Here is a 72089-nt window from a genome sequence, read left to right on the forward strand (position 1 = left end):
ACCACCTCGCTTCCTCCTGATCCAGCCTCCAGTTTCTGCAGTACTGATGTTGTGCTTCTTGTAGATTTTTTTTTTTTGCAGGAGCGATGTAACCTTCTTCCTTCTCTTCTTTCTTTCATTTTTTTATTTTGTAAAAATCCCATTGGGGGGTTGATATAACTTTTAAGGGTTTCTTCCCTCCTTCATTAATGGAAAAAATATTTTTTCTTCACTCATTGTGTTTCTTCAATTTCTGTAAGGTAGTTCCATTATTTAATTGAACTTGATTCGGTCTTGTGTGTCTTAGTATGACGAAGCATCATGCCTAGACCTGGACTGTAGTACAAGTATGCCCAATCCGAATTTGGAATTGATGGTGCCAAGCTGAAGTTAGTTCTTCATGCCTTAGATGTTAAGGTCTTGAGTTTCCAAACTAGGGTATGGTCTTGGTGATGTCGATCTTGAGTTGGTCCTAGATGCTACTGAGCTGGAGCTCGGTCTTTATGCCTTAGATGTTAAGGTCTTTGAGTCCCCAAACTAGGGTTCGGTCTTGAGTAGTGTCGAGTTGGAGCTCAGTCTTAGATGCTGCCGAGCTGGAGCTTGGTCTTTATGCCTTAGATGTTAAGGTCTTTGAGTCACCAAACTAGGGTCTGGTCTTGGTAGTGCCAAGCTTGAGCTCGGTCTTAGATGCTACCGAGCTTGAGCTCGGTCTTTATGCCTTAGATGTTAAGGTCTTTGAGTCGCCAAACTAGGGTCTGATCTTGGTAGTGCCGAGCTTGAGCTCGATGTTAGATTCTGCCGAGCTAGAGCTCGGTCTTAATGCCGCCGAGCTGGAGCTCAGTCTTTATGTCTTAGATATTAAGGTCTTTGTTTCCTTAAAAGAGCCAGATATTTGGGAGAAGCTTTATAGCATACTGATGTATGGTATGCACTTGGGACAAATACATTACTTTTAAATAGAATCTATTCCACTCCGTGAATAAAATTGAATAACTGAGATATGGAAGCTAAGGTGCTGACAATATAAAATCGACAAGACTAACACCCAATCTACGGGATTTCAATGCAATCTACTGATAAAACTGTCTACTGATAAATTTTTTTGAGATTTTCAACATTCCATACCCTTGGTATACCGGGGCTCACCACTTTGGAGATTATGTAAGGGCCTTCCCAGTTCGCGCTTAGCTTGCCTTCACTTCTTGGGTCCGCTGCAGCTACTTTCCTGAGGACCAAGTCACCAACTATGAATCCCCGTAGTTTGACCCTTCGATTGTGATACTGTTAGACTTTCTGCTTGTAGGTTTCGTTTCGCACAAGTGCTTCTTCCCGGACTTCATCTATGAAGTCGATGTTTGCTTGGAGCCTGGCTCGTTCTGTTAAGCTTCAAACACTGCTGATTGGAACGAGGCTTGGGTTACCTCCACAGGGGTTAACGCTTCGATCCCGTATGCCAATCAGAATGGCATCTCTTTGTGGGGGTCCGAGCTGAGGTGCGATATGCCCAAAGTACACTGAGTAGCTGGTCTGCCCAGTTGTTCTTCTCTCGGTCTAACCTCTTCTTTATTCCATCTAGAAGTATGTGGTTGGCTTTTTTTGCCTGATCGTTCGATTGTGGGTGTGCTGCAGCAGTGTTTTAGAAATCAATGTTAAATTTACTATAGAAGAGCCTGAATTTTTTATTGTCGAATTGTCAACCATTATCTGCGACCAGTACCTTTGGGACACCATAGCGGTATATGACGTCGTCCCTTACGAACTTCTCCACTGTTTACTCAGTGATTTTGGCTAGGGGACATGTCTCCACCCATTTAGTGAAGTAATCAATAGTGACAATCAAAAATTGGACACCGCCTTTTCCTTTCTTGAACTGACCTAGGCTATCCATTCCCCACATTACGAACGGGGTCGGGCAGATCACGGAACTAAGCTTTGTAGCCGGGATGTGTGGTACTGGGGCGTGTACTTGACACTTAAAGCACCGTCGGAAGAACTTCATTGCATTTTGTTGCATTTTTTGCCAGTAAAATCCTTGGCGCAATACCTTGTAGGCCAGCGCCCTTCCCCCGATGTGTCCCCCACAAATTCCTTCGTGCACTTTGCGAAGTATCACTTTAGCTTGGTTCGGGGGCAGGCACTTCAACAGGGGCCAGGATATTGCCCTTTTGTAAAGTACTCCACCTTGGAGGGTGTATTTGGCTGCTCTCCTTTTGACTGCCCTTGCTTCTATCTGATCTCCTAGGAGATGTCCGTCACGTAAATAGTCCACAATGGGGTCCATCTAGCTCGACTCGGATTGCTGCGTATTGCTGCACACCAATTCTTGCTCATAGGTAGGTTGGTCTAGTACTTCAAAATATACAGAGCTTGCATAGTCCCCGAGTTCTGCTGTAGCTAGTTTGGAGAGGGCATCTGCTATTTCATTTTCTTCCTGTGGGATCTACACCATTTCGAATGTGTTGAAACTAGTCACCAGACGACGTACTTCTTTCAAATATTTGGCCATTCTCTCTTCTTTGGCCTCGTATTGCCTATTGACTTGGTTCACAATTAGTTGGGAGTCACTATGTGCGACCAGGTCATCTGTCATTACTGCCTTTGCCAGTTTGATTCTCGCAATCAAGGCTTCATATTCTACCTCGTTATTTGTTGTGAGGAATGCAAATCTAAGGGTGTACTGTATCGTGAATTCCTTAGGGCTTTGCGGCATAAGTCATGTGTTGTTCCTTGTTGTGGTGTTAGATCCATCAACAAAGAGTTCCCACTTTTGGCTTAACTCGGCCTCAGGCTCTACTGCTTCTTCAATTTGTGTACATTCTACCAAGAAATCAGCCAGTGCATGGCCCTTGATTGCGCTTCTTGGTCGGAATTCAATGTTATGCTCACTTAACTTGACAACCCAACTCACCATACGCCCTGCTACGCTAGGGCTATGAAGTGACTTTTTTAGCGATTGATCAGTTAGTACAGCGATGGTGTGTTCTTGGAAGTAGGGCCTTAACTTCCTGGCTGTCACGATCAATGCCAGTGCAAACTTCTCAATTCTCCGGTACCTTGTCTCCGCTTCTAGGAGCACATAACTCACATAGTAGATGGGCCTCTGGGTCTTTCCCTCTTTTCTCACGAGGACTACGCTAACGACTACCGTGGAGGTAGCGAGGTAAAGTTGTAGCTCCTCTTCGGGCTCTGGCCAGCTCAACAAAGGGGGCCGGGTTAGGCAGGCTTTGATTTTATCAAAAGCTACTTTGCATTCCTCCATATAGTGAAATTGCTGTTGACTTTTCCTCCTATTAGTAGCTAAAAGAAAGGAAGACACCTATCCCCAACCTGGGACAAGAACCTATTAAGTGCGACCAAGCACCTTAATAGTTTCTGAACTTCACGAATGTTTCTTGGCGGATGCATTTCTTGAATGGCCTCCATTTTGGAGGGGTTTGCCTCTATTCCCCTTTGAGATACTAGAAAGCCCAGGAATTTTCTAGAGGTTACTCCAAATGCACACTTGGTTGGATTTAGTCTCATCTGGTTCTGCCGTAGGACATCGAAGGCCTCCTTCAGATCTAGCACATGATCAGTGCCTTTCGCGCTCTTGACCAGCATATCATGAATGTAAACTTCCACATTTCTTCCGATTTGGCTTCAGAACATTGTATTCACCATCCTCTGGTAAGTGGCTCCAACATTCTTTAGGCCAAAAGGCATTGCAGCATAACAATAGTTGCCCTGAGTGGTGAGAAAAACAGTTTTCTTCTCATCTTCCACCTTCATCTTTATCTGGTTATAGTCAGAATATGCATCCATGAAGGTCAGCATCTCGTGGCCTGCAGTCGAGTCTATGAGGGAGTCAATCTGGGGTAAAGGATAGCAGTCTTTGGGACAGGCCTTGTTCAGTTCAGTGTAGTCTATGCATATCCTCCACTTTCCGTTGGACTTTAGAACCATGACCACATTAGCTAACTAGGTCGGGTACTTTACTTCCCTCACAAACCCTGTGGCTAGGAGTTTGTCAACCTCCTCGTTGATGATGGTGTTTCGCTCAGTCACGAAGTTCTTACGCTTCTGCTAGATAGGCTTGAAGCTAGAGTTAACTTTCAGACTATGCTCGACTACAGCCTTGGAGATGCCGGGCATATCAGAAGCTTTCCATGCGAAAATATCAGAGTTTTCACCGAGGAAGTTCAAAATCTCATCGCGACATTGGGAGCTTAGAAATGCTCTGAGTTGAATGGTTCTTGATGGCTCAACCTCAGTGATTGGGACGGTAAGCAACTATTCCACTGGCTCGGCTCGGGTCAAGAGGCTTTCATCTCGGCAATCAATAATTTTTACCGTACACACTAGGCCCGAGCATAGTTTCTTGATAGATTTTATGAAGTTGGCATAGCATTCTCAGGATTCCTTCTGGTTGGACTTGCATTCCCTGACTCCATTGCTGGTGAGGAATTTGACTTTCATGTGCTTAATGGACACAATCGCCCCAAGGCCATTGAGACCAGGTCGACCAAGGATTGCATTGTAGGGTGAGGCGATCTTGGCGACCATAAAAGAAACCATGGTAGTAGCTGTCTGAGCTCCCTGTCCGATGGTTACGGGAAAGTCTACAACTCCTTCTAGCTCTGCTGATGTGCCTGAAAATCAGTACAAGGGTCCTGGGGCTGGCTTTAGGGCCCCAGTGCCAAGCCCCATTTTTATGAAGGCTTCGTAGGACATGAGGTCAATGGAGGCTCCTGTGTCCACTAGGACCCTGTGGAAGGGGTGGTTGGCCACCACTAATTGAACTACGACAGCGTCATTGTGAGGCCAGTTTAACTCTTCCAGATCTCTGTCAGAGAAAGTAATGGGTGGATCCGCTCTGAGGGCTTTGACAGGTTATTCCATGATGCACACGAACCGCGCGTGTGCTTTGGCTTTTCTGACTTATTCCACTGTGGGTCCACCCATGATTGTTAGAATGGCTGGACCCACTGGCTGATTATCGTATGCATCAGCTCAGTCTATGGCTGGTTCCTTGGGCAGCTCGGCCCTATCTCGGCTCGGCTTGGCTTGGCATCATCTCTCCTCAGCTCGGGCTAGTTCCCCCATATTTCTACTTCAAATACTTGTTAAGGTATCTAGCCTTGATGAGCTCATCAATTTTCCTTTTCAGAGACTTACAGTCTTTAGTGTCATGTCCATGGTCTCGGTGGTATCGGCAGTACAGGTTGGGGTTCCTCTCCTCTGGTTTAGCTTCCATTGGCCTGTGCCAGCGAAAATACTTTTGATCTTGGATCTCTAAGTGCAGGTTTGTTCGGGAACGATCAAGTTCATATCGCTCGGGTTCAACAGTGTCAAGGAGCCGATCTGTTTTGTTCTTCTTTGGCTCGCAAGAATCGTCCTTAGGCCTCAGAGTCCTTTTCTTCTCATTCTCTGACTGATCACCCCTGTCAGCTATGCCTCTGGCGCCCAGGACTTTCTCCATGTTGGCGTATTGATTGCATCATCTTAACAGCTCAGGCATTGTTTCTGGCAAGTCAAGGGCCAGGGACTGGACCAGATCAGGGTGCATTACACCGTTGCACAACATGCTATACGCCACTCCTTCCGGTAGGTTTTTTACCTATAGTGTCACCTCGGTGAATCGGGAAAGGAACTCTCTTATAGTCTCTCTTACTCCCTGTCTCATGTTCATCACGTTCTTCGTAGTTTGCTTCTGCTTCATACTTGCTTGGAAACGTGTGAAAAAAGCTATTGTCAGCTCTTCATAGCTGCGGATGGACCAGGGCTGCAAGTTCGACATCTATACCAGTGCATCTCCTTTTAATGAGGCTACAAAGGCTCGGCAGAGAATGACGTATGACAGTTCAGGGTCTATCAGTTCGTCGGATAGTGCATTATGGGCCGGAGTTACAGTATGTCAGCCGGGTGCCTTTGCCTCTGCATTCCTTCTACTCGCTTAGTGAGGCACTGTATGTGGCTCTCCAGGTCGTCTCTTCTCACCTCGGCTCGGTGGTCTGGGGAGCGGCGTGCCCTTTCACCTCTTCTAGGGCTTCTTCCTGGTCTTGGTGACCACCAGGCCGAACCTGACCTTGTCGTGGTGCCCCTCTGGCTGGCCTGGTGGGCGAGCTCTAACCCCCATGGGGTTGATCTTACCGAGCTATCCTCTGGGAGTTCTCACGTTCTTCTCTATGCAGATGCGTGCCTCTAGTGAGTCTTTGAGGCAATAGCTGGCGTCTTGCTACCCTGGGTGGGGGTTTGTGGGTATCATGTGTCTCTGGACTCCGATGACGTGTGGAACGATGAGCTCTCCCATTCTGGGCAGGAATGGGGCCTTGCCTGTGCCCCTCGGTGGGAGATCAGGGTGGTACAGAATGAACAGTGCGTGATGTTCTGGCCAACCCCCTCCTATTTGTTGATTGAGGGGTGGCACTATTGTCAGGAGATTCGTCATTGGGTTGTCTGCCCGGAACAGGCCTAGGCGACTGAGCTGAACCAGTCCGTGGCATAGGGAGTGCCGAGCCAAGCTGACGTATGAAGTCCCGCACTAGTGTGTTTGTCGCTAACACCTGTAGCTACAGGCTCTGCATCTGCTCTTCCATATTTGGGTGAGTTACCCGGGATGATGGGATATGGCGAGATAGCTGAGGGTTTTGCTCGCGCTGATCTCGCTCTCCCTGGGCAACTTGCGCATCAAGCGGGGCTTTTTGGGGCCCTTGTGGAGGGTCTCTACCGGGACATTCTCCTGCTCTACCATTGGTGGGGACTGGAGACATCCAAGTGGTAACTCGCGGGTGGATCTTACTCCTGTTGTCACAAAAGAAACTACCTTCTCACTCCTTAATTGCATTGGTCCAAGACGGCTTTTTGTAACAGTTTCCTATGGACGGTGCCAATCTGATGCTGTAAAAATTGATCGGGTGATCTTCCCTGCAGTTCCTGATGCTCCAACTGACCTACACAGAAGAGAAGACAGGGGAGAGCTGGGCTGACCCGACAGGGGAGTTTCCAATGCCTAAGTCAGATCTTTCTACAACAGATGCTCAAGAGAGCTTCCAGTAAAAGAAGTGATCCCCCCATGATGGAGGCTTACTGTGATATTTATAGGCTGTTGATGGAGGGAGAATGAGAGACGTTTGTGAAGAGTCCTGTTTAGACGTAGAGGTCTTAAGGGGAGTGGCTCTGGGAATATTTCGGGTCCTAGGGTATTCTAGGGGAATATTCCCATCTTATCTCAGAAATGCCAACCGTGTGAGGGATAGATGTCTCTGGTGACATGTAGTGAATAAAGTCCTATCCTTGTGAATAGGGATTACGTTCCTTGAATGTAGAAGTGGATGAGAGCACGTTTCTAGGAACCTTTTTGTTGATGTCGGGCCGAGGTGGTAGCACAGCCAGATGAGAGGCTAAGGTGGCAGCTCGGCCATCGCTCGGGCTGATGGAGTACTGAGGTAGCAGCACGGCCTGATAGAGGGCTGAGGTGGAAGCACGGCCCAATGAGGGCCGAGGTGGTTGCTTGGACTGGTGGAGGGTCGAGGTGGAAGTTCGGACTGATGGAGGGCCGAGGTGGAAGCTCTGACTGATGGAAGGCCGAGGTGGAAGCACGACCCAATGAGGATCGAGGTGGAATCTCGGACTGATGGAGGGCCGAGGTAGCAGCACGGCCAGATGGAGGGCCGAGGTGGCAGCACGGCTAGATAAGATATCAATGTAGCATTGGTCAGGACGCTCTTTGCCTGTGCCGTGGTTAGGGAGAAATACCCTCATCAATTACAAGAGGGAGAGGTTCTACTCTTTAGTTGATTGACAAATTAAGGCAGAGACCCTATCAATTGTAGGAGTAACACCCCCCCCCCCCCAAAAAAAAATCTAGAACCTTGGAGAGGGACTAGTGAGAGTTTAGGGATTTGGATCCTCTCCCATGCGAGAGAGAGCGCAGCAAACAACCGAAGATTGGGAACCCCTTGGGGTGGATGCTCAGGTATTGGGATGTTGTCCAAGGTTGCTTCCAGTCATCGGCTGTGGTTGGGCTCTCTCTAATGTGAGAGAGGATTTGAAACCAGAGTTTTGTTTGTGCCTCTCTCTCTCTCCTATTTTCTCTCTCATTGATGCCTCTCTAGCAGCCCATGATGGTGAGGATCTCAATCCCCATTACACACACATATCTTGGCGTGGTGAAACCTTTGTTTGATTAGAAAGGGAATCTCATAAAATAAAAACAGTGAAGTGTTTATTATGAGGGAGTGCAGTTTCTGCTTGTGCGTGCAAGGATCAGTGGAAACACACGGTAAAGCATCCACAAATATTTAAATTTCTATTTCATAAGGGCAGGACCGGTCATTTCAGCCCATGTATCTTGCTCAGGTCTACACTCACCCACACAAAGTTTTTTCCCAATTAAAACGCGAACGGATGGGTCCCGGTGACTGCTTAATTTGTACGCTGACGGTCCGAACCCCGTGGAAATCCTAGCAAACCCATCCACCTTTTTCAAAATTTCTCCTTTCCTCTCTATCTGAAATGACTGAATTGCTTATACATTCGCACCTATTCCATGAAACCAGCCGAGGTTACAACAAAGGAAGCATCAAATTATCAAAGCAGTGGTGCTTCGCTTCCATTATAAAAGCCCCCCAAAACCGTGTGAGCTTCCCTCCCCATTTTTTAAATCTCACTTTTCCTGCCACCATCACACTCTGAAAATCTCTTTTCCTCTATCGCGCACTCTAAAAAAAACTGCAAAGCTGGATAAATTAAGAAAGTAACAGATCGTTGGTGAGAAGATGATGCAGAAACTATTCAGTAGAGGCTCTGCCTCTAAAGACGCCATGGATACTTCTCCACAATCTATCCCTCTCTCTCCTTCTCCCTCTTCTGTCGTTGGTAGGAGTCCCGCGAGGCCGTTGCGTCTCGTCTACTGTGATGAGAAGGGAAGGTTCAGGATGGACCCGGAGGCGGTCGCCACACTTCAGCTTGTGAAAGGACCTATAGGGGTTGTCTCCGTATGCGGTCGTGCTCGTCAAGGAAAGAGCTTCATATTAAATCAGGTACCCCGTCCTTCCCCTACAGAGATAAGGAAATTTTCCTTCTTCTCTTTGCTTAGCATTTTAGGGTTGGTGTTTCCGTTGTTAAGAATCACTGATGGCGAAAAGAAGAAAAATGGGTATATGTTTGGAGTAATTTGTTGGCTGGACTTTGGGTTTGTATTTGGTGCTAATTTCATGTTTGTATCTGAAGGGCCTTTTGCTGTTTTGTTTTTATTTTTGGTTATTTTTGTTATTTTCCTTTTATTTTTACCTTCGGGCCAGTTTATTCCTTCTCCCTTTCCTTGGTAATGAATTTTTTTTTTTCTTTTTGGATGAATAAATAAATTCATTATCAAGGAGGAGGAGAAGAACATAGAGGGGGAAAGAGAGGGGGGGGGGAGACCAAGGCAAGCTTGCCCACAGTATCATGAATGGAGTTTTCACCAAATGTCATGTCAACCCAAATCCATTCTCTATACAAAGGGAGAGTACTGGTGCAGGAAGGCTAGTAGGATTTTAGAACCTTTTTCCAGATGAGTTTGAGAGTCCCCACAGAATTAACATCTTTTATCCGCTTGATACTTAGCCCACCCTCAGCCTTGGAGAGGCAGACTCTGTCCTAATACAAAGGCCTAAGAAACTTGGAATAGTCAACACCTTTCAAAGGAAGGAGCATAGGGGGGTATTAATATATTTGGAGTTGGTAGAAGGGAGAATGAAGACACTAGACCACTAGAGATACATGGATCGGAGCACATATCGGATGAGGGCAAGATGACCAACGTAAGAGAGGAGCTTACTTTTCCACGGCTGAAGCCTTTTCCTCATAAGATACAATGCAAAAGTGCAATGATGAGCAAAGAGTCTGGAGGAGATGAGAGGGAAACCAAGGTATCTGACATGAAGGGAGCCTAGGGAGAACCGTGTAAGCTCAAGATGTGACACTTGATGAGAGGGAGAAACACCAGAAAGGAATAGATTGGATTTGAGAGGTTGATTTGGAGACCCGAGAGTGACTCAAACAGATGGAGTGAAGACATAATATAGGAGATGGAGGAGTGATCAGCCTTGGAGAAAATTATGAGGTCATCTGCAAAAGAAAGATGGGTGAGCATGAGGGATTTACATTTGGGGATCGGGGAGATGAGGCGCTGATCAGTAGAGGATTGGATGGAGCGAGAAAGAACTTCCAAAGCAAGAGAAAAGACAAAGAGAGAGAGAGTGGAGACACCTTTCCTGATACCCACAGAGGAAGGAAAGGAACCAGCAGGGATGCCATTAACAAGGACAGAGAAAGAGGGGGAAGGAAATGCAACAGTAGATCCAATGGACAAAAGAATAGGGGAAGATATCTGGAGTAGAAAAAAGTAATGAAATCCCAATAGATGGAGTCAAAAGCTTTGTGATGTCAATCTTGAGAAGAGTAGCAGAGTGGATTTCCTGTCAAAACTTCTAACAATCTCATGATAGAGAGTGATGTTGTCTGCAATACTTCTATTAGGGATGAAGGCAGATTGATTTGCACTGATTAGGGAGTTAATGACAAGCTGGATCCGATTAGGTAAGATTTTGGCTATGAATTTGTACAAAAGATTGTAGAGGGAGATGGGCCTAAAGTCCGACATGGAAATTGCTCCTTTCTTATGATGTGGCAAAGAAAGATGTGATTTACACCTTTGATTTGGCTGGGGGAGAGGAAGAAACTTTTGATGTTATGACTTGGATCATATCTAATGATATGCCAGCAGGTTGAAAAGAATCCTATACTGAATCCATCTGGGCCAGGGGCTTTGTTGGATTTATTGGAGAGGACAACGACAAGGTCTTATCATCAGTAGGGATCGCCTGAAGGGAGGGGAGAAGATGATCAATAATGAATTTGTTGACAAGGTTGAGGGGAAGGGAAGGGAAGGGAAGGGGAGGGGGATGGAAGCTATTTGAGAAGTAAGAGGCAGTTTCAACTTTGATGTCCTCAGGGTTGCGGAGAGTGGAGTAGTCACTGAAGGTTAGCTTGGGAATGCAATTTGCATTTGTTCGAGCTTTGAGGGATCGATGGAAGAAGACGGTGTTGGAATCTTTAAGTTTAAGCCATTTGATTTTGGATTTCTGATAAAGGAAGCTTTCCTCCTGGCAAGGATATAGGAGAGCTTAGAGGAGGCAGCTTTTTCTTTCTCAGCAAGGGTGGGGTTGAGAGGATCAAGCTGAAGCCTTGCATGGATAAGCATCAGCTTGTCCTTATAGGAAGAGACATTTGAGGGAATTTGCTAAAGGAGAGGGAGTTCCAGGTTTGGAGGGCCCTCATGTCGAAGAACTTGAAAAGCTTAGGACCGAAGGAAATATGGGGATGAACATGGAGAGAGATGGGGGATTAGTCAGAGATAGTAGGAAGGTCAAAACAGGCATGAAAGGAGGGAAAAAGATTCTAGCCAAGCTTTATTGACTAGGACCCTATCCAATTTGCAAGCAATACACGCTTGACCAACTCTGCGATTGTTCCAAGTGAATTTGCAGCTGGAGGTTGAGAGGATCGAGCTGAAGCCTTGCCTAGATAAGCATTAGCTTGTCCTTACAGGAAGAGACATTTGAGGAAATTTGCAAAAGGAGAGGGAGTTCTAGGTTTGGAAAGTCCTCAATGTTGAAGAACTCGAAAGGCTTGGGATCGAAGGAAATATGGGGATGGATGAGGAGAGAGATGGGGGAGTAGTCAGAGATAGCAGGAAGGTCAAAATAGGCATGAGAGGATGGAAAAGATTCCAACCAAGTTTCATTGACTAGGATCCTATCCAATTTGCAAGCAAGACACGCTTGACCAACTCTGTGATTGTTCAAAGTGAATTTGCAGCAAGACCAGCGAAGGTTGTTCATACCGATATCATTGATACAATCGTTGAAGGAATCGACAAAGAGGAGGTCCATTGGGGTCTCCTCCCAACTTTTCATGGGAGTGTCTGTCTGATGAATTATAATCACCTGCTAGACCCCAGGGAAGGGAGCTAGTAGTGGGGGCAGTGGAACGGAGATCGGACCAGAGCGAGGTCCTATCCTTTGCTCTATTGAGAGCATAGATGGCAGAGAGGAAACAGGAGGGGGGCCAATAGGGGAAGAGATGGAGAGGTGGATGGCTTGGGAGGAGGAAGAAATGATCAAGACATGAAGGAGAAGAGGGTTCTAGAGGATCCAGATGCGGCCATTTGGGCAATGGGCATAGTTAGAGAGAAAAAACCAAGAAGGGGCAATGGGAGCAGCGATGCTGGAGGTATTAGGCTCAAGGACACGAGTTTCAAGGAGATAACATAAGACAGAGTGGAAGTCTTTTAAGCGGGAGCGGATGACAACATGCTTGGCCGAGAATTCAATCCTCGAATATCTTACTCACAAAAAAAAAAGAAGTTTGTGTTGTCGTCTTGAGGAGTATGGGTTTCTATATGGGTTTGCGGAGGAAATAAATATGGGATGGTAGTGATTGAATTGGTGTGAGTGGGCCGTGGCAATAGTAAGGTTGCTTAATGTAGGACTAGATTTGACAAGCAAACTAGGCCCAAAACTGCAGGAACTTTTAATCAAAGAACAACCAAACCAGTCCCAAATATATAGCAGAAAATCAGTCTCAATTAACAGTCCAGAAAATAGCCGATCTCCAGAAACAGTATTACAGAGAATAATTCAGAATAGCAGAAGTACTTGGAACTAAACCAGGGACTGGATACGAGTACTAACAACTTCAAGCTAACAACAAATATGTTCAGCAGTCAAGAAACCAGTATTCAGATCAGCAGAATTATCGAATCCAGAAGATAGAAACTGCAGTCCACTAAAAGACAAAAATAGAGAGCTTTTGAATATCTCACTGAGGGCTGCACAGAAATTGTTCAAACTTGGGTCGATCCTTAGTGGTGTATAGAGGAACCATCGACCAAAAAACTGGAGTAATCCGACAACTAGAACTGGTTCTTCTAGTAGGGGCGGATGCTCTGTTTTTGCAGAATATTTCTGGGCAGATTCAGAATTCACATAACTGATTTGTAGCCTTGATAAACCTTGAGAATAAAGAAGAACTTAAAGAGAATAACCCGAGGCAGACCTCTTGGACTTCACGCCATAAGGAGTCGTTGGATCACACACCAACCCACACTGTGATCAAACACATAGCACACTCTCACAGAGAAACAGTGACAACAGCATATTTGGTTTCATAAAAATCGTGGGTTTATGATACTGCCCTCCTCTTTATTTATAATCGTGATGGGGGTTTACAAAAAAATAGTAACTCAGAAATTACTAATTCTGGGTTACCAAAACTGAGTACATAAGTTGCTAAAAACTGAAACTATAAAATGAAACCAGATCTGAAGCTGAAATTTGAAACTACTTAGAACAGAAATTAGAAACTAGTGTAAGACTGAAAATAGAAACTAATTTAGAAACTTAATAAGGAACTAATAACCCCATCAACAACCCAAATCGTGGGCTGACTTGGACCAAATCTGGTCGACCCAGTCAGCCATTTCGGTCAACCACCTTCTTGCGCCTCCTAGTGTAGACCTTCGGTGCTGCATCCTTGCTCCATTGCAACCTAGTGGTTGCAGATTCGAGTCGGGAAACAGCCTCGCTGCGAGGGGGTAAGATTGTGTATATTATGACCCTCCCTAGACCCCGCAGTGGCAGGAGCCTCGTGTACTGGGTAGTGATTGAATTGGTGTTTTAAAGATTCCTGTTCTTTGAATCTGCCCAACTGTTTGCTTGACAGAGAAAAAACAAAAGGGTTCCTATTTATGGATTCCCCCCCCCCCCCTTTTTGCGGTATCTCTTGAAGTTACTCCTCTTGAACTCACCTTATACGTTGAACCTTGTGGCATAGATTTATGTTTAATTGGTTCGCTCAATGAAACTGCAATTAGTGTGGTTTTTTGGTTAATGTGATGCTTTGGCCAAAATTATCTCATAAGCACCTATGTGTATACCTTTCTGATTGCTTCTCATAAATCAAAACGATGAAGCTATCTTTTCAAGTTCCCAAGACTGGAATATTTATGGAATCGCCATTTCATTATTGGAAATCTTGAACAAACAAACACTTGATAAGCCAAAGTTGTCCCCAGAGTTAATGGGGAAGGATTTCCTTCTGTTTTTTAATCGATATTCTGAAGTTTTTATTGTTGAACCGACACCATCACTTTTTGGGGGGGGGGGAATCAATGACACAAGGACTCCTAATAATTTTCTTCCTTTTGGGGAATCTCACATGGTGAGCCAGTATACATTTACATAACCATCATAGAAAGCAGAAAGCACAAAGCACAAAGCACAAAGCACGAAACACAAATCACAGAGCACAAGAACATCTACAACACAAGATATACGGGTTTCGCCAAGGTGGTTGCGCAGGTTGCAAATGGCTACTTAGGCTGCAACCTAAATCTAGCCTGGTTATAATACACAATACACTTCAACACCCACTTCTAGGACCACCAACTCCCAATTTATGTGGCGAAGGAGCATGACCCCCCAGTTTACATAGCAACGCCTACTACAACGGAACACCTACTCCTCTATCATGCATCTGCTTGATAGCATGCATTGATATAATTAATGGCATATGCAAATGTCTACAATATGCTTCAGGTTATGTCTTGCATTTTATCCGACACCTAGTCTACAGTCTACCACACATTCATATGTGAGAACATAGTTGTCACGGCGTCAAATCGATCCAAGGCGGTGGAGGGGTGGCTAATCGATTTGGCGATTAATCGCCCATTTTGGCGTTGCCATGGCGGTCAAATCGCCCGTGTGTCATTTTTTATTTTTTCTATTTTCTAAAATTATTTAATATGCTACTTTTTTATTTTTCCTATTTTTTAAAGTTATTTAGCATGCTACAAGCCTAGAATATATACCCTATAACATATAAAACAAACATTAAGTAACATCAAATCATCAAAAAAATCAACATAGCCATATCATGTCATCAAAAATCAACATAAATTATTGACTTATACAGTTATACATCAATTCATCACTCATCAACATAGTTGTCACGTGTGGCATAGGGACAAACAATCAAGGAGCATTCTTTTGATTACTAAATATAGGGGAAAATGAAGCTTGAAAGTAAAAAATCAACATGTACATCACACAAAAGTAAAAAGTAAAAGGCTAACCTGTGATTGAAGCTTGAAAGTAATGATTGGAAGTGAGTGAGCAACCTCAACAAAGTAAAAGGTATATATGTCAATATATCATGTATGAATGACAGAATGAGAAATATATATTTGGAAACCAAAAAATAGAATCATTAGATCAAATGATGAGATAAGTGGCTAACCTGTTAAGCTATTAGTGACTTACTGAAGCAATAAAGCTTGATAGCAAATGAACTCAACATAAAAAAAAAACTTAACTAATCATCCAAGTTCAAAGTTTAAAGTTTAAACAATATATAAAATCCAAACACTCAAACAGTCAAACACAAATAACTTAATCATCATAATCATCCAACAAATCAACAGATGGCAGATTCCTTTGTTGTCCTTGTCCACTAGAAGCATTTGCATTTTCACCAAAATTATCTATGACATCCAAGTCATCATTCACATCATCCTCTTCTTCCAAATCTTCTTCCCCATCTGATTCTGATGACTCCCCAACATCCCTCCCTCTACCACGGCGTGTGTAGCACAAATTTCCTCTAGAGGTTGATGATTGAGCTCTCCTGGGTCGATTGGGCCCCTCCATTGTTGCCCCCATTGCTCTACCAGCAACGTCCCATGTGAGATCAGCATCGGGATGGACTACATCATCCACTTGCTCGTCAATCATCCACTCACTACTCCAATCCAGTTCATCAAGCACAAGTGGATCATAATTTCTGTTGAGGAGACGTCTTTCTTGAAACCTTTCTTCTAGGCGGCGATTGTATTGAACATAGACTAGATCATTCAAACGTTGATGTTCCAGCCTATTCCTCTTCTTGGTATGAATCTGAATTCATAAACAATAGAGAACAACAAACAAAGTTATTGTTCCAAAAATAAAAAGTCTAAAATATGAAATAGAGACTTGAGACCCAGCTACTTACAAACTCAAATGTGCTCCAATTGCGCTCGCAACCAGAAGAGGAGCAACAAAGCCCTAGAATACGTCTTGCAATCTTTGAAAGCTCAAAAGCATGACCTCCAAATGAACCCCACCAATTAACTATAAAAAATAAATATATATAAAAATAGTTAGATTGATATTTAATATATCACACAAGCAAAACAACTAAACATTAAACAATGAACTCTACTTACTAGGACTCATGGTTGCCCGTGATCTAATTGCCATATCCGAGGCAAAACCACCTCGAGAATATCTATACAAAGTGGCTTGAGTATTTATCTTGTCTTGTAAAGCTGGTTCATGTATCATTCTTTCAATGACTTCATTAAATGCAAGCTGTAGAGAAGATATAATTTGGTAGCCACCATCATCACCTTCCTTATAAGAAAAAAATTTGCCAGGATTAAGAAATAGTGCTGCTCCATACAAAGGACGCCCTATCTGAATCTCCCAACGCCTATTAACAATATCCAACACTTTCTTGTAGTGCCTTTCTTTATCTCCAAAATTTTCTTTTATTTTCTTTTTTGCCTCATCCATGGCAAATTGAACCTCAGGCATAGAAGGCCTCTCATCACCATCCACAATCCTCAAGACAGTAAGAAGTGGCTTTGAAGCTCTAAGACAATTTTCCACACCATTCCAAAATGCTACAGCAAACACCGTCTCAACCACTTTCTTCCCAGCTTCGGTCTTTGCCAAATTAGAACTAGTCCATTCTTCAGAAATAAACAAATGTCTCAAGTCATCTCTATGTTTTAACAAGCTTTGAAGTGTCAGAAATGCAGTTGCAAATCTAGTAGCTGCTGTCCTCACAAGATCCCTCCCATTTGTTCTAGCCCTCATTGCATCAAGAATGCGTGTGTGCCTGTAGATGAAGTTGGTTACTTTTTTTGCCTTACTTATCACAGTCCTATTAGCATTCAAGAATCCTATTTCCTCCAACATCAGGTCAATGCAATGCGCTGCACAAGGAGTCCAATACAGCTTTGTCCTCTTCTGCATAAGCATTGTACCGGCTAATTTGTAAGCCGATGCATTATCTGACACAACTTGCACGACATTGTCCTCACCAATTTCTTGAACTTTGTTGTCAATCAATTCAAACAACTTCTCTGCAGTTTGAGATATGCTAGATGCATCAACAGATTCCATGAAATAAGTCCCCTCTGGACAGTTAACGAGGAAATTAATTAAATGCCTTCCTCTTTTATCCGTCCACCCATCAGTCATTAGAGTGCACCCATACTGCTTCCAATACTCTTCATATTTATTCTTCATCTCTGCAGTTCTATCCTTTGCTGCCTTCAACAATGGCACTCTCACTTCATGATAACTTGGGGGCTTATATCCTGACCCGTACTGTGCAATAGATTCTACCATCACCTCAAACCTCCTTGACTTAATAGCATTGAATGGAATACCACACTGATAAACCCAGTCAACAATGTGATTATCAACTCTCTTTTTTTCTTCCGCTGATCTAAACCGGTTCTCTATAGTAGTCTGAGTACTACCTTTAAGATGCCTCTCAGCAACCACTTGCTCAGGAGTCCGTCTAACATGAGCATCCATGGGGCCCCTTACTTGTGGCTGAATGACTACTTTCTTTTTCTTAGCAAATGTCCCAGAGCTAGGAATAAGTCTAGAGGTTGTAGAAGAAGGAGTCCTACTAGACTGTCTTTGACCTTCAACTTCTATATCAACATCAGCATCAACACCAGCACCAACACCAGCACCAGCATCAACATCAACATCAACATCATCATCATCCAAAACGTCTTGCATCCTTTTCTTCTTATTGCGCATAAGAGCTGCATTCATCTCTGTAGCAATCGCTACAGTTGTCTTGGTACACTTAGCAACATCTCCATATCCACCCACCAAATGTTGCTTTAACCTTTTAATTCCACACTTGAGGTTTTTTCCACAAAAAGTGCATTTAACAAGGTTCTTGTCTGACAGGTCAGGCCAATACCCATACTTCCACCCAGGGTCATTTGATTTGGCCTTCCTGGTTGGGTCTTTGGATGGATCATATGCAGCCGTGCTTATATTATCACCCCCACTACTACCAGGTCCACCAACAGTACCATCCATTATGAACTCCTATAGTCCTATCCTACAAGTTACAAAACAGAGTAACAAAGTATGTTAAGTGTTAACCAATAACATTAACATGATAACATAAAAAAAAAACAATTAAACACTCACAAATCCAACTTAATCATTTCACTTAACACAAATACACAACCAAGACCATTGTCAAGTTCTTATATTTTTTTTTTTCCAGCAATCTAAAATATATGATTTCCCATCTTCAGATCAAGATCAAACTCTAGATAGTAGATAACTAGATATACAGATAAAGAGGAAAACATATTATAAACATTGAAGATTTGAAGTTACTAGTAGGTGGGGCCCTTACCTGGTTGTCGCTCTTGCTGCCGAAGGAGAAGATGTCGCAGGCGATATCGTATTGTGGTTGTTGTCGTTCTTGCTGCCGGAGAAGGAGCAAAGAAGATGTCACTGTTGGTTGCTGCCGGAAAACCAGTCCTATATGTTGGTTGCTGCCGGAGAAGGAGAAGAAGAAGAGTTGCAGCGGTGGCTGCCGGAGAAGGAGAAGGAGGAAAAGAGTTGCAGACTTCCAGTGGTGGCTGCCGGAGAAGGAGAAAGAGGAAAAGAGTTGCAGACTTGCAGTGGTGGCTGCCGGAGAAGGAGAAGGAGGAGAAGACTTGCACGGTGGCTGCCGGAGAAGGAGAAGGAGTAGAAGAGTTGCAGCGGTGGCCGCCGGAGAAGGAGAAGGAGGAAAAGAGCAGCGGTGGCTGCCGAAGAAGGAGAAGGAGAAGGAGAAGGAGGAGAAGGGTTGCAGCGGTGGCTGCTGGAGAAGAAGAAAGAGGAGAAGAGTTGCAGCGGTGGCTGCCGGAGAAGGAGAAGGAGGAGAAGAGTTGCAGGCTTGCAGCGGTGGCCGCCGGAGAAGGAGAAGGAGGAAAAGAGCAGCGGTGGCTGCCGAAGAAGGAGAAGGAGAAGGAGAAGGAGAAGGAGAAGAGTTGCAGCGGTGGCTGCCGGAGAAGAAGAAGAAAGAGGAGAACAGTTGCAGCGGTGGCTGCCGGAGAAGGAGAAGGAGAAGAGAAGAACCAGCGGTGGCTGCCGGAGAAGGAGAAGAAGAAGGAGAGGAGCAGAAGACGCAACAGTGGCTGCCGGAGAAGGAGAAGAGAAATCGTTGCAGCGGTGGCTGCCGGAGAAGGAGAAGAAGGAGAAGGAGAGAACAGTTGCAGCGGACCAGCGGTGGCTGCCGGAGAACGAGAAGGAGAAGAGAAGAACCAGCGGTGGCTGCCGGAGAAGGAGAAGAAGAAGGAGAGGAGCAGAAGACGCAACAGTGGCTGCCGGAGAAGGAGAAGAGAAATCGTTGCAGCGGTCGAGGGTTTTCGGTTTTCGTCTCTTCGAACTCTCGAGCTTCGATCGAGGGTTTGTGGCGTTAATTGGAAATTTGAAATCGACCGACCGAGGGTTTGGTCTCAAATCATAATAGAAAATGTTAGTAAAAAAAAAAAAATCGACCGCCTAGGTACTAAAACGTGGTATGGCGTCCATGGCGACGCCAAGGCGTCGCCTATCCGTCCAAGGCGACCGCCAAGTGTGCAACCATTAGTCGTTGTATTGCCATGGCTATGATTTACCGCCGGGACGCCAAGGCGCCGCCTAGGCGACGCCTTGACAACTATGGCACTAAGTCAGCTTAACCACCCTCCTTAAGGGATTTGGGAAGAGAAGAAGTGAACACAAGAGTGAGTTTGAGAAGAATAAACTTGTATTGCACTAGAGAACTCTTAAGTACAAGGCTTGAGAACTCACTTGCTTGGTTGAACACTCTTGGTTAGTCCTTGGTGAGTGCCTTTGCCAAATGAGGCAACACCTATTTATAGGCACCCCAAGTTACAATGGATGGTTAAGATATTTACAAATGTCCTCCATCCAATGGTTGGGGAGGAAACTAGAAGCTTCCCACCTCCTTAGTGGAGAATTCTAGAAATCTCTCCCAAAATATCTCTTATAAATATCTTCTATAAATAAAATATCTAGAGTTACTACACCTTTGTAGAAAACTCTAGAACTTGGACCTTACTTAGCCCATTGGCCTAAGTCCATGTGCTTGGTGGGCTAGGCCCGTGGGCCTATGTTGGGCAGGTCGTGACAACGCGCTAGCTTCCTGCTGTGTGACTTACAGGCATATCTCTGCTTCGAACCAACCAAATGGAGCCTGACGGAATCTTGAATGCTTGGATTCAGTGCAAAATCAAAATGGCTGTTGATTTGGAATAACGAAGATGAGGCAACCCCCTGGGCGGACAGATCATAGTCAACCAAGTTCCTTCGCAGAGAGCCCGCTCATGTTTTAGCTTGAGTTAATGAAAGCTGCTGAATTTTGAATTAACAAATGCAGCCCTTGAGATGTAAAATGGTCCCAAAGAGCAACGATTTTCAGCTGCTCTAAGTGACAAATCATTGATCACCTTCTGTCAGACACCATAGCCAATTTTTGGCATTCAACCCTTGCTGACCATGACACCCGTATCCAAGCCTCCCGTATAGCCTTGTGCAAGTGTGGCATGGCAACCCACCTGAGGCTGGCTGCTTGTTGTGCAGTCGTGGGCGGGGCTTGGCCCCTGCCACTTGCACCCGATTGTGCCATGCTACTGCTTCCTTGTGTTGCTGGCCTCGACCATGTCCACAGCCCATGTGCAGCCCTTCTGGCTTATGTGGCTGTGCCACCCTACTCAGATGAGCCACATGTCCCTGCCACATCACCTATTTTTCCAAAAGACTGATGCCCCTGAAACACCAATAAAGCCAGATTCGACAATATTGCCCCCTGATGCCATATCACCTCAATTGCCCTTGTGCTACCACTCATAAAAAACAAGCTGAAATGCCTGTGTGAAGGCCTGCAAAAAGAGCAGTACGCCTCTGGTGCGACCTCAACAAACAAGCTGTGCCCCTGTACACATCTCCAACTACTATGGGACTCCTCTTACTCTCTCAAGCATGTTGCCAACAATGACAACTCAGACTGCTGAACCTCCACATAGCCAGATGACTGACAAAATTCTTTAAAGATTTGTCTTCGATACTCTCTTTGGGCATGCAGCGGTTTGAAAACACATCAAAATTTCGGATATTTCGTATTTGTTTTTTTGAAATTACATGCGAAACCACGAAATAGACAAGTTAGGTCATTTTGCCAAAATTTTGGTTGTTTCAGCCATTTTGTTTTGAAATTTTTCTCATTTTGAGGTTAAAAAAAAAAAAAATGCACTACTTCGTCGAAATTTTGCTAATCGGTCATTTCAGCCAGTATCCCCCCAAAATGGCCAAGTGAAACACATGGTAAAAGTAGACTGTTTCAGAGAAATTTCGGTAGTTTTGGTTTGACCGAAACGGCGAAATGAAATGAGTTCTTGAACCTTGGCATACACTAGGTCGTATATATAATGACCAACCTCCATGCTGAAAAGCTTTTTCAGGTTTGGAGTTGATACCAATTAATGCAATATAATATCAGAAATCAGGCTTGATCTAATGGTCAATTAGGATCTGAAGATTCCTACTTGAAGTTGAGATTCCTAAATCTTAGAATTAATAGAAGGTTCAGACAAACCAGATTAGAGATCAACTTCAGTTCCAAATAACAAGTCTAATGATAGTCATGAATCTGAGATCAAACTTGGAAAACAGAACTTGAAAATTGATTAAACGGAAATCAGACTTGTGGTAGGAAAACAAAAATCAGTTTTGTTGGGAATTAGAGCTAATCCCTATAAGGGATTAGCGTCAATTCCAGGAACCGATAGGGGCCTTTTGGTCCTTTAGGGTTGCGGCTTAAGTGAGGGGCTTTTTTGGATTTTCTTCTTTTGTTTTAAGTTATATATATATATATACACACTATATTGACCTGCGATCAGTCTATTCTGGACTGATCGCAGGCTGCTCTGTTTTCTGGACAGCTTTCGGTCTCTCCTTCTTCTCTTCTTCTTCTCATTTCTGGTTCTGGTTACATCTAATTAATATTGCAACATGGTATCAGAGCAGGTTTAATCAAATCGATTGGTCCAAACAAACCTATTGCTGCTGATTTCAACCTAGCGATAAACTTCCTTGGTGTGCAGCCGCCTTCTTTGCTGCAATTACTATGACCTAATTAATATGAAGTGATCTACAGTACATGTAAGTCATCCTCCATACTTCTGCTATCGGTTTTATGCTGGTTCTTACTGTTTCAGAAAGCCACTGCACTTGTTCTCCTCTACCGATGGCTGCTACTGCTACTTCATCATCAATGGTTGCTACTACTATTTTGTACTTTTTATTTACTTGCTGCTGAAAGTTGCTGCTGCCTACTGTGTTTTTTGTCCATGCGATTAGCCTTCTTGTAGAATTTTTTGTTCTCCTATCAAAGGCTGATTCGACACTACTGCTGCCCCCATCGGTTGGTTATTTTTTGTTGAGCTTTGTGGTGTCCGATTGCTTACTGCTGCTGTTTTTCCTACTTGGTGGGTGATTATTATTTGATTCTCATGACTGAGATCAAAGTCCCTACCCCTACTACTACTACCTCTTCTACCTCGGACAATGTTAATGTCCATATTACATCTATCAAGCTTAAGGGAAGCTCGAATTACCTTCTTTGGGCTTAGTCAGTCATGGTATATCTGATGGCTAAGGACAAGCTTGATTACACCATCTCTGATTCTCCCAAAGAATCTGAAACTGGTTATGCTCAATGGCAGAAATAGTGCATTAATTTTAATATAGTTATGGAACAGTATGAAACCAGATGTCACTGCCAATGTTATGTTTCATTCTACTGCCAAGGGAGTGTGGAATAATTTGAAGGAGACCTACTCTCAGGAGAAGAATGTGACCCGTATCTATGATATCTATAAAAAACTGTTTCAGTATCGCCAGTCAGACAAGCCACTTGTAGAATACTACAGTATTTTCAGGGATATGGTTGAAGAACTCAATGTCTTTCAACCCTTGACCACTGACATTGACAAATTGAAGGCTCAGCGTAACGAGTTCTTCGTCTCCAAATTCTTGGCTAGTCTGAATAATGACCCGAAGGCAGTGAAAGGTCACTTACTTGCAGGAGATACTGTGCCTACTTTGAATGATACATACTCACGCTTGCAGCGCATTACCTCTTCCACCAAACCTAATCAGTCTTCCAAAGACAATTCTACCTTCAATGCCAGCCGTGGATGTGGTCGCGATCGTGGGGGAGGTCGTGGATCTGGTGGACAGCCCTCTGACCGTACTGCACGCCAGTGTACTTTCTGTGGAAAGCCCAACCATACTGTGGAGACTTGTTGGGAAAAGCATGGCAAACCAAAGTGGGCAACACAGTTAGCTAATCATGCAGTGTCTAATGATGGTATGGACACAATGGCTCCAGTTGACACTAAACCAACACCTTCTTCAGGAGATTCAGCTACCGGTCTGCGAGATGACATCAACCAGTTGCTCCGGCGGTTGCACACTCTTCAGGCATCTGCTAATACATCTACTGGTGCGTCCACATCCGCTGCTACCCTAGCCAACACAGGTACCTTAGCCCTCCTTACTACTACATCTACCCTCTGGATCATTAATTCAGGTGCTTCTGCCCACATGACCGATAAGTCATCACTTTTTAAGGATTTTTCTACTAGTTCCAGTTCTAACTCTGTGATTCTTGCTAATGGTGCTTCAACACCAATTCTAGGTCGTAGTTTTATCTCACCTACCCCATCCATAAACTTATCCTCTATCTTACATGTTCCTCAATTTCCATTAAATCTTCTCTTTGTGAGTCAATTAACTAGTTTGTTAAATTGCCCAGTAACATTCTTTCCTTCTTATTGTGTCTTTCAAGATCTTCACATGAGGAAGACGATTGGTGGAGGGCGTGAAAAGAATGGATTATATTACCTCAACAGCAGCTGTCCTACCTCTTCTGCTGCTCTACGGCTATTGGGGACATTACTCCTTTGTAATGGCATTGTCATTTAGGTCATTTGTCGCTTTCTAGGTTACAACTTTTGTTTCTTAGTTTTAAGTCTACTCCTAGGTTAGAGTGTGAGGCTTGTGAGTTGGGGAAACATCACCGTGTGTCATTCCCATCTCGCTCTGTGTCTTGTAGTCCGTCTTTATTTTCTTTAGTCCATTCTGATGTATGGGGTCCTTGCAGAGTCAGTAATAGATTTGGGTTTCGGTACTTTGTGACTTTTGTGGATGATCATTCTCGCCTTACATGGCTTTACATGTTAAAGGAAAGGTCTGAATTTTTACATGTATTTACAAAATTCCATAATGAAATAAAGACTCAGTTTGGCATTCCTATTAAAATCTTTCGTTCTGATAATGCTTTAGAATATGCTCAAACTGATATTTCTGATTTTTGTGTTGCTTATGGGATGATCCACCAAACTAGTTGTGCCTATACTCCACAGCAAAATGGAGTAGTAGAGCTCAAAAATCAACACCTCCTTGAGGTTGCCCGAGCCATGATGCTGCATATGCATGTTCCCAAGCATTTTTTATGTGATGGTGTCTTAACAGCATGTCATTTGATTAACCGCATGCCATCCTCTGTTTTGTCCGACAAATCTCCTTTCTCTGTTGTGTTCCTTAATTTACCGAGTTTTCCTGTTCCTCCTCGGGTTTTTGGGTGTGTGCTTTGTTTATAATTTGCATATGCAGGTTGATAAGTAGTCTTCTAGGTCTACTAAATGTATTTTTTTGGGTTATTCTCGTACTCAGAAAGGGTATAAATGTTATGACCCTACTTCACACAGGAACTTTGTCAATGCCGATGTGACCTTCTTTGAAGGTACTTCATTCTACCCCCCTCTAGTGCTCTTGTCTAGTGTAGAGTGGTCTTCTCCATCTCCACCTATACCCTCCCTTATACCCTTCCTTGATGCTCTTGGTGCTAGTGACCCCTCCTCTACTGGTTTATCAGCGCAGGAAGAAGATTGGACAGCCAAGTGGCGAGGTAAATACCCCAGATGCTTCACTCCTTCCACTGTCGGCTTCTTCAGGTGAAGCTCCTCTTCCTCCTCCGTTTGATGACTTACCAATTGCGCACAAGAAAGGTACTCGTTCTTGCACTCACAAATCTATGGTTGTGTATCCTATTGATAACTTTGTGTCTTTATCTCATCTTCCCTCTCCTATCCATGGTTTTGCCCTATCTTTTTCCACTAACCCTATTCCCCATACCTATACTGAGGCCCTCTGTATCCCTAGATGGAAGGCTGCCATGGATGTAGAAATGGATGCCCTTTTGAGTCGTGGTACCTAGAGTCTGGTAGATTTACCTCCTGGTAAGGATCTGGTGAAGTGTCGCTGGGTGTACACTATTAAGTATCATTCTGATGGCTTTGTTGAGAGGTTGAAGGCCCGTCTGGTTGTTAAAGGGTATACTCAGACATATGGTGTTGATTGCTTTGAGACCTTCTCCCGGTTGTTAGACTAAATTTTGTTCGTCTTCTTATTTCTCTTGCTGTCAACTTTGATTGGCCCTTGTTTCAGTTGGACATCAAGAATGCCTTCTTGTATGATGATCTATAGGAAGAGGTGTATATGGAGCAACCTCCGGTGTATGTTGCTCAGGGGGAGAGTACAAGTCGTGTGTGTCGCTTACACAAGGCTATATATGGGTTGAAACAGTCTCCTCGGGCATAGTTTGACAAATTCAGTGCTACCATATTTACTTGTGGTTTTTTTTAGTGTTATTCTGATAATTCTGTGTTTGTTCGTCGTAGAGGTGATAAGCTGGTTGTCTTCGTTGTATATGTTGATATTATTCTGACTGGTAATGATGAAGCAGGAATTTCTGAAGTAAAAGATCATCTCCAACACCATTTTCAGACAAAGGATCTAAGCCAACTTCATTATTTCCTTGGGATTGAGGTAATCCATTGCAAGAAAGGGATCAGTTTGTCTCAAAGGAAGTATGTGATGGATCTTCTATCTGATACTGGGATGCTTGCATCCAGACTTGTTGATATTCCTATGGACCCTCACCAAAAGTTTGGTGTGGATGATGGTGAACCTCTCTAGGATGTGCATCAGTACAGGAGCTTGATTGGCAAGTTAATTTACCTCACTGTGACTCGTCCTGACATTTCCTATTCTATTGGGGTCCTTAGTCAGTTCATGCAGATTCCTCAGAAAGCACATTGGGATGCTGTTGTTCGTGTTCTTCGTTATCTAAAAGGTGCTCCTGGAAAAGGGTTGATTTATTGTCCGAATCGACATATGGAACTAGTGGGATATTCTGATGTTGATTGGGCTGGCTCTACTTGTGATCGAAGATCTACCACTGGATACTACACTTTTATTGGAGGTAATCTTGTTATGTGGCGCAGCAAGAAGCAGACTACTATTGCCTGGTCTAGTGTAGAAGCTGAGTACAGAGTCATGGCTCATACCACTGCTGAGTTGATGTGGCTGTGATCGTTACTTTCGGAGCTGGGGTTTCCAATGACCAAGCCAATGAAAATGTATTGTGACAACCAAGCTACGGTTTATATTGCTAGTAATCTAGTCTTCCATGAGAGAACCAAACACATAGAAGTGGACTGCCATTTTGTTCGAGATGCTGTTCTGAAGAGGTTGATTGAAACTCCTTTTGTTCCTTCATCGGATCAGTTAGTTGACATGTTCACTAAGTCCTTGTTTGCCCCTACTTTTCACAATGGTTGTACCAAACTGGGCATGAGTGATGTGTATGCTCCAGCTTGAGGGGGAGTATTGGGAATTAGCGCTAATCCCTTGGGGGGATTAGCGTCAATTCCAGGAACCGATATGGGGCCTTTTGGTCCTATCGGGTCCATATTTTGGTCCTTTAGGGTTGCGGCTTAAGTGAGGGGCTTTTTTGTATTTTCTTCTTTTGCTTTAAGTTATATATATATATACACTAAATTGACCTGTGATCAGTCTATTCTGGACTGATGCTGTCCTGTTTTCTGGACAGTTTTCGGTCTCTCCTTCTCTTCTTCTTCTCGTTTCTGGTTCTGGTTACATCTAATTAATATTGCAACAAGTTTCATGTTTGAATTTTGAAATTGTAAGAAGGTTCAGATTAGTAACCAATTGCGAAGTATAGAAGCAAAATTGAAATCCTATGTTTTTATTTGGAGCTTCTGAAAATTCCTAGCTGAACTAGGAATTCAAGAAACCAGGAAAAGAAAGGATTTTTATGCTAAGAGTAGAATCAGGAATTAGAAATTGATATGAAGGGAGAAGGGAATTGCAAAAACCACAATGGAGAAGAAGGGCAGAAAAAATCAGGTATGGGGATGCTAATGCTGTATGCCAAGCCCAACAGCTCCAAAAGTCTTACGAAAACTCATTTTTAGAAATTTAAATCATCTCTAATTGATTGGGGGGCGAGGTGTATTACATATATAAATACTTTCAAAAACTCCTAACCTGAAATGATAGGACCCCTAAACACTCATTTATACTAAAAATAAATAGATTCAAAATAAAACTCTTAGAAGCTTTTTAAGTATCCTAATTTAACTCAAAACACTTAACTGATAATCCCGTGTACTGATTTTACCTCCACTTTATGGGCTTATAAAATGGGCCCATTACAATAAAACTTAAGAAAATAGAAAGCCCAACTATAATATAACTACCCAAAGCTTAATTTCGTCCCATTGGACAGCCAACTGCTCCTTAGGGGCCTTTCTAAACTTACACAGGCATCCATACAGGATTAATTTCAAATGCAACTGCATCAGATGGTGGGCTATATTTGACAGAATTATTCTATTCCATGCTTACCAATCCCTAATAAGCCTGAAATGATATTAAAAAAAAAAAAAAAAAAAAAGCAACCTATTGCATGAGGCTCCTGCTTCTTTGGGGGGGTTGGGCAAGTATCCGCAGTCTTACACCCTGCTTTGCAGGAGAGGTTGTTTCCAAGTTTTGAACTTGTGACCAACATGCTGCAATAGTGCAACTTAACCATTGTGCCACAGGCTCTCCCCCTAAGCCTGAAATGAGATCATTGCCTATAAAGTACTTCCAAGCACTAAATGGAGTATGTCAATTGCTCGACTCCAATGGCATCAATCACAGTGCTCACACTCTTCCTCACAGTTTACATTTGTTCACCATCTGGATTCCTCATTCCTTCAAGTATTTGGTCTGTTATCCATTGAGGTTTTAATACACATAGGACTCCACCTTGAGTAGGATTGGGTTTCTCTAGTTATTTCTGAGTGAGGATATTGGCGGTATAGTATCAATTAGCGATTTATAAGAGGACTTCAGAGAAAACCCTGCCATTCTTCTTCTGAATTCTACTCATCTGTGCTACTATAACTACAACATAGCCATATCCCAACTAAGTGGGGTCGGCTACCGATCTGTACTACATCACTGACTATTAAACCCTCAAAATTTGCAAGCATTTACTGACTTCGTTTAAACTTAGGGGTAATCTTAACCTGGCCCTTTCACGCAACAAATGATGATGCACACACCCTCCCCACCCACCAGAGACACAGACACTGGTCAACTTTAAAGAGCATTTGTGGACTTGAAGAAATTGTAGCTTCTTTGATTCCTTGAAGAAATGCAGTAGTCTACAAGGAAGAGATTTTATTCGCAGGCCTCCAGCTGCCCTTTCTTCCTTTTTCATGATTTGATTTGCTTTTATCAGGTTGATCGGTCAAAGTTCACTGAGATGGCATGGGAGGGAATTGTTGGGGCTGTTGATGCAGCACGTCGTAGCAAGCAACAAGTTGTGGAATCTGAGCATTTAAAGAAAGCACTTCTAGAGCAAAAGGATGGTTTGGCTCGTAGAATATTCACAAAGGCTGCTGTTGACAGTACTTCAGTCCTGCAGGCTACAGATGATTTTATCCACCAACAACCTAGGGTATCTTATGTGGGCTAAATTTTAACAGTAGCTTAGTGGGGAAGATCTGATGACTGATTCATTGTGGCAGGTTATAGGTGACACTAGTGGGCCCATGATAGGTTCACATTTTCAGTCTCTCTTAGACAATGCAAGGAAACATAAAAATGAATTTGGGGATGACTTCTTGTCAGTGGAGCACCTGTTATTAGCGTTTCTGAGAGATAAAAGGGTTGGTAAACAGTTATTCAAGAACCTACAACTTGGTGAGAAGGTACTGAAAGACGCTGTCAAAGCTGTTCGTGGAAATCAGAGAGTAACTGACCAGAGTATTAATCATCCCTTTAACATGTTTGTTTCTTGGAGAGATGTACTGTACTATTCATAGTTTTTAAGGCGCTGCTAAGGCGTGTTTGTTTCTTGGAGAGATGTACTGTACTATTCATAGTTTTTAAGGCGCTGCTAAGGCGACGCCTTACCAGCGCCTTGGCGCTGATGAGGTCTAGAGATGGTAAGGCAGTGCTCAGCCTTATGTGAAGTGGCGCCTTATGGGTTTTTTTTTTTTTTTTAAACACATTTTAAAATTACTTGATGGAGATTCCAAATATAGATTTTTTATTGGTGGGTGTATGGTTTTGTTAACACTTGAGATGTATGGGATCAGCTTTACTCCACCAAAAATAACCAAAACAAACAAAACAAAAACACGATTCACAAATAAGGTTTGGATTTTGTGAAGGGTTTTAAGAAAGGGCTTTGAGAAGGAATCAAAGAACAAGGAAGAACCACTGATCCAGGCAACCATTTTGCTCCGGCAGTGGTGAACTTCATTCTTCTTTGACAAGAGTAAAAATATAGTCGATGACCTTAGGGCTTAGGCACTCATTTTGGCATCATAGAGGTAAGTATAATAAATACTTATATTTTTTATATCTTCTTTTCTTTATATTTATAATTTGGTTTCATAATTATGTATTTATATTATATGTTAATATGTTATGATGATTGATGATTGATGATTGATGAACTTAGTTTATTCACTTTATTGATTTGTTTTCTTGATGAATATCTTACATTGGTATGAATATGAACCTTTAATATTTATTTAACATATGAGTAATAGGATTCAACTAAGATTTGAGCTAAATAGATTGGTTTTATAAAAAAAAATTACACAGGAACGCTTTAGTCAATAAGGCAACGCTTTATGCCCGCCTTATCGCTAAGGTGCTCTGAAAAACCCTCAAACGCCTCCGTGGTCTTACCGCCTTAAAAACTATGGTACTATTACATATACAAATTGGATTGTTACCATGTTTGATCATGACAAAATCCTATTAGATACTGGTAGTTGTTTTAATGAACTTGAATTTTGGTAGCTGTTCAAATTACTATGCCTGCCACCCTGTTCATAAGTAGTAGCTTGCCACATTATTCATGAAGGAGGTTTCTCCGCACTCAAGTGGGCCTATGTATTCACTACTTTGCTTTTCGTTATTTTTATTCCTTATCAGAATGAGTAGCATGCTAATCCAATTAGTTGGATAAGGCCTAGTGGACTTATTTTATCTTTATTTTGTGAATTGGTTGGACATGATAACAGTCAAGAAACCACAAACCTTTGATATATATATATATATAAATATATATGGAAAATTAGGGTTTCTATAGTAAAGGAAGCTTTAAGGAAGAAGAAAATATGTAAACCAGTAGGTTCAGATGATATTCCAATAGAGGAGAGGTTAGGAATTAGTAGAATGACTTGGCTAACAGAGTAGTTTAAAAATATTATGAGCACTAGGAAAATTCCAAATGAATAGAGAAGCATTGTACTGGTTTATAAAAATAAAGGTGACATTTAGAGTTGTAATAACTATAGAGGAATAAAACTTCTGAGGCATCTTATGAAATTATGGGAGGAAACCTGTCTGAAATTATGAATTAATATATCAGATAACCAATTTGGTTTTATTCCAAGAAGATCAATGAAAGAGCTATTTATTTGTTTAAGAGACTGATGGAAAAAAAACTTTTAAAGGTAGAAAGGTCTCTAAACTCTCTATATGGCCATCCCCAAACTCCGTAACGATGGAGGCCTTGGCACAATTGTAAGGTTGACCCATTGAGATTTAGTGGTCGCGATTCGAGTCGGGAAACTGCCTCTCCATGAAGTGGGGTTATATGACCCTCCTCAGACCCCATAGTGGTGGGAGCCTCGTGCACTAGGTACGTCCTTTTTTGTTTTTGTTTTCGTTTTTGTTTAAGGAAAGTTCTCCATATTGTCATTGTTGACTTAGAAAAAGTGTATAGTGGAGTCCCCAGAGGGTTAATTGGTGGTTATCAGAGAAGAGTTTTTTTTTCAAGTAGATATTCCATCTCCCTTGATGTTTTGAGGATAGCTTCCAGGTCATCTTCTTGTTGTTTCTCCTCCCCAAGGAACAAGCATATTGTGTTCTCATGGGATCTTCCCTTTTCATTTATCTGCCCCCCCTCTAAAGGGTCTTCCCTTGGGCTGTATCATTCTTTTCCCTCCTCTTCGGGGCTCTCTTGTTCTTCTCTTTGGTAATGAATATTTATTCACCCATCATTAAAGATATGTCAAGGATCAGATTTAAGCCTAAATTTGTTTGCGGCAAGCACAGATGAGTTGCCTAGAGATATTCTAGATCAGGTTGCTTAGTGTATTGGTGTTAGAGTTTATGTAATAGGGGTACTACCCATCTATAGGTTGCCCAAATGGTTAGGGAGAATTGGGGATTGTATGGATAGGCGCACGGTCTCAGGTTCGATTCCCCATCTGTGCATTTGCAATTTAAGTGGAGAACCATGTGATGTAGGGGGTTCCTAGGTGACTAGGTTTCCTACAAGATTAACTAACTGGGTAGGGTAAACAAAAGGGACTTGGGTAGGACAGGACAAAGGAAGCTCAGCAAACAAGATTTAATATGCAAAATAGAATGAGACAAATGAACAAAGTAGCAAAGAGCAATAATAATCTAGGAAAAAAAACGCATAAACTCACTCAAGCTTCAAGGGGGAACATGGGGTGGGGAACATGGCAGCAAGCAAAATTAGATTATACTACTAGCCTATTAAGCACCAAAGGTAGATAAAAGTCCCATGCTATATGCTCTAAAATCAGTCATACTAGTAATAAGAAAATCAGCAATAGTTAAGGTTAAACAGTGATGCAAATAAAGGTTAAACAATGGCAAAAAAGGGGGGTGGGTTTTAATGAAAGTTAATGGAGTGAATAATGAGGGAATAATAGGGGAATGGGAAGGTTCATTCTATACTTACTTGCTGCCCAGATCTGAGAACAAAAGAAGACAGCCCAGATTTTGAAGACGGTGTCCAAAAACAGTCCAATCAGCAGTCCAACATCAAAAGGGTAATAGCAGCAGCAGATGTTAGCCGGCAGCAGTAGACAGTAAACCGAAACAGCAACAGTAAACAGTAGCACTAGGAAAATTGAAAGAGAGAGAGGGAGGCAAGAGAAGAGAGGACCGACAGAGAGAAAAGGAGAGAGGCGAGAGAGAATGAGTGAAAGACGAGATTGAGAGAGAAAGAATCGTGAGAGGGGTGGGGATTTGCTCATTGGATTTTTTTTTCAATTCTAATTCATTAATTCTAAACGTGGCCCTTGGCCTTACATATATAGGAAAAGAAATACTCAAAATAGAAAGTGGCAACTCGGAATTAACCCAACTTAAAAAAAGAAATCTCCTAATTTAACCCAACGACCTGGGGTAAATAAGAGGATATTATTTAGTTTCCTAATTCATCTCAAAGACCTAGAAAAATAAATAAAGAGACTAGGAAAATAAAATGACTAACTAAAAATCAATGGGGCCCACGCTGGTTGGCCAATCAAGACAACAGGAGAAAGAGGGAAGAGACTGCTGTTAGTCTCTTCTCTCCTTTTTCACGCCAAAACAGGTGCAGGTCGACAGCTGCAGTTTCTCCTTCTTTCTTCTTCTTCTTCCTTCTAATCTTCCAACCACAAAGAAGGTTGGGTCTTCTTCCTTTGATTGTACATCTTGATGTCCCCATTAACTCTCCCTGGCTTAGAAGAATTCACCTTCGGTGAATTAAAGCTCATGTAATATTCAAGCAGGTCTGGGTTGAGTTGTTGGATTTCTTGCATTGTGATCCATGTGTTATCAATTTTCGGACGTCCACGCCACTTGACCAAGAACTCTCTAGAACCTTCAGTGTGTGTGGACACAATCTTCTCATCAAGGATTTTCTCAACTTCTTTAGTCCTTCTAGCGACCATAGGCACAGGTGGTGATGAGGTGGGGGGGAAGTGGTTGGTTTGGTTCAGTAGTCTCATTATTGGTGAAGGGAAAGTCCTTAAAGTCATAAGGATAGAAAGGGGTAATGCTAGAGGTACCATGGTATGGGACAAGGTCTTCAACATTGAAAATATTATTGATTGCCATACTAGCTGGCAGATCAAAAACATACACATTAACACCTATCCTCTTGAGTACTTTGAAGGGACCTGTGCTACGAATATGCAGCTTGCTAGCTTTTCCCCTAACAAAGCATTGCGGCTTAATTCTAACCATCACCATATCGCCCTCTTGAAACTCTTGTAGCCTTCTGTGCACATCTGCCTTCAACTTATATTGCTCGTTGCTCAGTGCTTTCTGTCTTCTTATACCTACATGCAAATTATGTATATGCTGAGCAAAAGACTCGGTTGATTGGGAGGTCCTGGAAATAGACATGATGGGAATAAGGTTTATGGGTGCCTGGGGCTGGTATCCTGAACAGATCTCAAAGGGGGACAGACTAATGGTACGGTTTTTAGAACTATTATATGTAAACTCAGCCTGGCTAAGGACTCGATCGCAACTGGTAAGGTGTTCTCCTATGAGGCAACGCAATAAATTCCCTAAGCTCCTATTGACAACCTCGGTCTGACTATCGGTTTGAGGGTGGAAAGCGGAGGAGAAACGGAGCTTCGTGCCCATCATCCGCCATAGGGTCCTCCAAAAATGACTGGTGAACTTAACATCCCTATCGGACACTATGGTGAGGGGCAACCCATGGTACTTGACAACCTCATTAAAGAAAAGCCTGGCTACTATGGATGCATCAGAGGTCTTAGAGCATGGGATGAAATGAGCCATCTTCAAGAAGCGGTCTACAACCACATAAACTGAATCATGGCCTCTCGAAGTTTTTGGTAGACCAAGCACGAAGTCCATGCTAAGGTCCTGCGAAGGGGAATAGGGAATGGGGAATGGGTAGGGGAGTGTACAAACCTGTGTTCTGTAATTGTTTGGCAGTCTGGCATGTCCTACACTGACTCACAACCCTAGCAACATCCCTCTTCAGTCCTGGCCAAAAGAATCGGTTCTCAACGAGGGCGAAGGTCTTATTTAGACCAAAATGGCCAGTGACTCCCTCAGCATGCAATTCCCAGATCAAGAAATCTCGGAGTGAAGTCATGGGAATGCACAACTTGCTTCCTTTAAAAAGGAAGCCCTCCCTAAGTAGGTAGTCCGAGCAGTTGACTGGGTTGCCTTACTCAAGGAAGTGAACGGCTCACTAAAATCAGGGCAGGTGGGGTATTGGTCATTGACTCGCTCGAACCCTACAACCTCTATACTCATTGCCTGGAGTAACACACTAGCCCGACTCCTAGCATTGGTGGGACTGAAGAACATGTTCACCTAGCTCAGTGCATCTGCAGCAGTATTCTCGACACCAGGTTTGTACTTGAGTACAAAAGTGTACTCTTGGAGAAACTCAACCCACTTGGCATGTCTCTGGTTAAGTTTCTTTTGGGCACTCAGGTATCTCAGAGCCTGGTGGTCAGAGAATAGCACGAATTCTTACGGTAAAAGGTAATGTCGTCAATAGTGCAATGATTGGACAACCGCATAGAATTCCTTGTCGTATGTGGAATATCGTTGCCTAGCTTCATTAAGTTTCTCACTAAAATAGGCAACAAGGTGGCCCTCTTGTCCTAGGACACCACCTATTCCAATACCAGATGCATCACAATTCACTTCGAAGACCTTAGAGAAATTTGGGAAGCACAGGACTAGAGCTTTAGTCATAAGCTTTTTAATCTCGTTAAAGGCCTTCGTAGCACTCTTAGTCCATTGAAACTCCTTTTTCATGCAATCGGTGATAGGAGACATAATAGAACTAAACTGGTAAATGGACCTCCTGTAGAAAGTGACTAAGCTATGAAAGCTTCGTACCTCATGGACATTAGTTGGCTCAGACCACTCTACAATCGCTCTCACTTTCTCAGGGTCAGCAAATACTCCCTGAGTTGATACAACAAATCCTAGGAAGATGACTTGATCACTCATGAAGGTGCATTTCTTAAGGTCAACATAGAGTTTCTCTTATAAGAGCACATGAAAAACCTTCTGTAAGTGATCCAAGTGGGAAGACGGGGTCTTACCATAGATGAGGTTGTCATCAAAGTAAACAACTAGGAACTTGCCAATGAATGGTTGAAGCAGTCGATTCATTATCCTCATGAAGGTGCTAGGTGCATTTGACAAGCCAAAAGGCATGACTAACCACTTAAAGAGGCCATCTTCTTCTTGAAGGCTGTCTTCCACTCATCTCCAGGCCTAACCTTAATTTGGTGGTACCCGCTCTTGAGATCAATCTTCAAAAAGATCGAAGAGTTGGCCATCATATCCAACATGTCATCAAGCCTAGGGATAGGGAACCTATACTTGATGGTGATCTTATTGATGGCATTACTATCAACACACATACGCCAGGTGCCATCTTTCTTTGGAGTGAGCAAGGCAGGTACAGCACACGGGCTAAGGCTTTCCCTAATGAATCCCTTCTGTAACAATTCATCCACATGCCGTTTGAGTTCGGCGTGTTCTTTGGGATTCATTCGGTAATGGGGTAAGTTCGGGAGAAAGGATCCTGAAACTAAGTCAATAGCGTGCTGGATGTCACGCATAGGCGGTAACTTATCAGGTAGTTCCTCAGGGAATAACCTCTTGAATTTCCTTAACAAGGGTTGTATTTCTCTAGGAGCCTCAGTGAATAAACATGACCTATCGGTATTACTCTGTATGACAACTAGAGCATAAATCACCCCTGACTCTTGACACTCTCCTCCAAATTGTTGTTGATTTAAATTGTTGAGTGTTTTGGTGGGGGTGTGTTTGGATGTACTTCCCTTGTGTTCTGGAACCCTAACTTCCCTAAGGGCACTAGGGGTCGGTTTGATTTTCTTCCCTTTGAACTCAAAGACATAGGTGTTAGACTTCCCATAGTTGGTGACATCCCGGTTATATAACCAGGGTCTACTTAGGATGATGTGGGCAATATTCATCTCTAGGACATCACACCACACTCGATCCTTATATCTTGCAAAGTGTAGGGGAACTAAACACCTCAAATTAACGGGAATGGTGGACTGATCAACCCAGGCAACCTTGTAAGGCTTGGGGTGGGGTTTAGGTTTAAGGCCCATTCGAGCAACAACGCTCTTGGCGACCACATTCATGCAACTCCCGCTGTCTATGGCGACACAACAGTTCTTGCCCTGATGACATGTGTAAGTGAAGAAAATATTAGTTCGCCGCTAATCATCGTTACTCCTAGGTTGTGAGACCATGTATTGCACAATGCCGAGCTTGAGGTCACCGGCCTCCTCGGTGTCCTCATCAGATATGGTCTCATCTGATCTATGGTCCTCATACTCATGGTCCTGAAAACCCTCTTGGTCACCTTCTTCAGGGGTCTGCTCTCCCACCTAAAGATTCCTATTGGGACACTCTCTGGAGAAGTGACCGAACCCATGACACTTGAAGCACTGTTGTTGCCCACTACTCTTAGGTGTTTCTCCCAAAATTCCTTTACCTTTGTTGTCAAATTGATGCTGTGGTGCAGCAGGGGGTTTTGGGAATCCAGTTGAGCCTTGGGGTGGTTTTCTAAATTGGGACTCCCCCAGCTTGGAAGCTCTTCCTTTGAGAATAAGTTCTCATGGAGGATTCCACCTTAAGGGCTATCCTGAAGGCCTGCGGAACGTCTCGCACTAGGTGGGGTGACATACGAGACTGAATTTCGGAGTTGAGTCCGGTAAGGAATCTGGATAATGTTTGCTCGACATCCTCCCGAATATGGCTTCTAATTTTCAATTCATTGAACTTGCTCATGTATTCGGTCGCAGTTGAATTTCCTTGCTTCAGGGTATTCATTTCATTCAACAACTGGAGCCTACAGGTGATAGGAAAAAATTCCCTCTTGTGCGTCTCTTACATTTCTACCCAGGTGGTGATTGGCTCAAGCCCTAGGTGGTCCTCTTAGTACTCTAGGTCTATCCAGAAGTCTTGGGCTACTCCGATAAGCTTGAACTTTGCAAATCGATAGCGGACTTCCTTTGGCATGTCATAAAGATAGAAGTACCTATCCATCTGCTTAATCCAATCCAGAAGGATCCTAGCATCAATCTAACCATCATAGGTAGGAGCATCTACCTTAAGCATCTGTCTGACGTCAAAGCCCCTATCATAATGCTCATAACACTCATCTCCATACTAGGTTTAGTGTCTTGGCGGTGGGCCTCGATCCTTACCCCGACCCCTACCACGCCGTAGGCCTTGGAAGTTATCCCCTATATGGTCATAACCATCAGTGTGGTTATTCTCGTTCACTTCCTCAGGGTTAGGGCCTTTGTCCCTAAGTTCAGTGCCAGTAGTATTACGGCCTTGCCGTCCATCAGGGTTTTGGGCACTTGCCTCGAGGGCAGTCAACCTATCGGTAAGGGTTTGGAGATGGGCAGCTTGTGTCTCCTGTATAGTTTGGCTAGCTTGGAGGGTAGCTTGGATGGCTTTCATGAATTCAGCCAACGGGTCAGGTTGGGTGGGGGTGTCAAAAATGTCAAACATGTTCTGATATTCTCTACCACTACGAGTGGACATAGGGATATGGGCAGCCAAGGTACGGTTACCACCAAAGACTCAAGGTCTGCTCAGAATCTCCAATTGAGACAAGTAGTTAGCCCTCTCAATCTTGAGGTTAGAAATCTCCCTCTCAAGTATGTGCTTTTGGAGGGAATAGCGCCCAACGCTATTTGGTCCTGCCAATTTAAGGAAGAAAATGGTGTCCTCTAGTCTATGGTAACGCTCTCTTAGCTCAGACTCGACTACGGACAGATTGTGACGGAGACTAGACCTCAAAAGGTAAGACATGTAAACAAAGGACAATAGTACCGAATTACCCTAAACCTCGACAAAACCATGCTCTGATATCAGATGATGTAGGGGGTGGGGATTTGCTCATTGGCTTTTTTTTTTTTCAATTCTAATTCATTAATTCTAAATGTGGCCCTTGGCCTTACATATATAGGAAAAGAAATACTCAAAATAGAAAGTGGCAACTCGGAATTAACCCAACATAAAAAAAGAAATCTCCTAATTTAACCCAACGACTTGGGGCAAATAAGAGGATATTATTTAGTTTCCTAATTCATCTCAAAGACCTAGAAAAATAAATAAAGAGACTAGGAAAATAAAATAACTAACTACTAAATTAGTGAGGCCCACGTTGGTTGGCCAATCAGGACGACAGGAGAGAGAGGCGGTAGTCTCTTCTCTCTCCTTTTTCATGCCAGAACGGGTGCAAGTCGACAGCTGCAGTTTCTCCTTCTTTCTTCTTCCTTCTTCTAATCTTCAAACCACAAAGAAGGTTGGGTCTTCTTCCTTTGGCTGTACATCTTGGTGTCCCCATCACCGTGGCAGTGGTTGCTGCGCTAGTTTCCCCGAGGATTAGTAGTGTGTAAGCTGGCCTGGACACCTTGGTTATCAAAAAAAAAAAAAGAAAAAAACTGTAATAGGGGTATTAGGGACTGTTTACTATTATGTTGTCCTAAGTTGTATTTTCCCTTTTTTCTCTATTACCTCCCGAGGCAGGACTATGTAATTTCCCTATTTGGTTTGAACCTAATATAGGTGGGAAGAGCTCATTGCTCTCCCATGATTTTTCATCTCTCTCTTTCTTCTCTCAACTTCTCTCCTTCTTCCTTTCTCTCTTCTCTCTTTCTCCTACATCTCTAGCCCTAATCTCAATAATTTACAACTTATGGTTGTGTTTCTTATGTAATTTTGGTTGATATGAAGCAAAACCATGGAGCCAAGTTGGAATTACGGAAATTTACCTTGAAATAAAGAGGTTTTAACATAAGTAGAACAAAAATAAAGTTTATGGTGAGTAATCTTAGTAACAATAGGATTGGAAGTGGGTTTGTGAAATTTAATGATAGGTAGATACCACAAAGTGATAATTTTAGGTATGTAGCTCAAAGGAGAAATAGTGGATGATGTTCACAAGGACTGGAGCAGTGTAAATGTTGTGAGAGGTGTGTTTGGAGTGTTGTGTGGTTGAGATATTCCTTTAAGCTTAAAAGGAAAATTTTTATAGGAAAGTTATACGACCAACAATGATGTATAGAGCTAAATGTTGGGCAGTGAAAGAAATAAAATATAATTAAACTTAGTGTAGCTGAAATGAGGATGTTGAGATAGAGGGGTGGTAAAACTAAAGAATATAAAATATGGAATGACAAATTGGAGTTAATTTAGGAGTAGCTCCATTACATGATAAGTTGAGAGGGAGTCGTTTGAGGTGGTATGGGGATATGCAATGCAACAGAGGTAATGTAATACTGATTCAAAGAGTTAAATCAGTACAGTACAAAATCAAAAACAGAGACAAATAACCAGGTTCGGGAGAAAACACACAATAAATTCAGTGGACTAGATGAAGCTATGAATGAGGTGGAGTTATCCTTTAGAGGGCTATTCACTTTGCTGAAAAGTTTTACTTGATCCAACGGCTGTATCTGAACTTATGGGAGGGTTCCTAGTACCACTAGGAGGTAAAATAGTCAAACCAGAATTCAGTTTAAAAGTGCTGGACTTTTTGAATTAACCCACAGATTTGAAAACTGAAAACAAATTGTGGAAGGATGCAATATCAATGGAATAATTCCGAAATCAGAACTTAGATCAGCAGCCTATATCAACTTCAAATGGTCTCCACCCAATAAAGAAACTCCAACAACACAAGCCAGTACCAGTGGAAGAAAGAGACCCCCACCTTCCAGTAATGGAGCCCTTTATAGTACTGACGAACCGAAGGTAATGTGCGAGAATGACGCTGAAAATGGTACCTGTTTGGCTTTAGTTCTGGAATACAATCCTGATTATAATCTTGGTTCCATAGAACCGATAATCCAAGAGAGAACAAGACAAAATAAAACTACTTGTTCCATGTAGTCAGCTTTGTAGCATATTCGGGATCACTTTTGCTTGAAGCAACAATAAACCCATCTATGTAACCCGCCTCCCTACTTACACCCCCATATAGAGAAAAGAAAGCATATTCCACACTAGTGGTTTAGAAGGCGCTTTCAGATCTACGGTCCCTTGGAACAAAGGGTTGGGCATGTGAGAGCAGGATTGTTGAATAACAAGAACAAAATCTGGACAGAATAGCAGAAAATAGAATTGCAGAACAGTACCTTAATGAAGAATAAACAGAGAACAATGGTGCCCAGGCTTCTTACCACAAGGTGTTAACTGGATTAACACCAATCACACCTTGTTTCACACAAGGAAGAGCATACCACGATAGGCAACGAAGACAAAGCTTCTCTTTAACCCAAATTCGTGTAGTATGCTGTACCCCCTTACAAACTTAAATAGAATACTCAAAAACAGACTCAAATACTAAAAAGAAAAGGCCTAGACTAATCTTAAACTAATAAGGTAACATAAACTGACAAAGAAACTAATTCAAAACAGGACTGGAGTTATAATCCTAATCCAACCTAAGTTACCTAAGTAAAACACTTCAAAACAATAAAAATAAAGAAATAAAATCACATACTTAATTAATACCGTATGCTTAGCCTTTGTACCCATATTACTAGACATTAATGTGGCTCCCTACAATGAAAGCAGATTGTATCAAAGGCCCAACACATACAACATACATAACTCAACCCAAAGCTTATTTCCAATAAAATAAGACCATTTAGGTGATCTAATTGCACCAATTCTCCTCGACATGAAAAACTCGACCTTGAGTTTTGCAAAGCCAAGGAATTAACTTTATGTGGTGAATATCCATCTTCAAACCATGACAATAACTCTGGCACCTCGTGGATGTTAGGAATGTAGTCTTCGAGGTATGGATCGTTCTCTTCAAAGAACCTTGGTGGGATAATGAACTTTATGTGATCAATCTCTAAATCAATATCAACTGTGAATGTCATTGATAGTCTTCAACTTTGGTAACCTTCTCATCGAAGACTTGAGAATAGCATCATGAGTATTGATGTTTTTTTGTGGTGTGTTCTCGACTACTACCTCATTTTCCATTGTTTCAGCTTTGTTTACTTTGACCTCTTCAACGTAAACCTCTTCAGTCTTTGGAGCTTCAAGCATTGTCTCTTCTTATCCTCACAGTTCACCATGATTGCTTCAGCTTTATCTCCAACTTTAGTCTCTTTTATTATTATTATTATTTTTTTATTTTAATCAAGTGTTTTCAGTGATGGTGAAAAGTTGGGCTCAATCTATGCTTTAACATTGTTGATGTAAGACTCCCAACAATTTTCAACTTGCAAACTGAATTTCATTGATGGATGCTTCAATTTGTCTTAAACTTTGAGGCCTTTTGGTGGTAATCTTGTCGAAGGGCAAGGCGGCAAGATTCCTTTGGATATGTTTTGGTAGTTACTTTTCCTTTAGATCTTTTTTCATTTCATCGCACATAGTGCATGCTGTGCCACGATTCTTGGATTTTCTTCATATTTCTACCATTCGCGTGCTGCACGAACTGCTCGAATCAATTTAGTTCAGGACAACTTCATATTCCTTGTTTCAGAGGTTTTGAACTAGTCAAAGTAATCATCCAAGCTTGCCAACTAGTCATAAATATATGTGGATCAGTTTTCCATTGTATTCCTTCAATTTGAGCTTGACCTTCTATATGACATCAAAGCACTATTGGTATGCCCTATTTCCACCATTAAAGTATGCTCACATGTGGTTTTCAAAAGTTTCTTGATGTGTGTGTACCCTTAGTGGTCCTGTATCCATGAACCTCAGATTATGGTTGTCAGCTGTAGACTGTGTTGCCTCACCTTACCTTTAGGAGGTGCAAAATTGCCTTATATAGGGGTAGCAACTGCAAGTCAGTTTTCCAATGTTGTCATTCGATCATTCATTCTATCATGCATACTCTTCTGATCTACAGTTAAACTGCTGAGTGACATTTCAACGTTCACTGTAAGGATCAGGGGGTTCTTGAGCTATTCTCTCCCATAGCTCTGATACCACTTAATTAATGCTGATTTAAAGAGTTAAAACAGCACTAAACAAAATCGAAAACAGATAGACAAATAACCAGATTTGGGAGAAAACACGTAATAAAATCAATTGACCAGATCAGGCTATAAACCAGGTTGTGTTCTCCTTTAGAGGGCTTTTACGTTGCTGAAAATTTCAACTTGGTCGAACGACTGCATTTGAACTTATGGGAGATTCTTGTTACTACTAGGATAATGAGATTCTTGTTACTACTAGGACAGGATAAGAAAGTCAAACCACAATCAGATTAGAGAACAAAGTGCAGGATTAGTAAAAGGGGCATACCTAATTCACAAGGCTCCCGCCCTTGTGGGGTCTGGAGAAGGTCATAATATACACAGCCTTACCCCCACTTCATGGAGACGCTGTTTCGCAATTCGAATCCACAACCACTAGGTCCCCCATGGAGCAACCTTACCATAGCGCTATGGTCCACCCTCTAAGGTGCAGGATTAGAAAACTCAACAGTAAATATCAATGTATGGTAATAATTTTAGACTAAACAGAATAGACAATAACCTGTATCAAATTCAAGTTTCAAGACCTTAAAGCGATCTTAAACCAATCTTACTTGATAGATTTGAAACAGATTATGGAAGGATGCAATATCAATGGAATTCAAAACTTAGATCAGTAGCCTATAGTACCTTTAAATTAGCAATCCTAGTGAGATTAGGATTGATGAATAGCAAGAATGAAATCTGGACTGAATAACAGAAAAGAGAATTACAAAACAGTTCCCTTTTTTGTCAGTGAAAGGAATATGTATTAAAACAGAAAAGAAAACAGATACACAAACAAAGCCAAATCTGGCTAAGAAAGGGCAAAGACCCTATCCAATGAAAGCCAGCCCGAAAGGAGAGGGACGTACCAAACCAGCCCTATGAAAGGGACAAGACAAAAAAACCAAAAACAGAGAGGAGGGGGTGAGGGGAGAAGAAACAAGCAAAAGAAGCAAGGGGATCAAGAAAATGGGGGAGGGCAAAAACAACAAAACCAAACTGTTGATACAAGAGGGGGGGAGGGGGGGAGGGGGGGGGAACCAAAAAATGTGAAAGTAGATGATACACCAAAACTAAGGTGGAGTAGAGAAAAGTGGAATGTCCCAAGATTAAGCCAGGTATCTACTTCTGCTTGTATCAAGGCAACCAGCACAATTGTGAAATTTTTTATTTCTCACATCAAAAGTGATAGAATGCCAAATTTGCTCTAGAGTACATGATGTGGAAGTCCATCTTCTTTTGTTCCTTTCCCACCAAATATGATATAATGTTGCACTAAAAGCCAACTTGTCAAGAAAGTCACATGGGGTTTTACCATTAAAGATATTCAAAATCTATCTCCATTCTCTTGCAAATGGAAGAATATTTCTGGAAGTCGACCATAGCTTTTAGGGAGAATGAAAAATAAATGCTCAAGGCTTGCAAAAGAGAATAAACATAGAACAATAGCACCCAGGCTTCCCACTGCAAGGTGTTGACTGGATCCGCACCAATCACACCTTGATTCACATAAGGAAGAGCAAACCACGAGAAGCAGCTAAGATGAAGCTTCTCATTAATCAAATTCACATACAGTGCTGGACCCCTTTTACAAACTTATATAGAAGACTCAAACATTAAAAAGGAAAGGCCTAAACCAATCCTGAACTAATAAGGTAATATAAACTGACTAGGAAACTGAAATAACAAAGGGAACTGACTCAAAACAGTATTGGACTTATAAAATCCTAATCTAACCTAACTAAAACACTTAGTGACTTCATTCATCCAAAAAAAAAAAAAGAGACACTTAATGACAATTAAAGTAAAGAAATAAAGTCACTTGACTAATCCTGTATGCGTAGCCTCTTCCCATATTATAGGCCCATTAAAGTGGCCCATTACAATGAAAACACATTGGATCAAAGGCCCAACACATACATAACCCAAATCAAAGCTTATTTAGCTGACCCCATTAAGTCGGGACACATATGTAACTCAATTCAAGGCTTATTTCTACGAAAATCTCATTTTGTATAAATTTATCTAAGAAATCCTCTTAATTATCATTTCAGCTTATTGTTAGATGTTCATGTGGCTCATTATTTGTGGCATTGTGGTTTCATGGGCCCTTCCTACAGCACCCATACTGTTAACACCATCCAATATGACCTTTAATCATCCACACCAATCAGAATGCTCTTCATTAAATTGAACTGAAGCCTTCAAATCACCTTGTAGATCTTATGGTAGCACCCTATGTGAGTAGCTTGATCAGCAATCCATATATGTGAAATGGGTGAACTATCCTCAAGATGTTGCATATCTTTCCAGGATCGCATCACACAGAAAACCCCTAGCAAACAAAAACAGATAAAGGGACAAGGAATACCTTCTTTAATCCCTTTCATAGATCGAACTCTTTACCAAGTGCACCATTGACTAGAAGAATGATGCTGTTGAACACATACCTCTACCTGCTTTCTTTGTTATATCTTGAACCCATCTCTTTCATCACCTTATCAAGAAATTTTCTTTCTTTCTGATTATATGCCTCCTCTGAATTGGTCTTTCAAATTAGAGTAGCCATTCCACTTCTAATAATACAGCCGTAAATTAATAATTAATACTAGTATGTGTTCTACATATGCCTCCCATTTATAGAGGCCCCTTGAATCAGACAATTACTGAGCCTAGCACCTCAATATTGAAGCCAGAAACCTTGTTCTTGTATAATTTTAGAACAAGACCAATAGGTCTGTAGTTTTGGATATCTTCAACCCCTTTTGTTCTTCAGGATAAGAGGTATGAATCTTGTTTTCATACCATATCCCATCTTTCTCTTTCATGAATTATTTAGAACTTCCATGATATCCCCTTTTATTGAATTCAGCATGTTTATGAGAAGGAATGTTGAAACCATTGGACATTGCACATTTCCTCTTTGATAAGTGAGAACCTTCACTGTTAGCACTCATCCAATCATTCTTTCTTTTCTAACATTATACTGTTCACTCAAGGGTGTGTATTTAAATGATCCAATTGCTATATGTCTTTTTTGGAATTAAAAGTCACATTATAACATCCTTCCCTTGCTGAGGTGGCTTCTGCTGTTATGAGTGCATATAAGATGAGTTCATATTCAATTTCCCATGACAGATTTGAAAATAGAAGTGCTGGTTGCCATAGATCTCAGAGGCTGTATCTTTGGCTTCTGATATTATGTTTACTTACATGATTGGCTCATATTAAATTTCACATAAACTAGTCTAAAAATTTAAATGCTGAGTGCCGTGAACTCGTGAAGTTTAGAGCTTCGTCTTTGGGTTCTAATCTCGACTCTCTGTGCTTGTTGTCTTTGCAGAAAATTGATCTTGTTACATGTTCTCGACTGCCATGTAGAGACAATTGATCTAGTTACATGTTCTGGACTGAATGTATTTATTCTTCATTTAAATTTCTTCTCCTCCTGCTCATCGATTTTAGTTCTTAAATTCTCTCTCTCTCTCTCTCTCTCTCTCTCTCTCTCTCTCACACACACACACACACACACACACACACATCCCCCCCCCCCCACTTTTGGATGAGTATTTTATTTTTTTCCTCATGACAGTTTAGTTCCTTTTATTGGACACAAAGTTTTGAGATTGTTATTCTTTTGTGCTGCTTTAATTCATTATCATGTAAGCTGACATCCATTTTTCATCTTAATGTAGATCCAGAAGGAAAATACGAGGCATTAGACAAATACGGGAATGACTTGACTGAACTTGCTAGGCATGGTAAACTTGATCCTGTTATAGGTCGGGATGATGAAATCCGGCGCTGTATCCAGATATTATTAAGGAGAACAAAAAATAATCCTGTTATAATTGGTGAGCCTGGTGTTGGGAAAACTGCAATTGTTGAAGGGTATGCCTCTTGAAGTAGTTTAACATATTCAAGTATTCTTATTTCAGGGGAACTGAGCTTATAAGCCTTGCTACATGTACCAGGAGATTTCTTTCCATGATTATTTCTATTTGCTATTATGGTTCAGTTGATTGAAGCTTGAGAGAAGGAATGGACTTGTACAGAGCATCCTTTTAAAATGTGTGTGTTTTCTAGTGAACCTAATATTGACCTTAAATTTGGCTTCCTTCAAGTTAATGGTCCATTTCCCTAGAGAGCATATAGTTCTTTTTGCTTGCTAGGTTGGTGTTTTTAGTGTCCAAGGAAGCTTTCTTTAGCTTAGGCTCTAGTGGTGTGGTTGTATACCCACTTTGTATACCCACTTCACTTTATGCCTGGTTTTCAGTGGTCAAAATCTTCATTTTGGCATCTCTGTAATGCCATTTGGAGGGTTATTGTGTTTCCAATGAGCCTTATATTTCTTGGTGGGAGGGGGGAAGGGGGGGGGATTCGTGGACAAAATACTAGCAGGATATCAGTCTGTGATGGTTTATCTATTTTGAGTGCTTTGAGTTGAGTTGGATTTCTGATATCTGTCTATAATATGGAAGGAGTTTGACTGATTTATGCACCCTAAAATATTTTGAGCAGACAGATTATTTTGCATTTAGAAGAAGCTGTAGTTTCTTTGAGAATTCTGATCCCTATATCATGATGCTTTGCTTTCCATGTTCTTTTGTTTAGGGAAGTTAAAATTGAGCCGCAGATAATTATCCTAATCATTCCTACTACTAAGATGACTCCTGATTGGTGTCTCGTCAAAGCCTTGAATTTAGAACATCAAAAAAAAAAAAAAAAAAATCCTTGAAGAACTGCAATCACATTAAGAATGTCTTTTTCCTATTCGATAATAAAAATATTTATACTTTTTTGGGCATTAAGCTGCTGAATTCAGATATGGAAAGGTAACTCTTGAGCTTGTTGGTTTCATTTGTCAGATGACTTTCCATAGAGCCACAGTGGGGCGACTTAAGAACTTAATCTGCAGCATGGTGTTTCCTTATAACATGGATGCTGTCTTGGATAGTGCAATCTGCATTGAAGCTCATAGTTATTAATCTCTATAACTTTAGAAAAATTGTTATAGTCGTGTACAAACAAATTGATCGTATTTTGGAAATTTCTCTAGGCTTTAATGCCATAGCTATGACTCTAGCTCTTAATCTCTAATGGACTTTGAAATTTCCATTTCATTGGAAAACATTTTTCTTTTGCAGATTAACTCAAAGAATTGTGCAAGGGGATGTTCCTGAGACTCTATTGAATCGGAAGGTTTCCAGTCTTCTTTAGTTATTTTCATTTTTCTTGCAAAATCATGTTTTCCTGAAGATGGTTACTCTGTTGATCCGTTACCTTATTTTTGTGAGTATGATTAGAAAGGCAATTCTGTGTTTCTGGTTAATTAAAGATGCTATCATCTCTCTCTCTCTCTCTCTCTAAGTTTTGTCTTTGATCCTTGTTTGGGTTTTGATATTGATTCCAATGTGATCTTAAACCAAATGGCTGTAATTTTATTTGGTTTTAGTTAATTTGGTGAAATCAACGAAATGAGGTCAATTTAGGATTTGGTTGAAATTGTAATATTCATTCTAAACTTTAAACACTACAATGTAGTAGCAGGAAAAGACTCCCTTTTTTTTTTTTTTTTTTTTTTTGGGGGGTGGGGGGTGGGGAGAAAGAAAGAAAACAAAACAAACAAATGCACATTTTAGCTCACAGAGCAGCTTCCAAAAATTTCTTGAGATTATTCGACTTGAGTCTATTAAGGCTTAGTTTGGATCATAAGAATCCTGACAGGAAATAGACACGATAATTAGTAGGCCAGCTGGTTGCTTCGATTCCCAGCTAAGCACCTAAATCCCACATCTCAATAGAGATTCCACCAGTTTAGGTGGAGATCTCGATTCCTATTGGTCATTCAAAGATGGAGGTTAAATTCACAGAATTCTCAGTTAACTCCAAATATCTAACGTGACTTATTGTGATTCCCCATTGTTTGTACTATTGGAATCCAAACTGAGCCTAAATTACTTTCGTATGCCAAGTAGAATTTGGGGATGACCCTCATGGGGTCCTGGAAGATCATTCTATTGTGCTTCTTGCATGCAGTATGGCGGCAAAATCTGGTTGGAATGATCTCCATACAATTTCCCCATAGATCTGTATTGGCCCTTAAGCACTCTGAATTTAAAAGTTCCCCTTTCGTGTTTTGGATTTCCTTTATCCTTGTTCTTTATATTTTCATTATCCCTTCCAACTTTATCTTACCTTCATTAAATCAAAATAATTGCATGTGAACTTATAATTATTGTATCCATGTGTTGTTGTGTGTACATATGTATCTTGGCAAAATGCAATTATCCTCTTCATATCATATTAGGATATATTGGGACACTGCAGCATTAGATATTCTGTAATAGCTTGGTGAGTTCATGATGGAAAGATTGAGAAAGTGATGAAAGAGATTGGGCCTGGAAGATTTGGGAAAATTGTTTAACCCATGTGCTTGATATTTTAGAATGAGAACTGCTTCCATATTTTTTGTTGTTGTCATTTTTCAATTTTTTAGTTATATTTGATCTTGACTTGTGCAGTTGATCTCTCTGGATATGGGTTTGTTAATTGCTGGTGCTAAGTTCCGTGGAGATTTTGAGGAAAGGCTGAAAGCTGTCTTGAAGGAAGTAACTGCTTCAAATGGGCAGATTATTTTGTTTATTGATGAGACCCACACTGTTGTAGGCGCAGGTGAGTGTTCTACCTTGGTGGCTCCATTGATGCTCTATCTGTTACATCTTAGTACAGAGGGAAACACACTGCTTTTAGTTGTTTCCTAGCAAGTTACACATGTTTAGCCAGTGTCTTTTGCAAATAGTACTACTTATGTCTTCTACGTGGACCCACTATAGACCTTTAAGTTTACTGTTTTAGTTGTATCAGTCTTTTTTTAATCAGCCAACATGCAGAAGGAGTTCTTCTGGTGGGGAAAAATATTAGTACTTTAGATAATTAATAAGTGTTCCTTTGAAGATCTTTCTGGGTTATTGTAATTTTCATAAAGTCGAACTTTACTTTAACCATGCCTGTATGGACTGTCTCTGCATCTGTCTCTTATTTAACCTAGTCTTTTTCCTCATTGCTGTCTAATTCTTCTTTTTTCTTTGATCGTCTTGTACTGAAGATCCTAGTTTCTCCTCTCTCTCTCTCTCTCTCTCTCTCTCTCTCTCTCTCACCATTTTTTTTTTTTCCAGTTTTCAATTTTTCCTGGTTCTATTAGAAGTTGAGAAGAAAATATTCATCTCTATATTGGTTATTTTCAAGGAACGTGAAAATTGAAATCTTAAGGAAAAAATATAGTTCATCTTGTCGTTCTCATAGTCATAGAGCATAAAAAAAGCTTCACATATATTCCTCCCATTCTATATCTGTGGGCTCTACTGTACTTACTGGAGTGTATTTTCTTTTCCTCAACAATTTGCTCATCAAGGTGGCATTCTTTTATGGAATATATGTAGGGGCTATGGGTGGTTCACTAGATGCTGGCAATTTGTTGAAACTAATGCTTGGACGAGGTGAGCTCCGTTGTATTGGAGCAACTACACTAAATGAATATAGGAAATACATCGTGAAGGATCCTGCTCTTGAGCGTAGATTCCAGCAGGTGTTCTGTGGTCAGCCATCTGTTGAAGACACAATCTCCATTCTTCGTGGGTTGCGTGAACGCTATGAGCTGCATCATGGTGTTAAAATATCCGACGGTGCTCTTGTTTCGGCTGCGGTTCTTGCAGATCGATACATTACAGACCGTTTTTTGCCAGATAAAGGTATAAAATGTTGTTAGCTTATGATTAGACTTTTTCATTAATCTCTATTTTGCTTTGGCCTATGCTATATACGAGGTTCACCCCTGAATATACAGTGGGCATTGAAATGATAGTTACCTTTTAGGTGGCTGATACCCCAAAACTAGTTTAATTTTATAAGTGCTAAATGTCAAAAAAAGCCTTATTTTTTCTCTTTTGGCATGCCATCCATTCCGTTTCTCTTCAAATGTCCTGGTTTCTGCTCATTTTCTCCTTCAATGGGCAGTGGAATCTTAAGAATCAATTCTATAAGCTTCTTTGATATATATATATATATTTGGGATCTCAATGTGAGGCCATGAGATGTGACCTGTCCTTGATGTCACAATTTCTCAATTGAATTTATTAACATTATCATGAGTCGATTTATTAACGTTATCATGAGTCGATGGGTTTTCTTCTTTCTAAATAGAAGAAAAAAGGCTAACTTGTTTCTATTCTGATAATTTATACGCTTGTGTGAAGATTGAATGTCCCACTAATAGATTTCTGCCTGCAGCGATTGATCTTGTTGATGAAGCAGCAGCAAAGCTAAAAATGGAGATCACATCTAAGCCCACTGAGTTGGATGAGATTGATAGAGCTGTGCTAAAGTTAGAGATGGAGATACTGTCACTGAAGAAAGAGACTGATAGAGCATCTAAAGAACGGTTAAGCAAGTTGGAACATGATCTAGAATCACTCAAACAGAAACAGAAAGAACTCACAGAACAGTGGGAACGTGAGAAGGCTCTCATGACGCGAATTCGATCAATTAAAGAAGAGGTAGGAGCTTTCAGAAATTTGGTGCACAACCAAAACTTGTGAAATTATAATTTGCAATTCTTTTTTCTAATTTATCTATTGAATCCTTTTTGTAGATTGATAGAGTCAACCAAGAGATGGAGGCTGCTGAACGTGAGTATGATTTGGATTGTGCTGCTAAGCTCAAGTATGGGACATTGATGCCTCTTCAACGGCAGCTGGAAGAGGCTGAGAAGGAACTCTCTGATTTTCGAAAGTCTGGCATGTCATTGCTCCGAGAAGAGGTCACTGACCTCGACATTGCTGAAATTGTGAGCAAGTGGACTGGTATACCAATATCAAACCTGCAACAGTCCGAGAGAGAGAAGTTAGTAATGCTAGAGGAAGTTCTCCACCAGAGGGTTGTTGGACAGGATATTGCGGTCAAAGCAGTGGCTGATGCAATCCGCCGTTCAAGGGAAGGGCTGTCAGACCCAAACCGGCCGATAGCAAGCTTCATGTTCTTGGGGCCTACTGGTGTTGGTAAAACAGAACTTGCCAAAGCTCTCGCAGGTTTTTTATTCAACACAGAGAATGCACTTGTAAGGATCGACATGAGCGAGTACATGGAAAAGCAATCAGTTTCACACTTGATAGGTGCTCCCCTGGCTATATTGGTTATGAAGAAGGTGGGCAACTTACTAAAGTGGTTTGCCGAAGACCATATTCTGTAGTCTTGTTTGATGAGATTGAAAAGGCACATCATGATGTGTTCAACATTTTGTTACAGCTGTTGGATGATGGAAGGATTACCGACTCACAAGGAAGGACTGTTAGTTTTATGAATTGTGTTATTATAATGACCTCGAACATTGGGTCCCACTACATCCTTGAAACTCTTCGCAACACACAAGATACCAAGGATGCAGTGTATGATATGATGAAAAGACAAGTTCTGGAGTTGGCGAGACAAACTTTTCGTCCTGAGTTCATGAATCGTATTGATGAATTTATTGTTTTTCAGCCTCTGGACTCCAAGGAAATTTGTAGGATTGTGGAGCTACAGGTAATTACGAAGTGAGGGATTGTTGTTTCTTCATCCTTTTACTTTATTTAATTAATTTTCAAGCTTAATCTTTTCATACATTACAATCTCTGTTATGTTAAAGTAGTTAAGCACATCTATGCTATCATTCCATGATTTGAAGTCTCTGGAGTTTTTTAGAAACCGGAAATGTTCTTTTACAGATATTTGAATGTTGTGTAATTTTCTTACTGATGTTATCACTTGACAAATCTAGAATTCATATACTCACATTCATGGGAAATCTGTCTTGCAGCTGACCCGTTTGAAAGACAGGCTTAAACAGAAGAAGATTGATCTTTATTATACAAAGGAAGCTATTGAGCTATTGGGGACCTTGGGCTTTGATCCAAACTTTGGAGCAAGGCCTGTCAAGAGAGTTATACAGCAACTGGTCGAAAATGAAATTGCTATGGGCATCTTGAGAGGAAATTCATGGATGATGACTCAGTCATTGTTGATGTTGAGATATCTCCTTCAGCCATGGACCCTTCTCCCAAGAAGAGATTGGTCATCAAGAAACTAGACAGTGGTTCTTTTGTGAATGCCATGGAGGCCAATGAATGATAGTTGATACTACATTTCTAAGCTGTAAATTTTAGTAGTAGATTTTGTGAAGCCCTCACACTAATCTTTATACTTTTTTTTTTTGTGTGTGTGTGTGTGGAGGGGAGTGGGGTGGGGAAGGATGTTGGAGTTTTGTTTGGGTGACTGGTTCTGTAGAGGAAAGCCAGGGAAGCATGGAAATTATTTGGCTTTGTTGTTTTGAATAGAATAAATCTCTTTCATTGGGTTTCAGGTCATAGCTCGTAAACACGTTGTAGTAAGTGCTACTATGGTGCTCTGCTGGATTTTGATTTCGGTTTTAGGGGTGAGTCCATTTTGAAGTATGTGTGGCATGATTATACACACTATTTGTTTTTGAGAAACAGAAACTCATAGAAGTCATATATTTAGAAATAGCTGGGGAGTTATTTTGGGATTTTGATTACCACCCCCCACACCCTAAAAAAAAAAAAAAAAAAACTTCTCTGCAACCCCGCCCAACTGTGCTAGGAGTTTCAAGAAGAAAGAATTAAAAGCAGTCTATAAACCAGGAAATTTATTGGAAAATCTGAAAACCCCCTTCTCTCTCCCCACCTCTTTTTTGCATCCCTGCCCCAACTTATGGAGTTTGTCCCAACATTGCTTCGCTCTGATGCCTATGAAGCTCTCTTCCTTTCTTTGCTTCTCTGTGATGTATATGGAGCTATTTTAGAGATTGGAGATTGGTTTTAGATTTTTAGGTAGTCTTCTCTCTTTGCATCTATGTTTGGATGACATTTGAATTTGGTTGCGTTAAGAATGATTATTTATGATTTTGTAGGAAAATTCTGTTCTTGTTTACTCAAAATTCAATACATCAGTGGATCCATATTGAGGCGTTCCTGGTCGCTTGTTCTTTCTTCTTGAAAGGAGGTTTTAAAGGAAGTGAGGAGTGAATAAGCTTTTTTTATTTGATTAGTGTTTTGCTTTTTCTATTCCTAATTCCTCCTCACTCCCTTCCAAAGAAGGAAAATGATTATTAGCTATTGCTGATAAAAACTCAGTCATTGACAATCAGGTATTCAGTTCACTAACTATTGTTTTTGTTTGATTAGATGTTTCTTTTATTGTTGATCACTTCAGTGGATAATTGGAGCTTCATTTGGCTCTTGAAATTCTTCCATTCAATTGGCATTTGACTGACAATCTCAGGTTCTTTTGTTTGGAAATTCTAGTTTCATTGAGGATTGAGGAATGCAAATTTTGTTTTTTTTTTAATTGCAACAGGAAACTTTTTTGAGTAGTGCTTCGGCTTCCTTTCATGCTTTTGATTGCCTTTTGTTGTTTATGTAGCTCTGTTTTGTTGTTTTGGATTTTGAATTGAAGGGGAGGGTATCTCATTGAATACTCTTGATTTTTGGCAAGCTGGAGAATTTGATGGAAGAAAAGTAAGGCATTTCTCATCTAATTCAGCTTCTTCAGAGGAAAATGACTCTGAGAGGATCGAGAATTCCCGGCCTACGATAACTTCTTTCCATATTACAAACTAGATATGGCAGCATTAGAAATGCTGGTTCTTTCAGGAAGACCCAAGGATGGATGAGAGCCCCGAGCACAACCTCTCAAACGGCCTCCACTTGCCCCGAAGCTTCCACCTGGGAGGATTTTGGATGTTAGACAGGAGCCAACAAACAGTGAATCTGAAGATAAAACTGCTGTTTGTTCCAAAAACGGTATTGTTCTTCTTAGCCATCAGCGGGTTTCATATTTGAGTAACAATGTAGCTAAACTGGACAGCTCCGAAGGGAGTGCATGTGAAGAAAGGACAGGACGCTAAGACAGAAGAGGATGAGGATGAGGATGAGGATAAGGATGAGAATGAGACCTTCACAGATGCACTTGAGAGTTGAGACATTGTTGTTGGTGTACGATGTCTTGTATTCCGTCACAATTTAATCCAAGGAGTAATGGTGCAGCGTCTCGACAGGTAGGACTACAAGGATAGTTTTATACTTTCCGGATTAGGGTTTTTCGCTATATATTCATAGCGAGGGTTTCTTTTTCTATAATGCAAGCAATACTAGGAGGTGTGAGGGACGAGCGTTGTAACACTATTCTCCATTGATAATGAAGCAATATCTCATCTTACCGAGGACATAGGTAACCTTGTCGAACCTCGTAAATCTGTGTGTATTGTTTGTTCTGTTTTCCCATTATCTTCTGCATCGTTTTAGGATTGCGTTTCTACAACTGTCGCATACTGAGTCATGCTTCAAGAAAACAAACTTGGCATGGGAACATCCAAGACAAGTGACAAAAGTGGTTAATGGAGAAAGCATCCAATCAATCAAGATAGACCCACCTCTTACCACAATATACCCATGATATAGTGGAAGAAGAAAGATAAGATGCAGAAAGATGGTGATGAGTATGATGAAACAGGAAATTTATCAAGCAAAGCTTGTGGACTATTTCCTGTGTTTTGCTTCAAGAATTATATGTTCCTCTCAAATACAGTTCCAGAGATGAAAATTAGAGCCTGGGCACCCATGTCTTCTGTGGGTAATTCTACGACACAGACCAAGACTGCAAATGCTGGAATTTGCAGTAATAAAGATGATGAGGTAAACCTAGATCTCTCTCCCACCCCTCTGAAAAAAAAAGTCAATAGTTTGTGCTTTTCCTACTTTAAGCATCTTTCTTTGATTGTTTCTTTCATTTTACAGCACATATTACGATCCCATGTCAATCTTATGGGGGGTTGATCCCGCATCGGTTACCAAAGAGATTCGATGTGATTTGATATGGTCTTGGATTCCCTCATCTTGTAAGCTAGTTTATTGGGTTGAGTTCTCCCACTGTCCGTAGCAGCACACATGGGATGCTTTCTGTAAGCACAAATTTGTGAGGGAACTTAAACCACTTGGGCTACTTAAGGATGACAATGAGGTTTTGACAAGTGAATCCAACTGACTGGAGTGACTCTCAAACAGCAGAATGATCATCACCCTACAGGCTTTCTGTGGGTGTTGGCATATCACCTTATTGAAATGATGCACCTGAGTCTCCTTTCCATGAAGGATCAGGGTTTCTTTGAATTCCTAAAGAAGTTTAAAATTACAAAGCTACTGGTTTTTATTCATCCAAGACAGGTCGTAAAAACTTTCAGGAAACATTATCTTGTCATAGCAATAAACCAGGTTCCTATTGAGCCTGATGGTAGAGAACTTTGTATTCAGAGACTATGTAAATGGTAGAAACTTTGAATTCAAACTAGAGTTCAGATATGAGAGGTTTTATTGATATCAGAGACAAGGATTTAGAAGTTCTGGCAGAGGGTGGATGATATTCTTACGGTTGAATCTTGTCATAGAAATGTAAAAGACCTGAACATTTAAGGATTCATTGCAGTGAAATTCTAAGGTCAATGACTTGAATCCCAATTGTCATTGTGAGATTGTGTTAGTTAAATGTGAAGGGAGTGAAAATGGCATGGTGTTGACTTGGAACGGTGTCTCTTATAATGTTTGGTTGGAAGACCAAAAAGAACCTAGCATGTCATGCCTTCACTTGTTGCCAAAAAAAATTTCACTCAATAACTTTATTTTTCCCTCGATTTTGAAATGATATCTTAATATATATAACTTCATTTTCCATTAAAACACCATTTAAAGTTGTCTTTTTTTCTCTGCTTGAGCTCTATTACTGGTACCATATCATCTGCCTTAAAAAGTTGAGTTCCCATGTAATTTGATTTACTTTTTGGTGAATATTTTTATTTAATCAAATTGATTTCATTTGCTTTTTTGTATGTAAATCTTTAGCTCCAATAGGTTGAGCACTTGGGAATTCTCCGAGAGATGATGGTTCGAATCCATAAAAACTCGTTGATTTTTCTAGTGTTAGTTTGATGATTATTCTTATCCAATCAAAACTAATCTCATTTGTATTTTTGTATACGAGTCCTTAACTCAAATAGGTAGAACACTTGGAGTATTCCTTAAGAAATGGTGGTTCGAATCCATTAAGATTTGTTAAATTTTCTAATGTTTAATTTCTTTATCTGTTCAAATAGGGGCATTTGGATTGTTCCCACGTCAACACGATAGTGTATGTGACAAATAAATAAATAAATAACAAAAGATGGATCTAGTTGTTTCCCATGAAAAAAACGCATGGGTGCTTATTAAATATTTTTCTATTTGTCTAGGTAATAGACAAGGCAGAGTAAGATTTGCTCTGGTTGCCATTTTCTTTGGTTCTTTATGTCAATGTATGTGACAATAGGGATGTCAACGGATAGTCAGAAAATCTGAATTCGATTCGTGTTCGTATTCATTTAGAAGAATATGTATTCGAAAAACTCCTATCTAAAAATTATTCATATCCATCTGAAAATTAAGCGGATATGAATATAATAATCTTAATTTTCGACTGATTATTATCCAAATCGTTTAGTTATCCACAGTAACAGAATATCTATATCTATTTCTCTAATTATAAGATTAAATAAATATTAATTTTTATTATATTAATAGTAGTGTAGAAATATGGGATACTGTTACATGTCTTCTTTTTCTTTTAAGAATTATATATACCACCCCAAAAGTAAGACTAATTAGGGATTTATTTTGGACCATTTTTCTTGCCCTGCCACCTCACAATCCATTTACATTTTCTTATTTTGAATTAGCGATTAGCTTTTTAAGTTGTCAGAGTTTATATTTACACTTCTATGTCTAACATGTGGATTTCCCTTCTCTCTTCTACGTTTTTGTATTCTGTACTTTTTCAAATATTTGTCTTTTGGGTTTTCTTGCAGAGCTTCTAAAAGAAGAAAAAGTGGCGGAAGAGTAAAGGTGTGAAGCTTCAGAATGGATACCGTTTTGTGCAACAATTGTAAGTTCTTCGGCAGCCCAGCGGCTCTAATCTCTGTTCCAAGTGCTACAAAGACATACGCCTCAAGGAGGAACAAGCCTCTTCTACCAAGTTTTTCATTGAGAAATCGCTTGCCGCCACTGCCTTCTCCTCTTCTTCTTCTTCATCTTTTTCTTTTTCTTCGGCATCGTCTTCTGTCTTTGCCTCTTTGGTGACAGAAGCAACTCTCTCCACTCCACGTTGACCTTATCGGTGGCGGAAACCACAAAGCCACTGTCGCCAGAAGATTTGATTTTTCCGTTTCAATTAGAAGAACCCTAAAACGTTGCAAGAAACCTTCGAGCAACCGCAATCGGCCAAACAGAGGAATCAAGCATGTTTCGAATCGGAAATCCGAAAATCCCGAATAACCATTTCATACTCGAATTCGAATTTGGAAATCATGGTTTGAAGTATCTCCGATACCGATACGATACCTTTCGATACGTATCTTAAATTTAGTCGACCGATACAATACATGAAATTTTTAAAATCTTTTCGTATCGATATATATCCTACAATACATACTGATATGCATCAATACATCACCAATACACATCGATACGATACGATATGCCTCAATACGACTATGAAAATTATAAAATTGAGGTAAAATGTACATTTCGGTATGTATTGGTACGTATCGATGAGTATCGGTATGTATCGATCGGTACGTATCGATATATATTGGCACGTATCGGTGAGTATCGATATATATATCGGTACGTATCGGTGAGTATCGATACGTATCGGTATGTATCGATACAGTGCGCTATGGTCATATAATGGCCAAGATGGGTAAGTTTTCAGAAAAACACGATTTTTTGAAAAGTTTTTTTGTTCCAAAGTTGTTGTCAGTAATATTTCTCTTTAACTAAAGTGGAAATCAAGGTTGGGAACAAGGATTTTATATTTATGGGACAACTACAAACCTTGAATTCTTAGTACGATACCCTCAATTTAGTGTTTATGCATAATACATGTTATCAATAGCTTTTTTTAACAAATTCTTTATGCAAAAGTGTTTAAAAAAATGTTTCATATCCATTTATGTATGTATCTTTAGCGTATCTTAGTGTATCTCTGATACGATACGATACTCTCCGATACGTATCTTAATTTTGGCCAACTGATACGGTGACCGATACCGATACTTTAATCCTTGTTGGAAATTGATTTTACATTCTTGGCGGATATCAAACCGAATTCAGTTAGTGGTATTGCTAAACGAATTCGAATGCAGATATATTTTCATGATTATTTTTTACATTATATAATCCATATAATTGAACGAGAGAACCGTCAACATTAAAAAATAAAATAAATCTGTTGAAAAGGTCAATAATGAGCAATTTTGAAATGTTTATCTGGATGCAAATGAAAACACAAAATATTGGGCTTTGCACATGTTGTCAACAATATTTACATCTGAACTTGGTTACAATAATTTAGTGGCCCATGGCAAGACTATAACTTGGGATCATTTGGTGGGAAATTAATATCCAAAAGCTAGATTTAGACGTTTTCCTTCTTTCAACTGAGATCAATCTTAGGGATTTAAAAATTTCAAGTGTCGAAATCCCAGGTACATGATCAATAGTAGAACGCAAGCCAATAATAATGATCTCCTCTTGGCATACATTTGCAGTAGTTGATTTACTTGGTCCTGGGTGATCCCATTGTATAGTAAAACACTACCATAAGTATGCAACAAAATGGATAGAGGTACAAATAAGATAATTTTTGTTGGGTTTACAATCAAAATGAACAGGCCAAATAAAATGTAAATTTTATTTCGCTATAAGTTCATATAGAATAATATGGAAATAAGATAATCTTTAAGAATTCCTTTCAGTAGGAATGTCTTACCGTCTGAGGATTTGAAGCACAACCATTGCTGAGTTGGGACCTTCCATAGTTGAAGTTACTAAAACGATTGGCTTTCGAACAGAGGTACCAGTATTAAAAGAATTGTGGAAATTGAGAGGATTAGAAGAAAAATGTAGAGAAAAATATTCATCATTCTCTTTTTCCAGCTTAAAGCAGAGCACCGAGCGAGGTTCGCAAAGAAGGAAACAAATAATGGAAACAAAAATGATAAAAAAAAATATGTAATGCAACATGCATCTATATATTTAGGATAGAGACGGGTACGTTCAATAACAGTTGAAAAAAAAATCCTTTTTTTTTTTTTCTTTTGGAAAGTTAACAAATGTCACAATGTTTTTTTGGAAACTGAAATCATGGTTCAAGAACTTGAGTGATACCGTCAAAATTTTCCACATTTCGATAGTATCCCAAGACTCTAATACCATGTAGTCTGTGACTTTTTCGAGTGGACCAACTGGTTCGACCCTTTGGGTGGAACCAGCTTTAAAACATGCTTAAATGGGAAACCAAGTATTCTCATTAAAAATTTTGACCTCCTCCCCATATTTCTTCTCTTTGAAGTGGAAAAGTTGGGAAAACACTCAAGATTTCCTCTTTGTGCCAAAAAAACTTCAACTTAAGCTTGGATCTTATAAAATCTATTTAAGAAAGGGAACTTGGACCAAAAAGATAAGTCTTGTCTTCCCTGAAAATTATTTTTTTTAGAATATAATTGGAAATAGAGTAGATTGATGTATATTTTTTATATGTTAGTTCAAATGACCCGATCTAAGCATTCACGGTGTCCGATTTTGGGTATGCATCCCAACCTTGTGTGTCACATCCACATCCCATTAGTATGACTGAGTCACTCCCTACGTTGGGATACCTAGCTGACGTTGATGATGCATCTTATAGATGGGCAGTGATAGACTACCAAAACAATTGGATCCAAAACATGTCATGGGATTCATATGTAATGTATTTAGAGGAGTGGCTACAACATCTGCAGTGGTATGCAGCTTGTGGACTGAAACCGCCTAAACACTCTACATAGAATTGAATTTTGAGTGTTGAGTGTTAAGTGTGTTGAATGCTGAGACTTGAGACTTTAGAGATAACTCATAATTATATAATATTATTATTTATTTTGGATCCTTTGCATTATGTTTTGTATACTTATGTAGTATAGATTTAGTCAACAACTCAATGTTAGCAAACTTTGGTTCACACCACAAATATGACTTTAGGTGTTTTTTATATGAAACTAATTATGTGGATGTGTTAGAAATATCTAAAATAGGGCGTACACAAAAAATCAAGGAAAAAAAAACACATTTTGAGGGTCGAAACTAGGGGTGTCAAATCCAAGTCCAAACCAATAAAATCGATCGAAATTGACCCAAAAAATTCAGATCGAATCAAATCAATTCTTATTGGATTGGTTTTGGACTGAGGTATGTTGGGACCGACTGAAAATCGATCCAATCCGAACTGACCAATAACCAAACCAAATGAAACCAATAAAAAAATAAATGATTATGAGATTATAAATTGGTGAATTGATTGTCCGTTTTTTACAATATTAGTGAAAATGTTTTTTATTGTAAGGAAAATTGTTACAAATCAATAAATGTGAGGTTATGAATAGAAAATTTGATTTGTAAATTGTAACAATGCTTCTATTGATTTCCTTGTTCACTATACATAATTAGTTGGATAGTTAAATGAATTGGATAATAGGGTTCATTTTGTGATTTCAATATTAGTTATCTTCTTTGTAATTAGTTATCCATCGGGTTCAATATTATTTATCTTTCCTTTACAATGATAAACAGTGATTTAATCGTAAATTTAAAGTGTTTTCATCAAATATTTTATTGCTATAGATTATGACTGTAAGCTTTCATTATGGTTCAAGCCCGATAATAAACTGATTTAAACCAGTATTAACCCGATATTGAAAATCGAAACAAACCAAAACCAAACCAGATTGAAACCAAAACCGAATAAAAACCGAAGTTCCTTAACGGATTAGTTTTGGTCTCCCTCATTCCTAGACCGAAATCGATTCAGTCCCCCCGAAATCGAACCAAACCGACTAATTGACACCCCTAGTCGAAACCAAAGTTTCTACCCAACCAAGAAAGGTTTACTCGAAATTTTTCAGAATTCAATCGAAATTTTGGTTTCCCCAAGGGTTGAAACCCAATACCTTAAACCTTGGCTGAAACTCCCGAAATAGATAGAGGCAATGAAAATTCTTAGAATAATATGAGGATCTTAAACTCTATTTTTTACTCCCTCCCATAAGAACTACTTTGTCAACTTCATTTTTTCTCAAGAGATACAGGGCTTAAAGTAAGGACATCACACTTGCAAGGGTAATATAAACAGAAGTCACCCACCTTCCAATAGAAAGAAATTTTCTTTTGCAACCTATAAATCATCTCCTTTTTTCTTGAGGTAGTACCTCAAATGCATTTCTTACTTGTATCAAATTCCTTGGTTTATCCAAGTTATATGTATTCATTTTTGTGTACAATAATTTTGTTTCCCAATATATTTTCAAGAAATGATCTATACTTCTTAAAATAGAAATAGTTTTTTATTTCCCACCTTTCTCTACTTCAGAGCACACTAAGAATTCTTAAGCTCCTAATTTTCATCAACCAACAGTTTACTTGTTAGAGATCAATAATCTTGCCTTACACTAGCTCCCATTTTTTTTTTTTTTTTTTTTTCAATTTGAAGCTTATTATTTTTTTAAATAACATATATTTTTTTAAAACCCGAATATTATCTGGGACTGGAAAAACCCCTAGAATTTTATTGAAATACTCAAAATAACAAAGAAGAGAACAAGGAGTGGACAAAACCTATCTTTTCCAAACCTAGATAAATAGATCACACACTATGACCATTAAATAGAAACCCAATAACTATTAAGATAAATATGACATGATTGTCATACTAATTTACCCAATAAATTTTGAATGTCATCTGGTAGTTGCATCATCTCTGCCACATAGTTGCTAAAACATTGAAAAGGTTGTTTGAAATTGTACATGTTTTTTTCTCTTCATTCCTGCTGCTGAACTAATAATTAGATAGTGCAATTTAGATGCAAAATCAAAGTCTAATTTGTATTGCAATCATCATAATAATGATTCTAGAGCAAAGTAAAAAATTTAAGTTTACCAAACTCAGCAGATAAAATTAGCAAAGTGTTCAATAAAATTTATGAATTTATAAAAATAAATAAATAAATAAAAAGCTAGGGCTGCACAACATTACCTCCCTTTTTTTTTTTTTTTTTGGTTATTATACTGTAGAAACCTTGATGTCCCTCATTTAGGTTGACACCATCTGATTGATATCCTCATGTGAATTCGAATCATCTATTTTCCTAGTATAGGAAATTTTTTTAATAGTAATACTAATATATTGGGCTACTTTTATTACCCTTTTTTTTAATATCTAATTATTTTTAAAAATAGTTGCATCATTGTACCTATTTTGTAGTAATACTTTTTTTTAGACCACATTCTCGGTATAAGATCCCTCATCTTTTCTGCCCTTATCATTTCCTACTAAAACCTTAGTTGCTGCCATTGATATTCCTCTTGACAAAGCGACATACAATTGTTCATGTGAAAATATTGGTTTTGTAAGATATATACCAACATGTGGTATAGTTTGTTCTTGTGACTTATTTATTGTTATAGCAAAGCATAGTCTAATTGAGAATTGCTCTCTTTTGAGGTGGAAAGGATATCCTCCATTTTCAGCCAGGCACAATAGTATTCTTAGAAGAGGGATAAGGTTACCTAAGAATTGTCCAATGGTAATTTTTTTGCTAGAATGACATTTCTTTTGAACTCACAACAAACTAACAATGTGCCATTATATACTCCAGTCATAGGATTTAAATTGCGTAATAGCATGATTGGATAATTTTTCTTTAAGACTAACTTATGAGGTGGAAGTCCGTTAGGCCCCAAAAAATTCTTTCTCTTGGATAATTTGTTTGTGTATCATTAGTTATTGAATTGAAATTGTAATATGTAACGCTATCTCCTAAAAATTTCTTGATAAGTTTCTCATTTAATTTACGCACAATTTCATTCTTGGTTGCTAAGATTCCTCGTTCTTTAATGTATACAGTTGAATAAGTCATTTTTTTGTAATAAAAGAAATATCTCTTGTATCAATCTTCAACACTATCAGAATCATTGCATTTTACCAATATTTCATTTAGAATATGGATCAGATCTTTTGGATAATTCAATTCTTCTTCGTTGCCAACTCATAATAAAAAGTCACTAAATCTTAAATCAATTATTGCCATCATATTTGTTGCCAGTTGCATCTTGTCATTTTTTTACCACAAGTATGACATTACCAAAATTGAATCTACATTTTCTGTTCTTGTAGCTCGAGGAACAACTGGTAAGACTGTCTGAAGTTACCTCCGAAAATAATGACATTTCCTCCAAATGAATTTTGTATTCCCTATAATATCCTGTAATAACTTATCAAGTGCTTCAATTGTTTATCTTTTAGCCATAAGTTTTGCTCTATGATTAACTCAGCTGTAGCACTTTGTTTTAAGAAACTACATATATTTGAATGGCTGATATTTATGAAAATTTAAATCTTGAATGTGTTGTTCTACCACCTGGCATTATTGCAGCTACTATTCCTGCACTTGGCTGATCTTATTGTTGCTAGTATTACACGGTATAGAAATATCTTCCCTGTACCTCCCGGACCATCAATGAAAAAAATTTCACTCTTTTGGATTCAACATGCTGTAGGATTATATCATATACATGTTTTTGCTCCACATTAAGCTTATATGGCACCACATATTCTTTCAATGGAATTTTTATAGAATATTCATCTTCAATTTCTTTTGGTTGATTTCATACTCCTGAATGCTTCTTCCCATGCTTTGTAAAAGTGTTAACATTCCTTAATGTTTATAATGTGTGATATTTAATTTTTTTTTCACTTATTCTCCTGATGTCTTCGGGCATTGCATTAAAATTATCATTACATAACTTACTAATGTCCTCTGCTCACAATAAACAAGTATTATTGTAAAATGTTTACGAATAATATGCAATATATAGAAGTGAACTGGATCTTTTAAACATTCAGAAATGACATTATTACTTTTTAGTATTCATCTTCTTTGAGATGCTTCCTTAAAAGATGATCATTCAATTTTTCCAATACACAATAGATCTTTAAATGAAGTTGGCATCGATTCAATAATAATCTTAAATAAAACATTTCCCTTTTGAAATATTTTTGTTGAATTGACACATCCAATTGATCATTTTATGAGCCTTGGAGTTCAACATTTTGACTGAATGTTCCATACATAATGCTCAAGAATTTCTCTGTAGCGATATTTTTTCGTTCTAGATAATCAGAGTTTATTTATAGAAATTCTTTAAGCATTAATTTTTATGTATTATCTAAATGAAGAATCTTTTCTTAATTTTATTTTTCTCAGTATCAAATCATTTGTTTATTGATAGATATAATTGTAAGTTTATAATATAGAAATATTTCATTTAAATTGAATTAAAAAATTCTCCAAATTAATTCTTGTACATATGGATATTTTCCATCTCTGAATTGTTTGATTTTATTCATCATATATTTTCTATTATTATATGATATGAAAACAGTGACACAATCATGACCTTTGTATACATATTTGTGGAGGTACTTTACTGCATTTAACCCAAAGCATATTTCAATATTGATGTAACTGTCATATCGATCTTGTCAGTAGGTAAGGATTTAAGGAACAACTCATCTATTATCCAAGTAATGCTTACGTACTTTTACTTGTCTTCCATTATTTCTTCTCCTATAAATAGGATATGAATCTCTTTCTTACATTACACTTTGATTAAAAGATCAAGGATATTGATTTTTACATATTTCATCCCTCATACATGTATTTTTTTTTTTTTATTACGAACTCCACATGGACCTTGCATCATATGTTCACAACATTTTCATTTAAATCAAGATATTTTTCCTGGTCTATAATCTTGACCCAAATATATTTATCAAATAGATTTGGACATCTAATCTTATGATCATTTTATAGAATTATCAATATATGTGTATGTGATAGCCCCCTTTTCTGAAATTCTATAACATTTACATGTCTAGATACTCTCTTAAATATGTATTTCTTGAACAATCAGTATTTTAGATCATATAACTTTGCTCGAAATATCCTTGTTGTAAGATCTAGTCGATCTTATGGAACTTGCCCAAGATATAGTTTTTTCTTTATCTCTATCCAGTATGGGTTGCATGTCAGAGTGATAAATAGATCTGATTTTTTAAAGGAATAAAAGATGTTGGTAAAACCACCTTCGTCCCTACTTGATCACCTCTTATTTTTTCAGTTAAAACATTATCAACTATCCCCTGATATAGTTTTGTTCTAATATTTTATTGTCTAGTTTAATAGTATTCCAATCTTGTTACTTCTGTCTTGATATACATATCTACAATATATTGATGTAGCAATCTCTCAGCATACAAAAGAACAGATTGATCATTATCTCGAATTTGAAGTTTTTGACAGTATTAGGCTCCTGGAGACACCTTGTTTCTTATTCTTTCATTAGATCCTACAGTTCAATTGTAGTAAGTAAATAATTTTCTTTTATCAATTTCTAAGTATATAAGCTTTGAACACATACTTCATTATTGACGGCTTCTTTATCAAATATAACTTCCTCTCTTGTTATATCTTGTAAAATTATACATGGTTCAGTTCTCTTTTTGATACGCCTATGCCATCCAACTTCTCCATTTGGGTAGAGAAGATGATATTATAATGCATCACTACATCCATAATAATAATTTACTCTATGCTTTCTTCTTGAATATTCTTGGATTAATATATTACAGTTTTACTTTCTATTATGATTATTCCCTTTAGTCCAAATAGCTCCAACTTGATCGATAGATGATACATTATAAACTCTCTGATAAAGATTTATATCATTTTTAATAATTATCTCATGGATCTCTAATGATAGTATATTTTTTAGGCTTCTAAAGAAACGTGCATATAGATTATTTTGAAGAATATCCATTATTTTTTTTATGGTAAACTCTTTTAGATTTGAATTTTCTATTATCTTCATTCTATTTTGAAGTTTATTGCCAATATCATAAATATGTATCTACAAATAGTATGATTTGTCCTCTTCTTTTGGGCATATTGATGGTAAATTATGATATATTTGACCTAGAACCTGAATGTATATATACCTTGTTTAGCATGGCTAGCAATTTGTCTATCCAAACCTCGAAAGAAGTAAATGAAAAAATACTATTGTAAACACGTATGTATTTACGAAACTCAACAACTTCAGCTTCTCAAGATGTGAATAATTTATATAGTGCATCAGAGATAGTTGAAGGAGTAAGAACAACATTTTCATTAGAATAACAGAAGGATGGAGGTTCATATTAAAAATTTTTAGACCATAAAATTTGCATAGTTGTCCTTTTAATAGCATACGTATTTTGGCTCGTAATCTCTTGTATATCAAAATTAATAAATAAAAAACTAATAAATATACTTGAGAAAGGAATATACTTTATATCTAATATACTGTAAATGGTAATTGTTGCTTTAGATTATTAAGTTCGTAATGCTTAATTACCACCTTATTATAGATGGTGTTCTTGTATCCTCTTCTTGTTTTATTTTGATGGTCCATGTTATTCTATTAACACAAGTATCAGTTTTAAGACTAAATGCATAATTTTTTTTCTTAATTTAGTTTATGATTATAAATTAAAATTGAACCTTGAATAATTTTATTATCTCCATCACTTATATCCCCTTATTTTTTTTCTTTTCATATATGTTTTATTATTATTATTATTATTATTATTATTATTGTATCTTTAACGCTGAGTTGTTATAAATTGTTATCTTGATTTCATTATAATGTTGCATAATAAATTTATGAAAAAAAATTTCTTGAAATTCAAACAATTTATTTAATGATAATGTAAAAGTTCAACAATTGTATTGCAATAATTTTTTAAACACTAACATCATATTATTACTTACACTTGTGGCGTTGGACCACTTAAAACTAAGATAATAAATAGATGCTAATGACAAATTACTTTAAAGTCATTAATTCATAAGTATTAAACATATTTCTGTTTAAAACTTCTTATCATTAGGATACATGTTCTGCAATTGCTTATAGACATAAGTCATAAATGTAGTGGCAAACTTCACAGACATTAGTAGGATAATTTTTTCAGTCTACACCTATTTTGAAAATAATCCCAATTTCAAATCATAATTAAGATTTACATTGAAGTTTGATTACACCAAATTTTATTTCAAATAGAGGGTGATGTGGACATGAAGCACCATAATTTGTCCCCAAACTGAGACCCAGTACAATAGTTATAACACCAATTGGGATCTAAACTGTTAGTGAAGTTGTATGCATAAATATTTATATAGTTATTGTGGTATAACTTTGAGACTTCTTAAATTTGTGAACCACAAAGAATGCTTGAGTTTAATTGTGAGGAACATATACTATTCAAAAAATTTAAAGGGTTTGATTACCTCTTATACCTTTTTGTAATTCCATAATCTTTTTTACGTCCTTAGGTTGCATTCTAAGATAATAATATATTCACATTACACATTTTTTGAAAAAAATCAAATCAAATACATAATAGTTTGATAATTGATGAAATAGACACCTTTCAATACACATCTCTACTGTAATTTTGAATAGTACAATATATCTACCCTATTGAAGGGAAACACAACAACCATATTAAAGAGATGAATAACTGATGTGTAGCCCAAAGGGGGACGCCGTGCGGGAGCATCTTTAGTATGTATTAGGTGAGGACGGTAGAGTCTTCCCGCACTTTGTTGTGTGTAAACATGGATAATCAACCGGGTAGCTTTCTTTTACAAAAACTTTATTTATATATGTTACATAATAATATTTTAATTCATAGACATTTGCCCTTTTGTCACCAATGGATCAATAAAATAACAATTCATATATACCAAACTCTTTCAGTTTGTGATACACAATAATTTAAAATCTTTCTGCCATAGAAGGAAATCTCGAAAGAGAACCAATGGATGAGGAGAAGCTTTATTGACATTTTTTATCTATTAGATATTAAAACTGTTTATCACTCTTGACTTGTAAAATAATAACTTTCCAAAACAATATTTTATCTCAATCATAAAATCAAATTACTATTAGCCACTCAGAGAGAATTTAAAATCATGATCATTTGCGAGAACAACGTTGTCCTGATTATAGTTAGGTTGCATGAATCAACAACCACAACTATGATCATGGTCAAACGTTGACATGTTGTCTGACTCTACCATTGAGGTAGCATTGTCTTGATTACATTGAATTGATTCTATCTTATTTGGTCAAGATTTGACCATCAATTCTACATCCCCTTGGGCATTCATCTGGGTTTCACATGGTTAAACTTTGGTGGCTGCTTCCTTAGAAATCTTGCACCTTCAAGTGTTAGCAGCATTTACAGTGATTGGAGAAGGAGTTCTCCACCTATACTATTATCTAAAAGAAGAATATATGGTGTCCAACAAGGCAGTAACACTTGATGGATTCAAAGCTATACCATTTATGATAAGATTAAATTGTAATATCATATTGAGGGAAATTATTGTAATTTGTAAGAGGTAAGTTCCTCTGCAGAACCCCCCTAAAAAAAATGTCTTCTACAGATGTTAACTTATACCATAAAACAAAGGAATTCTATATGACTTGATCCAGTATGGATTAGGGGTGTCAACCAGTTGGGCCGGGTCGGTCTCGATCGGGCCTAATCTGGCTTACCCATTAAAAACCCTTGTACCAGTGAACGCCCATTTACTTAAACGGGCCTAGGTTTGAGGGGCATGGTGCAGTTTATAATTGGGTTGGTCGGTGTCGGGGTTTAATCGGGTTACCTTAAATGAACCTTATACAGGTCTTAAATGGGCTACGAACCTACTTAATTCCAAACGGGCTCTAAACATGCCTACCCAAAAATATAACAAGAGAAAAGAACTATGTTCTAATGTTCCTCATGCTTAAACACATTTGGATGTAAAAGACCTAGCTTCTCATTTCACATGATTGAACTGGCTTGGCGACTCAACCAAAGTCACTAACCATGGTTGGCGATTGGACCAGCAGAGATATCAATAGATCAAGGGTGGCTTCGACACATGAGAGAGCACCTTTTATGACTCCTCTGCAGAACCTGGTTTCCGTGGTCATGCTAGTAACTGCTCCCCTTATACTTCCTATAAGAAACCCTCCTGAAAAAGAAAAAAACCAACCAGCCTAAGTAGTGATTAAGTAATGAGGAGGACAAAGAAAAACCAGTTTATAAACTTTAGAAGGTGAAGTGCTGAAAGGAAGAAGGAAGTGAAGCCTACCCAATGTGAACGCTAAAGTGTATGAAACATGCATAACCATTATAATTGGTGCATGTAAGGGGGTTTGAATACGTAATTATCCATATCATCAAGAGCAACTTAGAGAAAGGGGTTCAACTCAAAGAGAGAGAGAGAGAGAGAGAGAGAGAGAGAGAAAGAGAGGAGAGAGAGGTTAAGTGTTACACCCGTGCCCTGACTCGGTTTAATTTGAACTGTTGTGATAGGTCTTGGACCGGAGATCAGAACCATAGCCGGGTCTTGGCTCACGGTCGCCCATTGCCAAAGGGGGAGAGATGACCCCAAGTATTCATACATCGCATGCCAGTCTAATTGGAGGAGATTCGTACCTTTCGATCACAGACGGTAAGTGACTTGACTCATCACACATAAGTCCAGGCACGTATCAAAGTTGTCGAAAGGCCTTGAGCATGTCCAAGGGCAACCACCCGTGCAAGACCAGCCATGGGATAGCAAGCTGTCTTAACTATCGGAAATATGCCGCTGGATCCATTGGGCTTGAATCCGGTGGGTTGTTTTTGGTGAACATATCAGGCTGCTGTCATGGTGTCGATGCCCGTGGGTCCCGCCATTCGCATCGTAAATAGTATTGAATGATCCCAAATAATCCCCCACACTTTACTTGTGGCGTGAACACATTTTGAACCTAAGTGGATGGGTTCTCGGGCTCCGAAAGTTATAATAACCTGATTGGTCCGAATAGGTCCAACCAAACAGACCCTAAGGTCCATTTTTAACTTATAAGTTAGAAATGAGGACTTTTCCTTATTTCTATTGTGTCCAACATAAGGAAGGAGAGAAAAAGGAGAAGGAGGAAGAAGAACGGGAAGGAAGGAGAAGGCTTACCTTGGTACCGACTGCCACCAAGTTGCTAGAATCGCTGCCAGAGGTAAGTACACTTACTTCCACCACTCTCTCTTTTCATTTCGACCTATACAAAGCTAGGTAAGAATGGAATCTTAGTGTACAAATCATGTTAAGGTCGTAGAATGTGTGTTCTACCCTCCCGGTGTTGTTGCCGAGCTCGAACCAAGCCAGGTAAGCTCTGGCAACATGAATTGCCAAAAGACCAACTAGGGTTTCGATCGTTCGATCGAAATATATCCCAAATGGTTCGATGGAATCAAGATTTTATTGGCTTAGAATGATGTTGGGAACATCCCCTATAAATTCTACGAAACAAATCCCAACAATCAGGCTCGAGCCGAAAAACCCCAAAATGGGTGGACTGTCCTAAACCACCACCAGAAACAGCCCACCGGATCCACTGGGTCTGCTTCCGGTGGCATATTTTTGCTGGACCACTGAGCCTTAAGAGCTCTCTATCAGTTCCATTGGAAACATGACTGATACTTTCGATGGAAATTCCCTATTTTCGGTGGGTGTTTCTGGTGACATTACTGTCACTAATGGATTTTGTCTGTACCCTTTGGGGGTGATCCATGTAGGTCCCTCCCGATATTTCTAACACGTACTAATGTACGATTGTCCTTGTGTCTAGGACAGTGATGCGCATAAGCCCCGAGACCGAAAATTGAGTGGATTGATCAATGACCTTATCTGAACCCTAACAAAAGCAAAGATCAACAAGGTGAGGGATGGACTGTGTTTATTTTTAAAATGTTTATTATTATTATTAAATTGCTCACATACTTAGAATTATATGTTTAATTATAATTTCTCAAATACGATGATGATATATTACATTTATCATTTTATGATCATGATATGAACTGTATGGAGATGTATGACGGGATCCGGTGTGCCCGAGGTGATACCGATACTGTGATCTCCGTGTGTTTGGTTGTGTGTGTGAGACGAAATTCGGTGTGGCCGAGGTGGTACCGGTGCCGTGATTGCCATATGTATGTTGCATTCATGCATTGATTATGTGCATTAGAGTTAATTGTAGTCACAGGTTACACTTTGTGGCAAAGGTTTCGCTAGTATCATGTACCCCGGGACTGCATTTGGAAATGGATAAGCTTCATGGCTGACGATTGGTATCGGTGTTGCATAGTCCATGCTCAACTGTGATATGCATGCTAGATTAAGTAAACGGTCTCAGGTTTCACTTTGTGGCCAATGGTTACTGGTATCGTGTAATCAGGATTGTATTTAGAGATGGATTACACTTTGTGGCCGAGGTCTCGTCGGTATCATGTAATCCATACTAACTGTATCATTATGAAGGCATGTAGCATATATTTGGTTAGGTATCACTCCCTATGTTACAAACCCTTGCCAACAGGGATTGAGGTG

At 39.6% G+C, this 72089-nt stretch overlaps 1 protein-coding gene across 1 annotated transcript; it reads left to right on the top strand.

Annotated features, from left to right (window-relative positions):
• The first annotated feature begins 28730 nt into the window (after positions 1 to 28730).
• On the top strand, positions 28731 to 54664 carry LOC122094679 (chaperone protein ClpB3, mitochondrial-like). Its single transcript, XM_042665261.1, is given in 11 exon segments — positions 28731 to 29022; positions 29093 to 29330; positions 46081 to 46276; positions 47533 to 47587; positions 48910 to 49060; positions 49828 to 50136; positions 50675 to 50940; positions 51036 to 51558; positions 51561 to 51964; positions 52239 to 52410; positions 52413 to 54664. Coding segments are annotated over 11 exon segments (2646 nt in total). The 5' UTR covers positions 28731 to 28827; the 3' UTR covers positions 52550 to 54664.
• The last annotated feature ends 17425 nt before the right edge of the window (positions 54665 to 72089 follow it).

This window comes from Macadamia integrifolia, chromosome 12 (assembly GCF_013358625.1).
Source record: "Macadamia integrifolia cultivar HAES 741 chromosome 12, SCU_Mint_v3, whole genome shotgun sequence".
Lineage (NCBI taxonomy): Eukaryota > Viridiplantae > Streptophyta > Magnoliopsida > Proteales > Proteaceae > Macadamia > Macadamia integrifolia.